Here is a 72,089-nt window from a genome sequence, read left to right as displayed (position 1 = left end):
CAAGCTGCAATCTAACAGCATATGTTATTAGCTTTGAATTCCAGCCTCTCACCTTCTTCTGAACCTTCTCAATCAACAGCGCACAATCAGAAACAGATAACCTTGTGCTGATTAAGGGCACGCCAAGATATCTAACTGGAAATGAGCCTCTCTGCATGGGGCATAGCTGAGCTCCTAATTCGTCACTAACTCCTGCTAAAAACACTTCACTCTTATTCAGATTTGAAGTGAGAACTGAAAGATTTGTAAATTCCAGGAGCACTGACTTCATAATCGTCACTGAAGTAACATTAGCAGTAGAGAGTAAAAATAAGTCATCTGCAAAAGTTAGATGAGAGATACCAAGAGGTTGACATTTTGGCTGATAAAGAAATTGGGAGTTATGAACAGCTTCATCAAATAATTAAGAGAACACTTCCATAGCTAAGAGAAAATGGTATGGAGAAACTGGATCCCCTTGTCTCTCAATCCACGAGAGCTTGAAAAGTATCCCACCAGTGAACCATTTAAGTTTAAGGAGAACTTTGCAGTGCATAGTTGATTTTTCTGAGTTTGGCTAATGGTGAAATAATCAACATTTAATACTAAATTCTTATGTGATTTCTTTTACCAAAAATTGAAAGATTTATAGAAAATTCTGTTTGACTTTGTAGCACTAACTGAATGCCTCTCTCTATCTGCTACTTATTCTTCTTCGGGTCTTGTACAGTCTTGCTTTAAAGAAAAAAAAACATACAAATTTCAGAACAATCCAGCTTTTTGTACTAATCAAACGCTTGTGAGAGTAGAACAATCCAAATTTCAGAAAACAATAGCAACTTAAGATATGAGTTAACAAAGCATAACAACAGATATAGACATAGCAAGCTGCTAAGTAGCAGAAATAGTTGATTACAAGTAGTTTAGGAGCACTTATCTCTTTTTCTTTATGTCCTCCCTCTGATTTATTAGAGGGCACGCAAGCCAACTTTCCCACCGCTACTAAGTTACAACATGAGTTCATGACACAGCGGTACATGTAGATGTTAAGTTGGTTGATAGCATACATTTTTGTAGATGTTAAGTTGGTTGATGCATGGCATGAATAATCTCATATAGATTCATAATTATAGGAATTGGTTCTATATCTGATACCGGATTCAATGGAGCTCTTTTAGAAATAATCTCTCATGGATTTATTGAAAATCCGGTGAATCTTCACCCGTAATATAGCATAAATCTAAAAAGACGAAAGAGACCCACTCAAGAACAAAAGAATACCATCATGATTTTAGATTGAATTTTGATGAAACAATGCATCAATGAGAAGTTAATTTGATTTGTTTGGTAACTTTTTTTATTATATTTAGAATATTAAAAGAAGGAGTCAAAACTTGTGTTTATCAACGAATAAAAACCCCCTCTCATAATTGCATCCTTACATTCAGGAGAGGTGGGAGTTAGGTGGAGTTTGATGCATAGCGTGATGCAACTGCATCCTACCTTCTGGGGAGGGAGTGAGAGTTTGTACAAACTAACTTTCTTCTTAATTACAAAGTCTAATTTATTTGTGGCTGGAAAAGAGAGGGTTTGTAACAAAACCTTCTGACCGGGTTTTGCTATACGTACAAGTTAAAAAATCCAATTTACACCCATTTCACTGCAAGTATACAGGTCAACTAATAGTTTAGGGTATATATCGGGTCGATCCTACGAGAAAAATTGAACAATTACCGGCACTACTAAAACTTTTCTATTATTTAGACTATCAAGGAATTATAAGAAATGAAACCTACTGAACTTATTCAAAATAACAAATGAAAGCTCCTTAAGTTATGGTATCCTTAACTACTCATGCAAGTGCTATATTTGGATCATTGAATACTACTATTTAGGCTAGTTATGCTGTAATTTCCTTATGCATATGAAACCTACTTTCATAGTAAATCAACTATATTTATAACTAATCCATACCTATTCTCATGGTTATGAAATTAGCTACAAGTTCATTTCTTCAATGAAATTAGCTACAAGTTACATGAAATTAATTACTAAAACCACATAGGTGCACCTCTACTCTCGTGAGTGTACTCCCTATGTTTAACACTTCTTAAACCAGTGCTAAATCTCAATTTTCATTACAGAAATAACACCTTAGATAATCACAATCAATGGTACTAGATTAATCATGATTTTAAGAGCTAAAGTGCTAAATAACTTGCTCAAAATAATGACATCAAATAGCCAAATAGTAAACACTAGCAATCATAGAAAGTTCAACCAAACCCAAGGCATAAATTTTAGAAACACATAATAACATATAAATCCATAACTTGTATATTAACTAAAATTGGAATTTAAGTACAAAAGATAAAGAGTTGGAAAGGAATGTAACCCTTGTCACATGAGTTCATCTCCTTGCTTTTTTCATCCTCGAACCTCTTCTTCATCTAGCTAATAAACAAGATGGATAAACTAACTAGCTAACTATCCTATACTATACTAACCTAACACTCAGAAAATGGAAGAACTATATTTCTGCAGACTCCAAACTTTCTCCCGTAAGTCTCTCCTTCAATTTTGCAATGGTTTTGGCTATATAAAGGTAAAAGGTGGTCAAGAAATGAGATTTAAACCTCCCTTTTACAGCTGCAAAGTGGTTGTCACATGTCTAGCATTACATGTGACTTGTTGGAGGTGAAAACAAGCTGTCCGCGTAGAGAGCAGTCTTTTCTGACCACAATCCGACCAGAAATCCGGCCATAAATCCGGCCAGATTGCTACAGTGACCTTTTGTGCAATTTCTGTTCAATTTCCAGGTCTACTCCGATTTTGCCTCCACTTCAACTGAACTTTTCTTGATGATAGAAGCTGATTTAACTCTTGACTAAAACATAAAACTTGTAACTCTTTGAGTTAGTTTTCCAATGCATCACGAATCACACATTTGTCTTGGAAACAATATTAATTTCTCAAGAGGTGAAACAATATATGTACTTTTTCAAATTTAATTCCTCATGTCTTGGAAAACAATCAATATACAATTGTTCAATTTACACTAAATACTCATAATATCAAGTAAAGGAAAGATAATTATGCTCTAAATTCAACAAGTTAAACTTAATCTCTCACCATATCCTAATTTCACAAGTAAGCAAATCACATAGTCAATTTACAGCTTTCCTTCTATAATCATCTTTTTATCAAGAATTCTACAACTAAGAGGGACTTATTCACACTTGATTTTTTTACTTAAATAGTGAAAATACCTTTTTACGTGAAAATCGACACTTTTAGGTAAAGATCTCTGGTTACTCAACATTTTACTTATTTAAATTGCTATGCATACTCGTAATTCAAATACCTTTTTATGCGAAAATCGACATTTGTAAATGCCAATCCCCGGTTACTCGGTACAAGAATCATTGGAGTGGAATACTTTTTTATTTACTTTCTTTTCTCTTTTTTTTTTATAAAATAAATAGATTTTCCCTCATAGAAAATTATATAAAAATAATCAAATGAGGAATATAACCTTTTATCAATTATATCAATCACTTATTTGAAAAATTAAGTAAAGAGGAGAAATCTCATTAAACATGCAAAATTATAGGCATAATTTTCTCTATTGTACTGGATATACTTTCTAAAATGTAAAAATCTTAATTGCATAATGAACATTTCCAAGTCAAATGAGGATTAAATCTTCCAGAATACATATAATGTTTCAACAAATGGAAGATTTAGACATTTAAAGTTGGAACAAATTAGCCATTTTTTGAATAAAAATGCAAAAATTTGAAGAATTTTGGACCATAATGACATATTGGAAAAGATTTTAGAAAAATTTTGACAGAGTTTTCCTTTATAAATGGACGAAACTCCCTGCCAACAAACCCAATTTCAAGCAAATTATCCACATGGCAAAATTTTCAAGCACAATTCCAACATTTCTAAGCATTTGAATCCACAAAATATCATCACATGGCATTAGAATGCAAGTTCAAATATTTCCTCCCCCACACTTAAACTTCACATTGTCCTCAATGTGAGAAAGGAAAAATAACGAAAAGAAGAGAAAGTAATACTCCCCTAATTACTTGCGCTATCCAAATCCATGGCCAAGTGATGAATTTTCAACTTTGTTTGAGAAAGAATGGAGAGTTCAATTAATGCACCCTGAAAAAGACAAAATCAAAATAAAACAACTTCTTAAGAATAAAAGGTTGCAATCAACAAGAAGAAAACATGCAAATCAAGGGAAAAGGGGAAAGGGATCAAGCATGTGGAACCATACAATGTTCAAGTGATAAAAACATGAAATGAGTTAATCTTTGCTAATCAAATATATGCATTAGTATCCAAAGCAAAGGGAAGCTAATTTCACAAAATAAGCCCACCATCTTGAACAAAGTAAGTCCCATTGATATGTTTTGTCATCAATGACCAAGTCCCCTCAAGTACAAAAGTAATCTCAAAATGGAAGCAAACACACCAAGTCAAAATATAAATGACCTTCTTGAGAACTCATGAAATACTAAAAACCATTGAACCACATGGATTATAAGTGCATTTATGAATTTCCTCAATTAAGACCATTTTCAATTCACCTCTTCTTTTAGAATTACCTAAGAATTCAAGAAATCATTCAACCAAACACCTTTTCATTTATTAGATAATCTAAATTACTCACATGAATATCATAAACTCCCACAAAGCTAATTAAAATGCTACATTGGCCACTTAATATGCAACTTTGTCACCAAGCCAAATTAAGTATAAAATTAGCAAAAATGCACAAAATAATCACAAACCCATGAGTTAAACATCACCAATAATCGTCAATAAACTTAATAAGCACAATGTAAAGCACCAAACTTCACAAAATGAAAAAAAAAATCGAAATTACCCAAAAATTAGAAAAAAGTGGTAAATGGCAAAATTCAAATGACAACATTTGGTGAAGATTTGTTACCTCAAACTTATTTGTTGATGATTATGGATGCAAATGGTGAAGAAGCCCCCAAAAATCTCACTCCAATTCGGCCTCAAATAGAGAGTTCAAAAATTTGAAACCCTTGTTCTTGCCAAGTTCAAATCCGAATTTAGACTTGTTTTTGAAGAAGTTTTAGCTATGAAATCATCTCTCAAGTAAAAGGGGAGTGTTTTGGTATAGTTGGTTTAAAGATTGGATGGTGAAAAGAGTGAGTTTAGTGAGTAGTGTATGTTTTAGGTGTGAGTGTGTGTGTAGGTTGAAGAAGGAAGTAGGAAGAAATGTGAGAAATCTGTTCACGGATTCCTCTTATGCTGGTTACTGTTCATATTCGGCCAGAAATTGGAGGGATTCGTGGAGGGATTGCTGGTAGAAACATTTTTTCTTGTCCCTTGCATATCCGGCGGTGAATCCGGCCAAAAATTGGTCAGATTTCTAGCCGGATTTTGCTTCAGAAATCTTTGATTGCAGAAGTGGATCCGAGCTCGAATCCATTGATTTTGCATTTATTTATGAACTTTCTGAAATTTTCAATTTGACCCCAATTTGAAACACACTCTCCAATTCGTGCTCTACAATGAAATTGTTAACAATTCAACACTTCACACACATGGAAAGTGACTTAAACATGAATCTCAACACCTCAAAATAAATAAAAAACATGTAGAATGCAAATTGAGGGTTGAGGTTCTTGGATCAAATAGCCCCCTCGACACTTCCAATGCACATGATAGTGCTCAAATGGTCAAAAGAGTGCGAATAAGTCATAAACATATTTAAACACTTGAATGCACTTCAACTTCATGCAAATGACTGACTTAACCTCATATCATGAAATTAAGCATTAATATAATATTAGCATAAAGCACTTTAAATGCATGAATTGGATCAAATGAACAAGAAAACTCATTTTCTGCTTTCTTAAAAGTGCTTTTGCACTTGAAACAATTTGCATGAACTCTTGCCATTGCCACCTATAAAACACACAAAAATACTAATCAAACAACTAAAAGCTACTAAAAACAAGAAATCGTTGGGTTGCCTCCCAACAAGCGCTTCTTTATAGTCATTAACTTGACTATATCACCTCATTTTTCAAGGAGGTTTAGTTAACGAATAATCCACCGTTTTAGGACGTGGTGAATCATTAAAAGGTGATTCGATCACATGAGTCACATATTCTAATAATGTGAGAAATGGAAGTGACTTACCTATTCCAAGTATTTCATAGATATTACCTTGAATATGCACCACTTGAGAACTTACCAAAGGAAATGCAATGAGGATATCTTGGGCAACAATACCTTTAGAATCTATACTTTCAATACACTCCTCAAGAGGGGTGAAAAATGAGTCATTAAAACTCACCTCTTGAGGTTCAAGGTTAGTTCCAAAGATATTATCATGTGAAATGGGCATTTGCTCATTGAAACACAATTGAGATTCATCATTTTCATCAAAATGCAATCCATTTTCACATACAACATTCCCACCATTCATGCTAGGATCAGTTTGCAAATTGTTAGAAGAAATAACTTCACACAATGCATTCAATTGCTCATGTATTCTATCAAAGTGAGAAGCTAATTCATCTATCCTTTCCTTAATCCTATCAAAATGGTCGGAAGTCATATTAGCTAATTTTTCTATAGCTAACTCCCAAGATGGTTTAGAATCATTAGCTACCCTTTCTATTGCTAACTCTCAAGATAATTTTTGATTCATATTGGACACATTCAGGTTGGTAATCGTAAAAGAATGAAGAATTACTATAAGCACATTGATTATCCCAACCATGAGTAGGAGAATTGCTCAAATTATCACCATATTAATCAAAATAAGAATTGTAATGCCCTAATTCATCATAATAATCCACATTTTGTACTTGCATACATGTATTAATAGCATGATAACCTCCACACAAGTCACAAATCACATAATAAGGATTAAAAGCATTAACATTCCTCCCTTGCTCAATTTCATGCCTACTTGTGTCCATTTGAACTTGTAACATAATTACATCAAATTTTGCCTTTAAGCACTTCAAACCATCTTCAAAAGACACACCTTCAGTAATTTCTTGGTTACCTCTATTGAAGGAGCTTTGCACTTGATAACCATCTATTGCCAATCTTCCACTTCTCAAGCATTGTCCTCCAAATTGACCTACCCTCCTTATTAAATAAAATTGCTTTTAAACAACTTAAGAGCAAGATTAGTAAGAAGAATAGGTAATTCACACATAAAACACAAAAATAAAAGAAAATAACATTTAATACTAATCAGACTCAATCAACACACACTAAACAACTAATAAAATGCCTAAACTAATAAAGTTGCTCTTGACACCGATATTGCTAAATCTTCCCCGGCAACGGCGCCAAAAACTTGATAGGTATTTTGGTATACGTACAAGTTAAAAAATTTGATTTACACCCATTTCACTGCAAGTATACAGGTCAACTAGTAGTTTAGGTATATATCGGGTCGATCCCACGAGAAAGATTGAACAATTACCGGCACTACTAAAGCTTCTCTATTATTTAGACTATCAATGAATTATAAGAAATGAAACCTACTGAACTTATTCAAAATAACAAATGAAAGCTCCTTAGGTTATGGTATCCCTAACTACTCATGCAAGTGCTATATTTAGATCATTGAATACTACTATCTAGGCTAGTTATGGTGTAATTTCCTTATGTATATAAAACTTACTTTCGTAGTGAATCAACTATACTTATAACTAATCCATACCTATTCTCATGGTTATGAAATTAGCTACAAGTTCATTTCTTCAATGAAATTATATGAAATTAATCACTAAAATCACATAGGTGCACCTCTACTCTCGTAAGTGTACTCCCTATGTTTAACACTTCTTGAACCAGTGTTAAATCTCAATTTTCATTACAGAAATAACACCTTAGATAATCACAATCAATGGTACTAGATTAATCATGATTTTAAAGAGCTAAAGTGCTAAATAACTTGCTCAAAATAATGGCATCAAATAGCCAAATAATAAATACTAGCAATCATAGAAAGTTCAAGCAAACCCAAGGCATAAACTTTAGAAACACATAATAATATATAAATCCATAACTTGTATATTAACTAAATTTGGAATTAAGTACAAAAGATAAAGAGTTGGAAAGGAATGTAACTCTTGTCACATGAGTTGATCTCCTTGCCTTCTTCATCCTCCAACCTGTTCTTCATCTAACTAATAAACAAGATGGATGAACTAACTAACTAACTATCCTATACTATACTAACCTAACACTCAGAAAATGGAAGAACTATATTTCTGCAGACTCCAAGCTTTCTCCCATTAGTCTCTCCTTCAATCTTGCAATGGTTTTGGCTATATAAAGGTAAAAGATGGTCAAGAAATGAGGTTTACACCTCTCTTTTATAGCTGCAAAGTGGCTATTACATGTCTAGCATTACATGTGACTTGTTGGAGGTGAAAACAAGTTGTCCGCGTAGAGAGCAGCCTTTTCTGACCACAATCCGGCCATAAATCAGGCCAAGTTCCGGCTGGATTACTACAGTGACCTTTTGTGTAATTTCTGTTCAATTTCCAGCTTTACTCCGATTTTGCCTCAATTTCAATAGAACTTTTCTTGATGATAGAAGTTGATTTAACTCTTGACTAAAACATAAAACTTGTAACTCTTTGAGTTAGCTTTCCAATGCATCAAGAATCACCTCATTTGGATTTATGTAGGCTGAGAAATGACTAGAATACCCTTGACTGCTCAATGCCCTGTTTCAGTTTCGACCAATATAAATTGGCTATTGTAATTTGGCTTTTTGACCTAGAAAACCTTAGAACTGGATTTCGATGTCTTCACCAAAGTTGTATATCTATCTCTTATATTCAAATTAGTTCAAGAATCATTTCAATCCGATCACTATAGCTCAAGTTATAACCGAAATACTAAAATGTGTCAAAGTTGTCAAAAATGCATAAAATGCAAGTCAAAAGTGATAAAAACCCGATTTAATCACTTAAGAACATTTTTTTTCACCAATTATAGCCAAAATTATTCATTTTCTTCCAATAATATAACCAAAGTGACTAAAAATAACATAAAATATCATTCAATTATTACGTAAATTAGTCACTTATCACCTTCTTCTTAATTACATAAACTGCATCCTACCTTCATTCAGGGAGAGGAGGTACGTGAGAGTTTGTACAAACTAACCTTCTTCTTCTTAATTACATAAATAGAATTATTTTCGTCTCTTATAATCTATCTCTATCTATGTATTGCAGGGTGAATTTTTAGGAGAGAGTCTCTCAATGGCTTCCAAACTTCTTATTATTTTTTCTAAATTTTTGTATTTATTTTAATACATAAAAAGTAGTGGATTATAACCAACCCTATCATCAGTCAAATTTAAAATTTAAAACTGTCCCACTATCTACTTTATAAACCGTTTATAGTTTATTATTTATATCTATTTGTATTACAAAGTGGGTTTTTAGGAGAGAGCCTCTCAATGGCTTCCAAACTTCTCATTCTTTTTTCTAAATTTTTGTATTTATTTTAATACATAAAAAATAGTGGATTATAACTAACCCTATCATCAGTCAAATTTAAAATTTAAAACTTTTCCACTATCTATTTTATAAATCGTTTATAGTTTGTTATTTATATCTATATGTATTACAAAGTGGGTTTTTAGGAGAGAGCCTCTCAATTGCTTCCAAATTTCTCATTCTTTTTCTAAATTTTTGTATTTATTTTCATACATAAAAAGTAGTGGGTTATAACCAACCCTATCACCAGTCAAATTTAAAATTTAAAATTTTCCCATTATCTACTTCATAAACCGTTTATAGTTTGTTATTTATACTTTAAATCCTTTTTACTCCTTAATTAAAGACAAATGTTCATTCGTATGCTATTTTAATACAATTTTACATATTTATAATTAAGAAGTATTTATCACTAAACTAATTCTATAACCACCCCTACAAATGAGTTTTGCAAATTACAATCATGTTTCAAAAAAATCACAAATGTGCAACTAAATGTAAAGTTGAGGGGGTACAGTGCAACTAAATGTAAAGTTAAGGGGTTTACTATATTTAACCCTAAAAAAATCGCAAGAACGGGACAATTGTTTTTTTTCCCTTTAGGATGGCCGGACATCCATGTGCAGTGACCAAAAAATTTTCCCTTTCTTAATGAATGTAAGATGGTCAATTTATTATTTTTTAAAAATGAATAGGGCTGTTTCAGATTCCAAAAAAAAAAAAAAAAGAAACAAACCCAAGTTCCTCCATTGTTATGATTTTTTTTCACCATTATTCTAAGAAATTTGCTACATTGAGTTCTTTAGGGCAAAGAATGAGATGTGTGACCAGTCCTTTTTTTTTTATTTGCGTGACCAGCATATTGTTGACAAAAGTTTAAATTTTTAAAAAGTATACAAAAATTAGGGGAGATAATATTAGGAGTTTATAGGAAATTTATCACACTTTTGGTGTGATTTTCACCTGTCCAATACCATGAACGAATAGAATAAGTCATTATCAATTATTACACGCTAAGTAGAATTCAGAAGCATACAACATGATCAAGAAACAGCAAAACCAATTAGGACTAGATTTTGACCCCAAAAAAATTAGGACTAGATGCCACTGGCACGTTGCCTTAACTTGCAATGTCAATTAGGACTATTTAGCACTTTTTTTTTGGCAAGGAATTAGGACACTGTAAAGCTTATTTAAGCAAACATTACCTCAACGGTGATTTGAGTATACTATTAAGTTATTAAGTATACTACAAATCCTATAATCATGTTTACATTTTTTCCACCTTTCCCACTCCAATTAAGAGTCTTCCAATTTAACAAATGTTTATCTCTTAACTAATCCTATAACCGCTCTTAAAAATCCTATAATCATGCTCACGTTTTCCCTACATTTTCCCCACTTTCCCACTCCAATTAAGAGTCTTTCAATTTAAGAATTTCACTCCAATTAAAAAGTCTTCCAAAACATAGCATCCTCATTCAACTTTCTTGGGTGCTCACTCCAATTAAGAGAATTTTCTTGCATTTTTTCCAAGAACTTATTATCTCCTTCAAGTATTTCAACGACAGCTAAATTTCAAACTCGCAGGATTGCAAAGGAGGAAACATTTGTTTAGAAAACGAAATGTACACCGCAATGATTCCACACAGCAGTTCAAAAAGTTTCAGCAACTTTGCGTTCACGAAAGAGAAATCTCATATCAAATTCGAGGGACAAAATCCCAACTATACCGATTAAAACATCGTTCGCATCAAATTAGAAATTCAGGTACTGTTTATTCTTTAAACATTTGCATTTTCATTGTTTTTTTTAAATATTATTCCCAATAATGTAATATTTTTGATTGATTATTGCTGTTATTGTCTTTTGTCTTTAAATAGAAATGAAATGTTAGGTAATAAATAAGTCATTGTTTTAGATTCATTTTCTCATGATTCAATAACTACTTATTACGCAACAGTAAGTATAAAAATTTAATTTATGATCAGAGCAATAGATGTCCATCAATGTTTTTATGTCATCTTTTTTCATATGACACAAGTATTAGTATTTGATTTTTGATGGAACCAAATTCCCTCCAAATACAAAAATGATGGAATTTGATATGAGAAATTTCTTACAATAGAAAATTTACATCTTCAGATTGTTTGCAACTTAGTTTGGATTCTTGGAGTTCGATAACTATGTATAGTATTTGATATTGTCATGATGACAGTTTGGGTACCTTTAGGCCAAAAGAGTTGATGTTTCTTATCACAAAAAGATTGTCATTATCTGATTCTTTGTCACTTTGGTCTGTATTGTAATGACGTGGTCGACATTGTTGTTAGATAATTAATTTCATGTAGTTTTAATTACAACATATTTTTCTGTATTGTATATAATATTTTATTTGTCAAACAGGTACAATGTTAACATACAAATCAGAGATTCCAGTGGTAACATGCATCTTAATTTACAAGACAGACATGCACGATTCGTATTTGATTGTGATGCTTCTTATCTCAGAGAATTACAAAGGAAGGCAGAATTTCTTGATATATATTTATTTTTTATAATGCTATTTATAAATAATATAAAAAAATACACTAATTTGAATTTTGTACGTACTTAATTTCCAGGAAAACGGTGATAGGTTGTTCAACCAACGAATCAATTCATGCAAAGATCGTGCATTTTCATTTGTAGTACGCACTTCACAAAATTCAACAGAATTAATTAAATCACCAATTTTGGCTTTCGTACTAAAAGTTGATTGGTGTGAAGAGTGTTCGTACCTTCATGCAAGATTCTCAAATCGAATGCATAATATTTGTAAGTGTTTCATTTTAACAACCTTCAATTACATTCATTTTTATTCATATATCATTCATTTTCTAATATAAATTTCTATTACTTTTTTAGGATCTATCTTCTGAAAAAAGGCATTTCTTGAATGATATACACATTCTATCATATTTTAAACTAGTGTTAGATAGATATTACATTTTAATTGTATTGGTACGATTTTTTAACCTTTTTTTATTCACCATTTTATTTTCATTTTTTTCAATAATGTCAGCACCGTGCGTAGCACGGGTATTCACACTAGTTCTAGTTTATTTGTGGGTATATATAGTTTTGTTTGATCTCAAATGCCTTTAAGCGACTATTTATTTCGTCATTTGTACTTTCATGTCTGTGTTGTGCCCTAACTTATTTGTTAACGTGTTGATCCAACCCAATCCGTATAACCCATTAAACACTTTATATGATTAAAATAGTTTTGATATGATGCATTATTTTGTCAAATCAACCTATTAACCTATGCTAAAAATAATCTAGCATTTTAATAACTTATTTTAACTCATTTGGTCATGTAATCAATTGAATGTTGCTATTGTTAAAACACACGATAAAATTTTTGAAATACATAGTCAACATAAAATTTAAAATTTTCAAAGCATTCAAAAAAAAAAAATAGACAATGAAGGTTTCCAAGCAAAATATAAGTTAGAAATTCGGCATTATTCGGATTGCTATTCTTTTGAAAATTTCTCCATTTTTTGTGGATATTCCTTCTACACGTTTTTTTTAATTATCTTTTATCTCAAATATGTCTCATCCTAAAAGTACTAAAGTAATTTTTCTCCAAAAGTTCTTAGAAAATGCAATCTAGTCAACCTTTTCAAAACATAGTCATATAGTTTCATATATGATAAGATATAAAACTTGTGAGTTTTCAAAACTTTTAATTGAAATCTTCAAGCCAAATTTGATCGTTATTAGTTTTTGCTAAATATTGAAAATGCCCCTATAGTGTTTAATTATTATCATAAAATAAGTACTATATCAAGTTAGCGTTTGTGGGTTGACTTAACCCAACCTGCTTACATTCATGTAACTAATAGATTAACCTAATAATGACCTATCAAAGATCAGGTCGTGTTAAAACCTGTTAATTTGTCAGGATAGAAGATAGGAAATTAGTTAGTAGAACGGCACCGTCTAGCAGATTGGGGGAAATTGCTAAGTAGGACGACACTGTTTGGCCAATTGTTTAGTTAGTTGTGGTAGTTAGTTACAACAATAAATGGGGCCCACCTCTGTAAGCATCAGACAGTTAATACTAGAATTTGTTTTCCTTTTCCCTCCTTTCTTTCGTGCTTCTCTCTTCTCTCTCTACTGATCCTCTCACCCCCTTTTCCCAATTTTCCCTTAATCCCTACCGATTTCCCAAATTGATAGTTTAGGCCATAACAAATTGGCATCAGAGCTATGGAATCCTTGGACAATTCAATTGAATCATGGCAGAAAGCACCAGATTCAAGACATTGGAAGAACAAGTGAGGAAGCAGGACACTAGGTTGCAAGAAATCATGGAGAATCTCCAATCTTCGCATTCATCACAGCAGCAGCTCAAAGGAGAGATTCGCCGCGAACTGGACGAGAACAACAAACGGATGGAAAGCCTGGTAATTGGAATGGAGCAGAAACTTGGCGAATTCTTGGAACAGAAATTCAGTTCATTGATGCTGAATATGGATGGGGCGAAGGAGAAATTTCCAGATGAAGGAGTTAGAGGAAGAACAGAACAAACACCACCACTGTTACCAACTCCCCCTCCTCAATTCAGATTGTATCCAGAAACAGAAGTTGCGAGAGCTCTCACGAAGGAAGGTAAAGTTCAAGTGCCAAATCCTCCAAAAATTGACTTGTAACTGTTTTCTGGAGAACATCCGAGAGATTGGCTGAGAAAATGTATCAAATTTTTCATTAACTATCAAGTTCCTGATGAGCAAAAAGTAGCTATAATAGAGATGTACCTTGATGGGAAGGCAGACAGGTGGGAAAAGCCTAGACTGACCTGGGAAGAGTTTGGTGAAATTCTGTGTAAAAGATTCAATGATAATGGCTATAAAGACATAGTTGATGAGTTCAATAAACTACAACAGGAGGGAAGCGTGGAAGAGTACCAGGAGAGGTTCGAAGAGTTAAAACCACTAATGCTGGTCAAGAACAGGAATCTTGACGAAAGTTACTTCATCTCCAGTTTCATCAGTGGGCTGAAAGAGGAAATTAAGCCTATGGTGAAGATGTTGAGGCCGGCCACACTATCTGAAGCTTTTGAGATCTCTCTGTGGCAAGAACACAGTCTTAGAGTTCAAAGTAAAGGAGTTAGGGAAGGCCACAGGAATGCTGCAGAGAGTAAGTTTGGCCTGAACAAAGGCACTGCCCCAGTGGCAGCCAACACCAACACCTACAGGATACCCTCGACAGGGAATTTCAAGGATACTAAGTTCAAGAACTTCCAGTCTGACCGCCCAGATTTCAAAAGGATTTCACCCCAAGAAATCTAGTACAGAAGAAACCATGGCCTGTGTTTCAAGTGTGGGGAAAAGTATGGACCTGGACACCAGTGCAAGTTAGGACATTTAAATTTTCTGATTTGCGAGGAAGAAGATGATTCAATGTTCGAAGATGCATTGGGGGAACAGGATGATCAAACTGGAAATCCTGGCCAAATAGTGGAAATGTCCCTCAATGCCTTGTCTGAGGCCTTGAAGAGGAAGACTATCACACTGATAGGAAAGTTGGATGGGGAAGAGGTGTTAATCCTAGTGGATACTGGCAGCTCAGATAGTTATATCAGAAGTGAACTGGTCATTGGCATGGACCTCAAGTACCAGATGGTCTCAAATCCATTTTCAGTGATCATGGGGAATGGCTCCTGTGTTACTGGTAATGCAATCTGTCCAAGTGTAATGTGGGAAGTTAACCAGTACAAGTTCAGATTTGACCTCAAGGTGATGGAGTTGGGAGGATGGGACATCATACTGGGTGTAGACTGGATGGTGCACTTCTGTCCAATCACATTTGATTTCCATAAGCTAAGGATCTCTCTATTCAACCAGGGACAGCCAGTACACCTTCAAGGACAAGCTGAGAATTGTGGTCTGGATCTGGTTAGAGGCAAGGACTTGAGGTATTTCATTGGGTATAAAAGACAGATGTGTGCAGCCATGGAATGGAAGGAGCAAAAGGATGGAAGTGAGAAGGAGATGCCCAGGGAAGTGGAGAGCATCCTCAGAGAATATGCTGATGTCTTCAAGACACCTGATTCCTTACCCCCAAAGAGGAGCATTGACCATGAGATCACTCTGAAACCAAGATCTCAACCAGTCAAGCTCAAGCCATATCATTACCCCCACTCTCAAAAAGGGGAAATAGAGAGACAAGTTACAGAAATGTTAGAGAATGGGATAGTTATACACAGCACCAGTCCATATGCATCTCCAGTACTACTAGTCAAGAAGAAAGAAGGCACTTGGAGATTCTGTGTGGACTATAGAAAACTGAATGAGATGACTATTAGAGACAAATATCCAATATCAAACGTGGAAGAGCTACTGGATGAGTTGGCAGGAGCTGTGTACAAGTCCAAATTGGATTTGACAGCAGGCTATCACCAGATTCGAGTCAAAACTCAGGATACTCACAAAACAGCATTCTAAACTCATTGTGGCCATTATGAGTTCCTTGTGATGCCATTTGGCCTCGCCAATGCACTAGCCACCTTTCAATCTCTGATGAACCAGGTATTCCAACCATATCTAAGAAAATTTGTCTTGGTATTCTTTGATGACATACTAGTATACAGTCCCACATTGAAGTCACATGTTTAGCATCTGAAATTAGTGCTTGATACTCTGAGACAAAACCAGTTGTATGCAAAAAGATCTAAGTGCTCCTTTGCTCAGAAAACAGTAGATTATCTGGGACACACTATATCAGAGAAGGGTGTTAGTATGGATCAATCTAAGATTGACTGTATATTGAAGTGGCCTGTACCACAGACTGTGATAGAATTGAGGAGCTTCTTGGGATTGACAGGATACTATAGGAGATTCATATAATGTTACGGCAAATATGTAAACCCTTGACTGAACTTTTGAGGAAAGATAGTTTCACATGGAATGGAGATGCTCAGAGCTCTTTTGAAAAATTGAAGAAACTAATGGTCACTGCACCAGTCATCAAACTGCCAGATTTCTGTAAACCTTTCATCATTGAGACTGATGCCAGTGGGGGAGGACTAGGAGCTGTGCTGATGCAAGAAGGTCATCCAATTGCATTCCTGAGCAAAGCACTCCCCCCCTAGGAACCTTGGACTAACTGTGTATGAGAAGGAACTCCTTGCTTTAGTCATGGCTGTCACTAAGTGGAAACATTATTTGGTAGGACATCATTTCATCATCAGAACAGATCACTAGTCACTAAAGTATCTATTGGATCAGAAACTGAACACTGCCCTACAACACAAATGGCTAACCAAATTATTAGGATTGGACTATGAAATCCAATATAAGAAGGGTGTAGAAAATTTGGTTGCAGATGCACTTTCAAGGAGACAAGGGAAGGATATCACTGTGGGTAGCAACACTAGTTCCTGTTTGGCCTTATCTACTGTTAAACGAGGCTGGATGAAGGAACTGATGAAGAGTTATGAAGGTGACTCGCAATGCCAAGATATCATGTCTCAGTTATTATTAGACCCCACATCCCATCCATCCCACAACTTGATAGATGGAGTGCTTAGGTATCAAGGGAAGATGTATGTTGGAGCAGGCAATGACATCAGGAACAAACTGGTTTCAGCTCTACATGACTCTGCAATGGGAGGACATTCTGGACAGAAGAGCTATTGGCACAGGATTAAATCCTTGTTTTACTGGCTAGAGCTCAAAAGGGATGTTATTGCCTATGTACAGGAGTGTGATGTGTGCCAACGAAACAAGTCTAAACATCTTCCATATCCAGGCCTACTTCAACCCATCCCAATTCCTCAGCAAGCCTGGACCCACATTTCTATGGACTTTATTGAGAAACTTCCAAAATCTCAGGGCTATGATACCATACTGGTGGTGATAGACAGGTTTACTAAGTTTGGGCATTTTTTGCTATTAACACATCCCTTCTTAGCAAGGCAGGTCGCACAAGTTTTTCTAGACAACGTTTTCAAGTTGCATGGGTTGCCAGAGTCGATTATCACTGACAGGGATAGAGTGTTCACCAGTTGTTTCTGGAAGCAACTGTTCAAGCTATTGGGAGTTCAACTAAAGTACTCTGCTTCATACCACCCTCAAACAGATGGCCAGAGTGAGAGATTAAATCAATGTCTGGAGTCCTATCTAAGGTGTATGACTTGTGAGTTTCCCTCCCAGTGGAGCAAGTGGATACCTACTGCAGAATGGTGGTACAATTCTGCATACCACACCAGCCTGGAGCTTTCCCCATTTGAAGCCTTATTTGGCTATAAACCAATACCACTTCCTTTGGGACCATATCAGGACTCAATGATACCTGCGGCAAACCAGATATTGCAAGAAAGGGGCAGAATCACTACTAGCATTAAGGAGCACTTGTCCAAAGCTCAAAATAGGATGAAGCATTTTGCTGATAAGCATAGAACGGAGCGGGAATTTACTGTAGGAGACTGGGTATTCCTAAAGTTACAACCTTACAAACAACAGTCTGTATCTGTGAGGAAGTGTTTGAAGCTTTCTGCTAAGTATTATGGTCCTTTCCAGGTTGAAGAAAAGATCGGGAAGGTGGCTTATCGATTAAAACTTCCTGCAGGGGCCAGAGTGCATCCTGTATTTCATGTCTCCTTATTTAAAAAGAAGATAGGACCCCTCCAGAAATTGTCTACGGCATTACCAGAATGGGATGAGCATGATCTATGCCCCCTTAAACCAGAAATGATTCTTAAGAACAGGGCCATTTTTAGGGATGGACAACCTGTTATCCAACTCCTGATAAAATGGAATCACCTCAGCTTTGATGAAGCTTATAAAGCCTTCATCGAACAGCAATTTCCAGACTTTTGCAGACTTGAGAACAAGTCACTTTGCAAGGGGAAGGAATTGTCAGGATAGAAGATAGGAAATTAGTTAGTAGAACGGCACCATCTAGCAGATTGGGGGAAATTGCTAAGTAGGACGACACCGTTTGGCCAATTGTTTAGTTAGTTGTGGTAGTTAGTTACAACAATAAATGGGGCCCACCTCTGTAAGCATCAGACAGTTAATACCAGAATTTGTTTTCCTTTTCCCTCCTTCCTTTCGTGCTTCTCTCTTCTCTCTCTACTGATCCTCTCACCCCCTTTTCCCAATTTTCCCTTAATCCCTACCGATTTCCCAAATTGATAGTTCAGGCCATAACATAATTTCATATTATGTTCGAGTCATGTTGTATTGTGCCAGAAATTACCACCCTTAAATATAAACATCAATATAAACATTATTTGTGGGTATGTATAGTTTTGTTTGGTCATAAAAGTCCTTGAGAGACTATTTGCCGCAATATAAACATCATTCGCCACATTCTCCCTCGTGCTATAATTCACTCCAATTTTCCTAATTTCCTTTTCCTACAAAATCAAATAATGATACAGAAAAAAAATTATTGAAATTTGCGTAACTTGGCATTATAGTCTGTCACATCCACATGCGAGAAAAGTGAAATTAAACCTTGTCAAAAAGAAAACCAAAAGACAAAAAAAATTTAAAAGGAATTTAAAACAATGTATTAGAGATTTGTAAGCACCTCTATCACAAGAATATTTCAAAACAGAATCGCAATAAAGACAATAGCACCAAAATATTATTTGATGCAAATCTGTAGAGTGACAAGAATAAAATAAACTTAGTTAATTAAGCACAATATTTAATTTACTTAAAAGAAACAAATGCTAAGCATAGATTACAGACGCTAACACAAATTGATTTGTTGCCCATCCAACAATTTATGGATATTATCTTCCCAAGCTTCATAAAATTTATTTACATTTGCCCTGAACCCACCTATATAGAAAAGTAATTAGCTCAACACATTGTAGGAGAATGTACAGCTAGATTTTATCATCGGAGGATGAACCTATTATAGCCAGAGACGGTACCTGGATTTTAGTTCAAAGGAGGCAACATTAAATGCATGAATTGCAAGCCTACCCTATTTTAAGTCAAAATTTTATTAGCTTTGTTAGGTAATATAAGTATTAAAAGAAAAGGATATTAGATAGTAATTGTATGATTTATGGTTTGATTTTTAAACCCTTCGTTTGTAAGGTTTGAAGTCTGCTCTTGAACACTCAAGTTTCTTTAAGTTCTTCCAAATTAGAAGACTAATAATGGTGCAACTTTGTAATTTAACTTTCTTTTAATGTAAATTAAATTGATTTACATGAAAAAGAATCTTTTCAACAAAGATTTATCCAAAACTATAGAATAAGGGGAAAATAATGATCAATTGAAAATGTACCAAAAGGGAAAAAACACTCTTTCGTTCGAAAGTTAGATTCTAATTGGCACAATATTGAATTGATAGTAGTTCTTTCACCAACTCACGTCTCACATCTTACTTAAAATTTTTTATTTATTATACATTTTTCTACGTTAAAATTTTAGTTTGGCAGGTGTTAGTTTTATTTTTTTAAAAAAAAGTGCAGTTAATTTAAGAAAATATCCAAATGCAAGGAGTGCAACTATTGTGATTAAGTGTATTCATATGGCAAAATAGATGCAATTTAGATGCGCTAATGTGTGTCTAAAAAAATTTCTTAATAGTTTGGAAGTTCTACCTTATTTACGATCCATATTCTTAGTTCCTTGATAGTTTGCACATGAGTTCTACCTTCGTTTTTTTGGGGGGGGGTTCCTTCCAGCCCCCTCTTAAACCCGTTTGATTATAACTTCCTAACATTTTCAATTATGCAATGTCAACTAATAAATTAATTCAAGTTCCTTCAAATTTTATCTTCATGAATAAGTACCCGCTTTCTAAAACAATCTGCTAGGTTTGATAGGTCTACATCCTAAATCAGCAAATCTATTTGACCGGTTGCAGCTGCCAGCGATACATAAAATGACGATCCTATACCACTCAAAAAATATTTCGACAGATAGACCAAGTAGAAGCAGCAACATCCTTTCTACAAACATTTTCATTTACTACAATGAATTTGAGTCAGAGTGCATTTCATAATGCCAAGACAAAGAAAGAGGTTGGAGACTAATACTTTTTCTGATGTGATTTTAATCCACTTTCTTAATAGAGGAGCCTTTTTCAGCATAAGCAACTCTGTATTAATTCAAATAATCGAATAACTTCTGTTTACTTTTTTTTTTAAACAATTAAAATCTCCAATCTGATCGAATTAAAATTAGGGTTTCCACATTGACAAAAATCTAATACAAAAGAAAGCTAACACACATAATTATACACTGTAATACCCAATAAAAAAATGAGTGTTTACCACTTTTTTTTTTGACACAGTTCCCAATCCGTGTGCAAAAGTGACTTTTTCACACGGTTTTGGCATTTGTGGTTACAAAAAAAATTTTACTACACATTCTTTTGTCACGGTAACATATCGTGGTAATTATGCTACTTTTATCACGATTGCTTAATTATTGTGATAAATAGTCCACTTTTATCACGGTTTGTCTAATACGTGATAAAATGTAAATACTTTTATGATAGTTTTCATATGGTGTGCCAATAATATGAATATTGACTAATTAATTGAAACCTAATTATGATCAATTCTAGCTTATACTCAATAAATATCTTAAAAACATAGTGAACTATTGGCACTTGAATGACCCAAATATTTGCCATTTATTGAAATGTAGATGCAAGTAGACTGATTATTAATTGAGATATAAATATAAATATCAATAAATATATTTTTAATTAGATTAAACATCTTTAGTGGTTATACTCTAAATAATATAGATTTGCACATAAGCTTGTTTTTATCATTAGAACAATTTTTTAATCATATACCTATATTTACCATAATTAGATATCTTGTACTTTTTTTTTATCCTAACTAATAATTAAAAGTCAAAATCAATGTAATACTCTGGTTTGGTAAATTGTATACTTAATTTAAATGTGGTAGATAATAATTGTTATAGACCATCAGGTTGTTATTATTTAGCTTCATTTACATTATTAAACTATAATAAATAATGAAAAGTACTCTTAGACTAAATTTAGAGTTCTAGGGTCTTCCCCATTGTTAGGTGTAGAGTTTAAACCTTATGCTTGGCAATTAGGTGTGGGAAGGAGTGGAAGGGTAAAAAGAAAAAAAACTAAAATTTCAAAAACTTACAATGTAATTCATACTCTTGATTTAGTTTCAAATCAAATTTTTCAAAAACCTACCAATAACCATTTGCATTTAAATTTAATCCCTAAAAATACTTTTGGTCACCCGTCGAAATTTCCTTTTTTTTTAGCATTTTATTTCACTTTTTTAGATAGAATTAAAGCCCCAACCACTAAACAATAAAGGTGATGTTAAACCAAGTAACTTAACTCGAATTCTCGAGCTACTCAAATCAATAACTCAACTTAAATTAAATATTGATCCAGTTATTGATCCTTAAATTAAATATTGTTAAATGTTTAAAATTTAAACTATTTATCTTTAATGAGAGATACAAGTTGAGGGAATGATACCCAAAAGGGACAATAGAATTTTCCGTAAGTTTTAGCACCAATAAGAACAATTAGAAGTTTAATAAAAATGCTTTTTCACTTGCATAAATTTAACAAATTTTTCCACCCATGATGAAAATTTTTATATTTGTGTCATAAAAATAATGAATAATATTATATCAGTAAAATCTATACTTCAAATAAAATTAAAAACAAAATGTTTCACAAAAATTTTACCGGAAGGAGTGAATTAGTGAAGTCAAAATTTTGTTCAAATCAAAGGCAAAAAAGAAGTGGCGGAATGGAGTGCAACAACAATAACCAAAGGGTAAAATACTAAAAAAGCCTGCTGTGGTTAAACTAATCTACGGAAAAACCCTTTATGGTTTCAAATCATACATTTTGACCTCTTATGGTTTGAACTAATTTGAAATAACAACGGAAATTGTCAAAACTAATGAAGGCAAACTAAATGACACAATTACCCTAATATATATAAGAAATAAAATTTCCTTTTAGCTGATATTAGGGTAATTGTGTCAAGAGTACAGAGCTAGGGATTTTGTAATCGTATTTTGTAATCCTATTAGGGTAATTGTCAAGAGTACAGAGATAGGAAAAAATTGGATGTTCTATTTTTTAAAGGAAAATCCACAATGCTTATATTGACAATAGGCTACAAATTAAAGCACAATGTAGCCCATGGGAGTGCCAGCTTTTGTGAACTCTCATACTATTTTGACTAATCTAATTTGATTATTATACATGATATAGTATTCATATTTTATATAAGTTTACCATAACTTTTGAAATATTTTATGGATTAATCTTATATGTACTAATATTTTATACACTATCATCCTAATATTGGCCTAAATATGACATTAGCCATGCATTGGTGTAATTTCTTGTTTAAAAAAAAGAAGAAGAACAAATGTTGTGGAAAAGAAAGCAAACAGATCTAGCACTAATAAATGCCAAATAATTTCAATGAGCAAAATTGGCAAGTCCAACTGCAAGTCTACAACACATGGAGTTGTTTAGTAAGCTTCCCTCCTCAAGAGATAGCCAAATGTTAAAGAGGGACAAAGAGATGGAGACTATTATTCTTTCATGTGAGAAGGGACACGTAAAACCCCTACTTTCCTTGATATACTTTCATGTCAATTGTTCCACTGGCTTCTCTGCTACCTCATTCACTCTGCCATGTGACAGCAACCATGATCCATCTCCAAGTTCAGTATCACAAGTTGAATCTTAATGTGGGAAAAGTTGTGTTCTCGTCCATTGCAAAGTTTACTGCCTTTTTTGGAGTTAACGCATTGCATGAGCTTGACCTGTGCATAGTATTTTTTTCCCATAGTTCCATCAGTAACTGTTATAGTTCCATCAGTAACTGTTATAGCAGATGCAGCGGAACAGAAGAACAAACAAGAATAGACAAGAACAACTTGGGGGAAATCAGATTTTATTAGGGTTGTAATCGGAATAGTTTACAGACTAAAATAAGATGTATATATATACAACCAAACAGACTGGAGCCCCCTGGACCCCCGACTCGCTGACCGGGCAGCGAGACCCCCGTACAGCTCAGCGGGGATTGAAGATCTAATTCAAGGCATCTCAACAATCTCCATCTTGACTTGAATCTTCCCCGAAAAAATGTAACAGACGCACTAATGAAGTGCCAGAAGTACTCAGAGAATTATCTCTAAGTACCATCAGAATGCCCATAAGGGCCATCAGAAACTTAGGACATTTAGCAAATCCAAACAATGTTTGAATTTGCTATGAGGGACCGGCTTGGTGAACATATCAGCAGGATTGTCAGCAGTGCCAATTTTCTTCACCTTGATCCTTGTCTCAGATCTCAAGAAATGATATCGGACATCAATGTGTTTAGTCCTCTCATGATGAACTTGATCCTTGGCTAAACATATTGCACTGAGACTATCACAATATATATTAGCCTGATCCTGATGTAGGCCAAGATCTCCAACCAGCCCCTTTAACCAAATTCCCTCTTTAGCAGCCTCCGTCAGTGCCATATACTCTGCCTCAGTAGTGGACAGAGTCACTGTAGGTTGTAGAGTTGCTTTCCAACTAACTACAGAATGCCCAAGAGTGAAAACATAACCAGTTATCGACCTCCTACTATCAACATCTCCAGCATAATCAGAATCTGAATAGCCTGTAACCAAACACTCTGTATCACCTCCATAGATGAGACCAACATCAGATGTACCCCTCAAGTACCGAAAAATTTGCTTCACTGCCAGCCAGTGCTCCTTCCCAGGATTAGCCATAAATCTGCTAACAACACTGACTGCATGTGCCAGATCAGGTCTAGTGCAGACCATGGCATACATCAAACTACCCACTGCACTAGAATAGGGAACCTTAGCCATATACTCCATCTCAGCTTCCGACTGTGGTGCAAGTGTAACTGATAGTTGAGCATTCGTTGCACTCGGAGTATTCAAGGGTTTTGCTGTAGACATGCCAAATCTGGCTAGTACCTTCTCAATATAGCTCTTCTGTGATAAGAAAAGCTTTTTCTGACTTCTATCCCTGAAAATCTCCATTCCCAAAATTTTCTGTGCTGCATCCAAGTCTTTCATCTCAAACTCTACACTGAGAAGACTTTTCAACTTCTGTATATCAGCTTTATTCCTCACAGCTATGAGCATATCATCTACATACAGAATCAAATAGATCATCGAACCATCTTCAAGTTTGTTGTGATATACACAACAATCATACTGACTTCTGTTGTAACCTAGCTCAATCATGTAGCCGTCAAATTTTTTGTACCACTGCCTTGGGGACTGCTTTAATCCATACAAAGATTTCTTCAACTTGCATACATAATCTTCTTTTCCCCGAACATGAAATCCATCTGGTTGAGTCATATAAATCTCTTCATCTAACTCTCCATGTAGGAAAGCTGTCTTCACGTCTAGCTGCTCAAGTTCTAAGTCCTGATGTGCAACCATTGCTAGTAGCACCCTGATAGAAGTGTGTCTGACCACTGGTGAGAAAATCTCATTATAGTCTACTCCTTCTCTTTGAGTGAACCCTCTTGCAACAACACGTGCTTTATACTTGATGCCCTCAGCTGGAGAAATTCCTTCCTTCCTTTTAAAGACCCATTTGCAAGTCACAACCTTTCTCTCTGCTGGCCGTTTGACCAATTCCCAAGTGCCATTCTTGTGTAACGACTCCATTTCATCACCCATTGCAGCAAGCCATTGAGCTGACTCACTGCCTGAAATAGCTTCTCTATAGGTAGAGGGCTCGGGAGAATCCACCTCCTCAGCAACCTGAAATGCATAACCTACAAAATCCCGATACCTGCTGGGAGCTCGTACTCCCACTCTCCTTGCACGATCATAAGCAATACCATGCTGCTGAGTTTCTGACGCAGTATGGGATATAGGTGCCAACCTTTCTGCTGATGTAGGTTCTGGAGACTCTACTTCTGCAGGAGGTTCAGTTTCACAGGATAGCTGTTGATAATCACTAAATTGCTGCTGTGATTCAAAACCATTTTGAATGATTTTTAGCTCCACCTGTTTATCAACACCTGCACTTTCTTCAACAACAGCCTTCACAGAGGGGTTAAGTATAGAGTTTTCATCAAAAATTACACTTCTACTAAGTATAACTTTCCTTTCTGAGGGTGACCAGATTCTATACCCTTTAACCCCATCTCCATATCCCAGAAACACTCCCTTTTTAGTCCTTGGTTCTAGTTTACCCTCACTGACATGATAATACGCAGTACAACCAAAAGCCTTCAAATTTGAGTAAGTAGGGGACATACCAGACCACACTTCATAAGGTATCTTGCAGTCTATACCTGTATGAGGTGCACGATTGATCAAGAAGCAGGCCGTGCTCACTGCTTCCGCCCAGAACCTCCTTGGCAAACCAGCATTGAAGAGCATACACTGTGCTCTCTCTAGAAGTGTCTGATTCATGCGTTCTGCTACACCATTTTGTTGTGGTATGTGTCGAACTGTGTGATGCCGGGCAATTCCGTCATCTTTGCAGAACTCATCGAACTCCTTTGAACAGAATTCCAGACCATTATCAGTTCTCAGCCTTTTGATCTTTTTTCCAGTTTGATTCTCCACTAAGGCCTTCCACTGCTTGAAATTCTTAAAAGCTTCACCTTTTTCCTTCATAACGATTACCCAAGTCATCCTTGAATAATCATCAATCATGGATAAAAAATACCGACAGCCTCCCAAGGACTCAACTCGTGAAGGACCCCAACAGTCAGAATGGATGTAATCCAGTGTGCCTTTTGTCCTGTGAATTGCCTTCCCAAACTTTCTGCGATGTAATTTACCGAAAGTACAATGTTCACAGAATCCAAGATCAGTGACCTTGTGGCCTTCTAGAAGATCACATTTAGACAGAATCTGCATCCCTCTTTCGCTCATATGACCAAGCCTGATGTGCCACAACTTGGTCATATCAGACCTGCGATCTTCAGAAGATGCAACAGCAGCAGCAGCAGAACCTGTTAGTGTAGAACCTTGTAAGATGTACAGGGTGCCATGCTTAACTCCTTTGAGAACCACTAATAAACCTTTACTGATGCACAACTCTCCACTTCCTCCGCTGAACCTGAAACCCTTACTGTCAAGAGTACTAAGTGATATCAGATTCTTCGTCATTTTAGGGACGTGCCTGACTTCGTTCAGTGTGGCAATTTTTCCAGTATGTGTCCTGATCTTAATCGAACCGATTCCAACAGCCTTGCAGACAGCGCTATTAGCTATCACGACATTTCCGCCATCTATCTGCTCATATGTTGTAAACTATTCCCTATTTGGACATATGTGATAGGACGCCCCAGAATCAAGAACCCACACATCAGAGTGATGTGTTGGTTCTTTGCAATTAGGGCCAGGTCTTCTTCTGAATTTTCCGCTTCCTTTTCTGCAACTGAAGCTGAAACGTGTTGTTTTTCCTGCTGTTTCTTCTTCTTGGGACAATCAGATTTCCAATGACCCTTTTCCTTGCAATAGTTACAGACATCATCCGGTTTGGGACCTTTAGAGAACTGCTTCTTATTTCCGGACCTCTTTTTTTCCAATTTTTCTTTACCACTACTGACAACTAATCCAGCAGCCTGATTATCTGTAACATTACCAGCCGCCTTATGGCGCAACTCTCTACTATGCAGTGCTGATCTTACTTCTTATAAAGTCACTGTATCTTTACCGCCAATAAAAGACTGAACAAAATTCTCATACGATAACGGTAGAGACACTAACAGAATCAACGCGGCATCCTCATCCTCAATTTTAACATCAATATTACGCAATTTAAGAAGAATTGTATTTAATTGATCTAAATGTTCTCGAAGAGGAGTACCTTCCTGCATACGCAGACCGAACAGACATTGCTTTAGGAGCAACTTGTTGGTTAAAGACTTCGTCATATAGAGACTTTCAAGTTTAACCCACAAACCCGCAGCAGTTTCTTCACCGGCGACCTCAGTGATGACATCATCTGCCAGACACAGCATGATTGTCGAGTGAGCCTTTTCCTCCAGACTCATCGACTCTTCATCAACGGAATCCGATTTCTTCTTCGTCAGCGGACTCCACAGGCCCTGCTGCTTTAACAGAGCCCGCATCTTGATCTGCCATAAACTGAAACTATTTCTCCCGGTGAACTTGTCGATCTTGATGTTCAAAGCAGACATGTTGTTGCGTGATCCGAGCCCTAGGACAAACCTAGAGCTCTGATACCAGTTTGTTATAGCAGATGCAGCGGAACAGAAGAACAAACAAGAATAGACAAGAACAACTTGGGGGAAATCAGATTTTATTAGGGTTGTAATCGGAATAGTTTACAGACTAAAATAAGGTGTATATATATACAACCAAACAGACTGGACCCAAAATAGGTCCAAAACAAGACCCAAAATAAAACAGACACGATAATTAATATATACCGTAAGCTTCGGGGGCGTTGCCCCCGAACCCCCACCATACAGCTCAGCGGGGATTGAAGATCTAATTCAAGGCATCTCAACAGTAACATTACTTAAAGATAATGAAAGACTAATTGTTTGAAAGAGGCTATGTATATGGATTTTTGTGCAAGATATATTTATACCAAGTGATAGCATTGCAAAAATGTAGTTACAATGTGTAGGTTTAGCTAGGACATGTTTCAGTCGACGCTTTGTTTTCCTTTGTTGTTTCTAATTCTGATTCCATTTGGACAATCTTTGTTCTCCATTTGAGACATACTTATTTTGTCATCTTATCTTCATCGTATTTGATGTGCTTAAAGTGTTTCTTTTTTCTTACCATTACCTGTATAGGTCTCCTATACCTGATTCTGCGAATAAGTTTTGGAAGAGGTGATAAACCTACACAAGGTTCACACAAGCAGGCATGGAAGGTTGGTAATTGGATTTGCAATTTCCCTATTATTCTGAATTTTTGTCCTGAGAACCATAATAAAGGAGGGTTTCCCAGTCAGATTCAATTTAGCCGTCTCTGATTCGTTTTTTTCTTGAATGCATTCATTGATTTTCTTTCATATTGGAGTCAACCGAAGAAACCTATGCAACAGAGTGGACTAAATAGGGAAGCAATTGTCAGAGATTTTATCAAGCAATTCTGAGTACCTGGATTTAGTGCAGGTGAATGCCTATTTGGTTGAATAGTTGTATAATATCTTATAATCATTTTCATCTGCACATCAGTAAGTAATACCCTCTTCCTGATGCGCAAGTGGCTTACTTGTAGCTTTTGCCATGGATGTTCATTAAACAAAAAATAGTTGAACTAGCTTTCCCTTGAAGCTCCCTCGCTTGTGCTGTACATACTAAAATGTAAACATATACAATTAACGGGAAAAAACAATCAAAGAAAATTTGCTCTGGTCAAGCAAGTCTTGGAAAAAATAATTTCTACTGTGTTGTTTTCTCATTATATGTCCTTTCAGGTTCCATTCAAATTTGCTGTCAAGAAACTCTTGGAACAACTCAAAGCAGTGGCAACGGGTGAGTATACAGCACCAGTCATTAGCAGTTGCAGAGGGTGAGTATACAGCACCAGTCTTGCATTGAGAAAAGAAGGCTTGGGGCTTATTGTATACGCTGTTGTGATTTTGCTTGTTGCAGAAATCCATGAATTCCTCCAAAGGGTGAGTTAATGAATGTTTTCTTCTGCCTAGTCTTGCAAATTTAGTAAGATACTCTTTACTCTATCTGTGGTTCTTTAGGTTAGGAACTCAATTGGATATAAATTGTGCTTGTAGCATTTGAGTACAGAATTCAATTTTAAGGTCATTCCAATTCCATTTCCTATGAAGATTCAAATTCATATCTCGCTTGATTTCATTTGCACTTCTAGAAGTTTTTGAGAAGCCATGTGGCGTACGTATTTTGCGAATCTGAAGTCCTCTGTACAGTTGGTAGTAGCTATGGAGTATGGACCTTTTTGTTTTGTCTTCTTACATCTATTTCTCGGGGTATGGTCGGAGAAGTGTTAAGCAAGTATCAATGTGGCATTATCTATGGGATAAGAATCAGTATAACAATTTTGTATTGTTTCCTTTCTTACTTAAATCGGTTAGCTGAGAAGGATCCTAAGATTGAAGCCTTCTTCAAGGAGAAAAATCTAAAGAATAGCCTCACAAAAGCTCATGCGACGCTTGCTCGCAAGAGAAGTCATGGTGTTACTGCTGTTGCAAATAATGGCTGGTTTCTTAATGAAAGGGTGCCTGTGGATGTATAACTGGGCTACTATTTTCTAGAAATTGGCAGCATTAGAAGCTTACCCATGCTCGGTAACTGGCAAAAAGATAAGCTCTAAAAACCAGTGGCCTCATGTCACATTATGGACTGGTGAAGGAGTTGGAGCCACACATTTCTGCAGTTACTTATGAAAGGGAAGGCAATTCATGCAGAGCTTGATCCTCCCATCACAATAACTGGCATCCTACAATTCTATTCAGTTCCACAGCTCAAAGATATACAGGCCACGCAGTTATTTGAGCACAAATGGCCATGCAGTTATTCGAGACAATTTTGTAGTATATATTTGCAGTCCCCAGAAGTTACACATAACCCTGCAAATAGGACCATAAAAATTTTTCAGATCCTGTATAATTTTCTCTCGAATTTGAGAAAAAGGCTTTGGAGTTGGAGGGATGAACCATGGAATACAAACAAGATCTGTGGATTTGTCACGGCATTTGGATTCGCAATGGTTTACTCCCCCTCTTCTTCATTTTTACTTTCTTTTTTTCCTTTTTGTGTATTTGAAGAGATCACACGTCACAGAAATTCAAGATAATTCAAAGAACCGTAACATGCAACAACAAAAAGTCCCAAGTTTGCTGCTGTCAAGGCATCCCTAACCAGATAGAGATCACCAGTCCACCATAGCATCAACATCCTTTTCGTCAGACATTGCTAAATTACCAGATTGAAAATACGAAAACTGGAAGCAATCACTGGAACCTCCAAAAGATAAGAAGAATAAATATTAGTAATAAAACATTCCACTCGGCTGATTGAGATTTCAAAACTGAAGTATAAAAATATGCATTACAATAAAGTAATACAATGACGCCCATTTAGGATCTGGTCAGGACATGTTCCAACTCCTCAACCAATCAGATAAAGTTGATACATTATTGTTTAAGTCATCTATTGAATCACTTCTCAAAGCAACAACAATTTCTTCCTGATAACTCTCTTTCGCTTCCTCTAGTAACACCTGAAAGATTTCGCATTCAATGTTGTTCGAAAGCTTTGAACCCGTGTAACCCCTGCAACAAACAACCAAAGTAGTCAAATGCTAGCAATATAAAATGAATGATTAAGACAAAAAAGATATAGGCTGAAAGAGGATCTTAGGCATAAATAAGTAAAGAGAGTTATTTACCTCGTAGCTAATCGATCATACAACAAAGAATTCTCAGTTTGAAGCACCACAACCCTATCAAACCATCGTTCTGGGAAAAAATCACAGCCATGGTGATCCACAATGTTGCCCCCTTCTTCCATCATATCTTCAAGTTCATCACAGACCTATTTTGAAAATCCATACACCCAAATCAAACATGACATTTACCCAAATGAATAGATCCCAATAACTAACATTTTCCAGCTCTATTAAACAGCCCTATTCTCATTACTAGCAAGAAATAACTTCAAGATGTTCAACATCATTGCCCACTATAAATAAAATAAAAAAGACAAGTAAAAGCAGCTGTTTTGCATTTAATTTCTCAATTCATTTAATTCATCAATTCACCTTGTATGCGCCTAGGGACAAATTCAAATTATTTAATAATTAATTAGGGAAAGAGTTTGAACTAAAACAAATTTTAAAAATATCATTATTTGTCAACCAATTGAGAATCCACATCATAATTCTCCCATTCTGCTGAAAATTCCTCATGCACTTCTTATTCATTTACAGTACTTTATAAACATTCACAAACAAAAATTAAATGAAACTAAAAATGAATAAATAAAGAGAACCAAACACTGAAGTAGGGTTTACGAATTTATGATTGATATAGAGAAGGGTAGGAAAGTAAATACCAGGTCTTCATTGATGATGTAGCACTCGAACTGCTCATCCCAACCGTTGTGCAAGTTCTTCTCCTTAACCAGGTCACCAATGTTGATGTGTCGGAGCTGAGCGGCCTCTGCCAGCGCCGACGCTGTCGTTGTCTTCCCCGTTCCCGGGGTTCCGGTTATAAGCAAGTTGGGTTTCTTCCTACCATCGATGCCATTTTTCTGTGCCATTTTTACAGGGTCACAACTTTTTAACACAGTGATTTCCAGTCAGAACTTATTGCTGGGAAGACAGAAGTGCAAAATTTGTGGCGAATGGAAAGTTGCTAATTCAGATTTTATATGATCTCAAAGGCTCCAGACAAAAGGTTGGCAACTGATACAGATTATAGAGTCAACACAAGTATTGAAGGAGCATCTAACCTCCTTAGAGGGCAAATCACAGAGGCATCCCAATGTCCTGTACTTGAAACATTGAGGGTTATACAAGTTCTGATACAAGTTTTACCAAGGACTTCTACAGGAAGCTAATATTTATTATTTTTTTTATTGAATTACTTAAAAGAAAATATGAAGTAGATAATTACTTGAAGGTGCATGACAACAAAAATCACTTGTCTGCAAAACTGTAAAAATCCAAAATTATGACTGATAAAAATCGAAAACTGTAAAACTTATGACTGATTCCACAAGGCTGCACTTTATATATTAGCTCCATGTGGAGAATGGGTTTAAAGCAACATTTTTCTAGGTAGGTAAAGGTTAATCACTGTAAAAATCGAAAACTGTAAAACTCATGACTGATTCCACAAGGCTGCACTTTATATATTAGCTCCATGTGGAGACTGTGTTTAAAGCAAGGTTTCAGCTACCATTTGCTTCTTACTCTTCTTCTCCATCACTTTCATTTTTCTTTTCCCCCTACCCTTCCACTAATTCTCAGCTACTTCATGCTCTCTTTTGGTCTGCTCTTTGTTTCTAGTATAACTGAAGTTCTGGGTTTCCAATCTCTGAAATTGCTGGAGTTTATTCGACTGAAACTGTTCTTGATTTTATTCACTAAAATTGCTGACACTGCTGAAATTTCATTGCTCACAAAGTAACTCTTACATTCTTACACTAAACAACAATTTAGAGCGATCCATAATTGCACTATATCACTTCTTCATCAGCACAAAAACAGTTCTAGTTTTACAAAACAATAAAAGCTAAGAGTATCTACGATCAGTCAAATGTAACATATGCATCTGCATACTAGTATAATTAGGTTGCATTTGCTATGACGGAGAGCACTCAGCCCAGAAAAATACATGAATCACACCCTGAATCAAAAGGACGGCACTTTGTTCTTGCTATTGACGGATCCTACCGTTACAAAAAAAAATTGCACATCCTAGTTTCTATTCTCTAGCCACAGGAGTGTGATTCTTCATCAACTAGTAATCATCATATATGAAGCTATAGTTGGACTCATCTGCATGGTTTAACATTTACGCTATTGAATACATTTGCACATTCAAATTAATAAGCAAGTGATAAGTTTCGAAAAATTCCAAGTTCTCATCAATGATCCATAGTGAACAGCATAGCAACCACTTGGCAGAAGTCAAATACCAAATATAATGACAGTCTCACAGTACCAAGGCAGTATGTAATTCTCTTTTCCGTATCATTTCCCCACAAAATACAAAATCAGACTAATTTTCACTCTAGAAACATCATCTATCTCAATCTTATTAAACTACTTCATCAGAAGTAACAAGTCTTGTACACGACAACACAGTTCACTGTCCAAAAATAGAAAAACAACATCAGTATCCCGTTATTAGTGACACCAGAGGCACTGTTCCATTGCCCTCCGTTGATTGCCCCCATTATCAAATCAAGAAGGGCTACGAAATCAAGCATTCATTGCATATCATTTAAGCCTATTATGACAAACTTCCCCAAGCATTTACCAACAAATCCCCAAAAAATATATATATTCCCTATAATTTCCATTTCCTTTAAAACCCCAATAAATTAGCACAACAGCAGGCAACCGTGCAATCCTTTTCCAAAATTGCTATGTAATCACACTTCAAATTGAGCATTTCCACTATTAAACACATTCAAGATAAAAAAAAAAAAAAAAAAAAAAAACTTGAACGCTACAAATCAAGGCAACAGAAAACGCAAATTAAACCAGTTGAAACCCAAAATTCGGGTTTTATACTCACAGGAGACGCAGTAGACAGCCCAGCCATACTCCAAAATATGGTGAATTCTTCAAAATCGGAGCACTAATCAACTCGGCCAATTCTTCCGAGACTCAGATCTGTGCCAACTCGAAAACCCTAACGGATAGAATTTTGCTCCCTCTTCACAATGATAAAATCCAACCGAAGCCGGCACTAAAAATCAATGTCTAGAAACCCTAGATTTTTGAGCGGATCTTGGATTCGATTGAATCCAGAATTGTATAGCGAGTTCGGGAGTTTAAAATAGAAAAGAAAAGAAGAAAAAGGGGGTGCTTTGGCAAGGGTTTTGTAGTGGGGGGACTCGTTGGGATTAAAATTTTTTGTATCAGAATTTTGAGGATAGTTGTGTCGTGTTTGAAAGGGTTAATCACATTTAATAAGATATGCCCCATTTTTCAATTTATCCCATAACCTTTAATTTTGCTCAGTTAATTCTCTATAGGATAAAATTATCCTTGCATTATTTTAATTTTTTATTTACCTTGTTTTCCTTTCTTTTTTTTCTCTTTCTTCTTTATTTAATTCTTCTTCTTTCCCACAAAAATTTTCACCTTAATGATTGAAATTAAAAAAGAGAAATTGCAGAAATCTATCTTCTTTTTAAATGATTAAAAAAATATTCAAATCATTTTTCTAAAATACAATTTTTTTAACTTTTCAATTCTTTTAATTTTGAATTTTCCTCTTTCCTTTCTAATTTCTTATTTTATTTTCAAGAAAATATCATAAGATGAAATTGTTTTCCTTTCTTTTATTTCTTTTTCTCTTTCTTTTCTCTTTCATCCTTTCCAATAGAAAATTCCATTTCAACGAAAATTTTTGTTTTGAGTTTGTAATTGCTTCTGGGTGAAGGTTTAAAAAGCATCAAAAACTAATTTTGATTTTTTGTGTGATGCCATGTGTCACAAATTTCAATTGATGATTATTAATCAGATCACAATTTGATTTTAAGATATTTTCTTGGGAATTAAATGAGAAACTAGAAAGGAAAGAGGAAAACCCAAAATTAAAAGAACTGAAAGACTAAAAAAATTGTATTTTAGGAAAGTGATTTGAATATTTTTTTAATCATTTAAGGAGAAGATAGATTTTTGCGATTTTTCTTTTTTAATTTCAATCATTAAGGTGAAGATTTTTGTGAAAAAGAGAAAAAGAAATAAAAGAAAGAAAAATAAGAAAAATAAGGTAAATGAAAAGTCAAAATAATGCAAGGGTAATTTTGTCTTATAAGGGGTTAAATGAGAAAAATTAAAGATTAGGAGGTAAACTAAAAAATGGGGTATAACTTAAGGGGATTAAATGTGATTAACCCTATTTGAAAATTTGCTTAAAACTTTTGCACTTTCCCTCCGTATCTGACCAATTTTGGGCATAAAGTTTTTCTTTACATGGAGGGAAATGAAAATTTTCCAAATCTTTTCTTCTCCGTCGTATTTTTGCTCCCAAACAATGGAAAAACTTCATCATCCTTTTAAAATCTTTTTTTTTCTATTCATTTCCTTCCTCCCAAACTAGCCAGTACAGAGCGAAAGAGGAGTTGTGGAAGAAACGCAAAAAATTATTTACGTTGTACTATAGTTAAAAGGCCTATAATCGCGAGACTGTGGGAAATTGTAAATGGAATCAAAATAATTTTAGGAAAATCCTCTATGATGAAATCTTTTGATAGATTTAATCATTTGTTTTTTTTGTTAGGTCTAATCATTTGTAATTTATTTGTAGAGTTCACCTAAATGATTTTCAAAATAAGATAGATACAAATTCGGGAAGTCCGGAAAAACTATGTAGATTTGGGCTTGAATTTTCAAGATATTTTACTTCAGCCTCTCTCAATTTTGCTTTAATTACAATGATTTCCATCATTGGCATTAATTGATCTCAATCCATGTTAAAGAATTTTAGAGGAAAATTATAAAAAGCATCCCTCACATTTTATGGTTTTCCTTTGGATCGCTAGATACATTATCCATCATAACTTGACTTGCAATAAATTAGTCATAACTTGGCTACCAGAAATTGCGTGCAAACTTAAAACTCAAAATTTTAAGGGGCAAAATCAACTACAAACTAGATTTTAACCCGTACTTATAATGCATAGAGTAACATATGTTTCTAATGAATTGGCATGATATTAATTGCGTTTAATATGTTTATGTCTTTCATTAACAAACTGCTGTATCGAATTCTAAAATATTTACTTTATTGTAGAAATTTTCTTATAGAAAATAGTTAAACGAATAAGCTCAATGAATATTGATTAATCATTTTATACATTACTATCGATATCAATATTCAAGTCTTCCATGTATATCTATCAAATTAAGTTACCTTATAATGTTAAAATGAAATAACTCAGATGAATCAATAAAAGTCGTTAGAGCATTGAAATTGTATTTCATTATTTAGTTTAAAAAAATTTAAATGCTAAATAGATAGACGCCATCATTAGACAGGAATAAATATCCACACATTAGGCTAGAACATAGAAATGTAAAGGAGTAGTATTCCTTATTTCTTTATTCTGCACTTGAAAATCATGATATTTCTTCATTCTATGCTTGAAAATCTTGTTATTTTCATATACGGGAGGTTTTGGTTTATGTCCTCCTCGGATTTGTTTATTTATTACTTTCATTAATAAAATTTGAGTCTAGCATCCCTCCCCGTCTACCGGGTTTGCGAAAGAAACAAAAACATAGACCCAACCACAAATTCTCGTCAATTTGGCTATACCATGTAAAAAGAGAGAAATTCGTTGATTGAAAAGCTTCTTCAACTTTTTCATCATGATATTGTCTCTTATCATTATTTATAATGTATTTCAATTGTTGTGTAGGTAAGTTATTTTTCACTTACAAGACTTATATACACGAATATTATATACATTATCACGGTTAGATGGATAAAATATATATAAATTTTGAATTTTAAATCCAAATTTAGATTACTTATCTTGCATTCAACTGTAATAGTGTATATGCTGTCAGTATATAAAGGATTAATCCTCTTTTTAAATAGTAAAGTTTAATTTGTTCATTTTTTTCTAACTACATATGTCAACTTTTACTTCTAATGAATGTTGAGAAATCCAGATGATGTGTTAGTTCATGCAATATTTTTTTACATGCTTGGCAAAAAATGAGTTAAAGGTTTCAGTTCATACAATATTTTCTTTCATGCTTGACAAAAAATATGAATAAAAGGTTTTGCCATTTAACTTTACTACAAGATTTGGAGAACTTTGAAAATTCCTGAGTGATGAAAGTTGGCATGGAACTAGGTTCTATGGAGTTGAATTTGCGACAATCCAACTTATTTTAGCTCCAACAATAAACCTAACATGAGTTACATGACAGACAAGGGACTAACAGACGTTTAATTTTCTATTTTTCATCCTAAGTTTATTATGTTAGAAAATATATCCTTAGGAAAATTTTATGTGGTTTTTTCAGAGATTCATTACCTTATAATTATCTATAAATCATAATACTTCTCATATTTTAAATAATTCAAACTATTATAACATAAGAGACAAAGACATTTATTTTACATCCAACGGTAAATCTAACTTGATAGAATAATACCTAAAAAGGATGGTAAAATTTTTATGAAACATAATAGACTCTTGCAAAACAATTGCTTGCAATTTTGGCAATGAGACAATAGGAGAGTGAGGAAAAAATTAAATGTCTAGCAAATCTAATGTACTTCCATTATATGTTAATCAAGTTTTCTTTTTATCTAACCATATACTTATTAAAAACGTATGAATAAACGTTTAATAAACTATTTTTTCTTTAGGTTAGGTTTACTAACTTGCAAAATTTATTTACAATAACTTTTAAAAGATGCTTAGTTTTGGCCTCTAATTCAATCAACATAACAAAATAGAATTGTATTATAAATCAATTGTCTAATAACAGCATCATCAACACATATGTACTAAATGCGTAGAGGTGTGCCAAGAGAGCTCCTTTTTATTGTGATGTGGCAAAATATTATTGGGCGATTTATGGCCGTCCTTGTACGTGAGGATTGCCCCTGTTTGTGCAAACAAAAATTCCGAATGGAAATGTTATTACTCTATTTTTCAAATGAATGCTGCATGCCTTCACTTTCCTTGCACCTGATTGGACCCCTTTGGCAGCATTTCTGTTTCGGCTTTTCTCGTATGTGTTGGGGCTTGATTGTCATCATTGTAATAACTGAGCTTAGTTGACTATAAGGATAGTTATATTACAATTTGCCACATCACAAAAAAAAGGAACTCTCTTGTGCAAACAAAAATTCCGAATGGAAATGTTATATCACAATTGTGCAAACAAAAATTCCCAATGGAAATGTTATTACTCTATTTTTCAAATGAATGCTGCATGCCTTCACTTTCCTTGCACCCGATTGGACCCCTTTAGCAGCATTTCTGTTTCAGCTTTTCCCATACGTGTTAGGACTTGATTGTCATCATTGTAATAACTGAGCTTAGTTGACTATAAGGACAGTTATATTACAATTTTGCCCTTCCATTATAATTTTCTTACCGGCCATAACAAATTCATTTTGTTCTTACCGTTTCCTTCTTCTTCTTCATGTTCATGTCAGGAGGTCAATTTCTATTCACCTTTAGGTTGTATTTGTAAAAAACCATAATTCTAATCACTGTTGACGGCTATTGGAAGGAGGACTGTAACAGTTTCTTTGTTCTGTCCAACCCACCGCTGCAGGTAGAGCTGTGCATTGTTGCCGGCATTTTCTTCTTGTACTAATGGTTAGTGATGTCTTTAATTTTTGCATTTCTTTTTTGTATCATTGTTTATAGCACAACATCTTATCTTCTCTTTTACATGATTGTCTTTGGGAGTTGCTTTGTTCGATTCTCATTTTCTTTTTTATTGCTCTGTTCCTTCGAAACTGCTTCTTTGTTTTGCTCTCTTTCATAAAGACTGGTCAGATGAGCTAGCTGCCAACCGACGTTTTATCCATCAGAATAGACAAACAAGGTGAAAATTTTTTTGCCCTTTGTATTTCTTTCTTGTGCAATTTTGTAGATTTGATAGGAACCTGAGCCACCTAGGTTCTTTTTTTCCCTCAGTTTATTCAAATAATGGTGATTGATAGTTCAAAGATGGAGTATATGGATTTAAACATATGGTCTTTGGATTATTCAGTTTTAGAAACTGATTTGGAAATCCCTTCTTTTACCTGAATTTTTCATTGCAAAGTACAACTTTGGAACTAATAGAACTAGGAAAAAAGATGGAATAGCGCAAGATAAGAACTTGAGGAGGGGGAGGGTATTGCAATATAGCAAGCTATATCTCTGCTAGAATATATAGAGAACCCAAATGATGGTCCTGATGCAGTCCTCGGAGGTATTTTTATCAGTAGAAAGCAGTTTTATGTGTGTCGTTTGCTGATGGGCTTCCAAGTTCCCCTAACATGTATATCTTGCTTTTGTTTTGGAATCACAATGTGCAGTAGGGAAATGACAGGAAGTATCAAACGAAATTTGTTCACAAGTGGTTCTTGATATCCTTTGATCTATCATAATGGCTGAAAGTTACTTTTGTAGTTTTAGTTTGCTTTTTTGTTCTTGATATGGAGTATTCTAGCTTCAAATAGTGGTGTTTTGCACGGCATTCACTAGGTGTATGTCTTCTCCTATTTGGATAAGTTGTTATGCCAATGTCTTTTATTTGCCTTTCACCTTTTCCAGTTTGATTTTTTTGGCCGTTCGGTAAATATTAGAACATGGGGTAGTATTAACTCGATAGACCAAGTTTTCTGATAGCAATTCCCTTGGTTACAACTTTTTATGTTGTCTCTAATTAAATCACCAGGGACTTGTGTTGCCACGACTCCTTGCTCTTTCTCTGGCCTTACTGTTTTATTGTCTTCCTTAGTGTATTCTACCTGAGTATCTCTTCTACAAGTTAAGGTTACCTATTGCAAGTTCTGACTTACTGGATAGTGTTTGATTCACCAGTAGAATAAACTCTTTGAAGGGTAACTAGGTAAATAACAGTCAACAAGTAATGTCTGTAATAGTTCCATGGCCATGATGAAGCTGTTTGATGCTAATTGTCACCTACAAGAAATTTCTTGTGTTCTTTGATTCTTTGTTCTACCTTTCAATTGTCCATTATTTATTCTTATTTGTGTTTTGCATTTTTCTCCTATTTCCTCTTTACATTTTGTGTGCAGTTTTCTTCGTCCATGGTTGCTATAAAGAACTTTCTTTCTTCTTCATCTTTTGTTACATATCTGCAGCTTGAATTGTTTCAGGTTAGCTGATCTTTCTCTCTCTTTTTTTTTAATAGATTTTTGTTCTACTAGTTTTTTATTTCTTCGATATTTTCTATTAAATACTCTGCAACCTATTTTTTTTTTAAATTTTACTGTAGGTTACATGTTTGTTCTTTTTTCCCCCTATTTAGTTTTTGTTCTGGCAGCTTTTGTTTCTTCTTAAAGTCTTGCAAAAGGATATGAGTCTATCCAATAATTGTTGATCTTTCGTATTTTGATGTCATTTATTGATTAGTTTTCATTTACTCCTTTATTTTCCTGTTGTATTCAATAGATATTAATCTTTACATCTGTTTCTATTGTATATCTATTTCTTTCCTGGTTATGTTAGTTGAATTTTATTGTTCGTTGTTGTGTTGGTTTTAGATACTACTTTTCTCTCTTTTGTCTGTGCTTTTGTAAATTATTTTCTGTTCCTTGTTCCTTGGTTAATTAAGTTAGATGGATAGAAATGCAATACGCCGAAAACGATATGCAGAAATGCCCCAAAACGAGAAGGCTGGGCTTTTACGCCACCGAAGTGAAGCTAGGGCTGCAAAGAAAAGAAAAGAATCATCGCGTTCTTTTGTTCGTAGTGTTCCACTCGGTTATGTTGAAAAATGTGTATTCTTCCCTAATTCTTCTTCACGTGGAGACAGTAACATTCAGGATAGTCGGAACAACGATGTTACACTGAATGAAATGTTACAACATAGGTCGATTGGTTTTCCTAATGATCAGGATGTTCTGATTAAAGAGGGATTGGACTTCATGACCAGTAGTGGAGCTGCTGTCACTAATGTTTCTGGTCCCACTCCTCCTTCTGTTGTTCCCATTGAATCAAATCCACTTTTTATTATTCCTGAAGGTATATCCAGCCTGATTTTTCCCTACAGATCAGCCATGTCTTTGTCACTCTATTGTTATACCAGTATCTTGCCTAACATCACACCAACCCTCAATGACCAATACAAGACAGGGCATAATTGCATTGATCCACCGCGCGTAGCGCGGTCATACCCACCTAGTACATATGAGTATATGATATAGACTAGTGAGTCTATAAGTATATGATATGCTGTTGTTTTTGTGACAAAAAGGATTGATGGTTTACAATTAACTAATTTAGATTATGGAGCTAATATTTTACCTTATTTACCAATATATACCAATATACCATTAACTTATACACCCTCTGTCCCATTGAAAGTGTCATACTTTCCTTTTCGGTCCATCCCAAAATTATGTCATCTTACTAAAACTGGACAAATAAATTTAGTGTCTTTCCAAGCATTACCCTTTGTTCACATGGTCAAGAGAGGTTTTAATAATTATTGTGGGTCCCAAATGATACATCCCATCTTTACTGAGATTGCTAAAATAGCAAAGCGTCCTTTGCACGAAACTATGATAACTCTAGAGCGTGAAGCTACGTACACTTCAAATGGTTATCAATAGATTACCAAAGCAATTAAGGGCCCACAATTGCATTCATTCTTTCATCGTAAACTGGGTACAAATAGGGATATGAAAGGAAACCAAGCAAAATTAAGTGACTGTTGATAAAAAAAAAACACGGTTTTCTAAGAGCGCCAAACTTATTGGGATGGAGGGAGTAGTATCTTATTCTAGCCATATTTATCATAAAACTGTAAACACCAAATTTTTCTTAATTTCAAATCTACTATTTTTATTTTAGTTTTAACTTATAAATTGTTTAAGTAATTATTTTAATTTTTTATTTTGTAGGTTTGTGCCCAAAAAAAAGAAAAAGAAAAGAAAAATGGATATTCAAAATTGGAGAATTTCGTAAAGATTTTTCTTTTGTTCAAACCCAATAAAAAAAAACCTAAACCTAACCACAAATCCTACCAAAAACCCACCTAAAACCCAAATGAAACCTAAATTAAAACCCATGCAAAAGAAGCAAAAGCCCAAAAGTAAGGAGGCATTGGCCCATTTCTTTTCTTTCCTTAAAAAAAAAAATGCTGGAACTTCACTTCCATTTCTGCAAACGAGAAACCACTACAGTGCATGGGTTTTGTTTCTTGGCAAGATTTTTTTTCTTTTTCTTTGTCTCTTTCTTTTTCTCCAAGTTTGTTGGTACAAAGACAGCTCATCATATCCCAAATTCTATCCTTTAACAGCTAACAAAAATTGATCAAAAGGAGAAAGAATGAACACCTCATCATTTTTCTAGAAAATCCATCCTAACCATCAATTCTAAGTTTTAAGGTTTTTGTTTCAAGTAAATATGTTAATAAGGGAGCTTTTAGGATGAAAAAAGAGGGGAAACATGTTACAAAGAATGGCTGCACAAGACCTGGAGTGGGGAGAGAGAAAAAGAGCAAGAACAAAAAAAAAATTTCTGTAGAAATTGGGAGTAGGACTAATCGACCAGCCCTGTTCATATCCGTTTTTCTCCTTCAGTTTAACCCCTTTTTGATTAATTATCTTTTTCCTAAATACTCTATAGATGCAATAGAAGAACTTTTATGGTGAAAGTTTTGTGAGAAAACAGATACAAGGTCACCAAATTTGACGTCAATATTGAGAGAAAAACAACCCTGGTGTCTGAAAATCTTCATTATAGATCTAGCCCTGTTCAAATTCATTTTTTTCTTTGTTATAGATTCGTTTGGATGATTCTTTTTTCTACATTTTCTAGGGACATAGAGGAACAACTTTTATGTTGAAGTCTTTCACTGATAATCATTAAAACCTCATCAAAATCGTGCTTGAACTTGGCTCCTTCAAAACTTTTGAAGTTCCTGATTTCTTCAGGGAAAATAGGAGCTACCTTCATTCACCTTTCACATCTGATTTCTTGCTTCTAACAACTTCAAAAGACGTTCAACTAACCTCATATACCCTTTTTCTTTCGTTTCATTAAGCTTAGATTCAAGTTTGGCTATAGAAACTCATATTGCATTTCCTTCTTTGGGTTGCAAATGGTGCAGTTTGATGTCACCACTTTTAAAAACTTTAGAATATTTGGCTCATCATCTTCTCAAGAATTTGTAGATGTAATCTTGTTTGAGATTGTTGAGGTTTGGGATAGAAACATGGCATTGAAATTTCTTTATATTCTTGAGCCTTGGTCATCTTTTTCATGAGAATATGAAATTTATGAGCTGGATGTGATGATTTAGTTATGTTTCTAGTATTGTATAATTCATTTGTATGCAAATGTACATGTTAGAAGGCATTGATACGTTTTTCCGATGAATTTTCCGGCCATTTGGCTAGAAGTTTTGCAAAGTCCGGCAACAGCACCATGATTTGAAAAAGGATGACCTTGGCTTGCTTTATTACATTTTCTCCATTCCTTTCTTTTGTTTCTTTGTTTTTCCTTTTTTTTTTCTTTCTTTTTCTTTCTAGGGGTGAAGTAGATGAATTCATTAGTAGATGTATTAGTTTTGGATTATATGACATGGGTTAAGTCATGGATTTTAATAAAGGTTTGCTTGCTATTTTATTCCATTAAAATTTGGATTTTCATCAGTGGGTAAGACATAGTTTGTTTGGGTTCTAAATTTGAAATTATTTTAACTTTGGCATGAATTTTTTTTCCCAAACGATAGCATATTCATTTCCAGAAACTAGTTACACTATTTGAGCAACTGCTCTTACATCTGTTTTGGCTAAACACGTAAGCCATGTTGGAAAGGAATCCAACCAATATATTTCATCCTTCAAACTTATGGCAAATTTTGCCAGCTTATGAGACACACAGTTACCCTCCCTTCTTACAAAGGAGAAGTAACATTTTTCAAAACCTTGGCTTAACAATAGATTATCAGCTAGGATAGTACCCGTAATTGGGTTTTCAGCATTCCTATCGTTAAGCTTATCCACCATCAGTTTACAATCTGATTGAATCTCCACCTTGTTCCATCCCCTATGCTTTGCCTTGATAATAGCTTCTCTAATGGCTAATGCTTCCTCCAATGTTGGGTTCCCTTCCCTCCCTGCCCCTCTTGCCCAAACTCTTGCTACTGCCCCATCCTCCTTTCTGGCCACCACTCCCCAACCTATTCTCCTAAAATTCTGCTCCACAGCTGCATCAGAGTTTAGCTTGCTAACCCCTAGAGGGGGTGGATGCCAACTATTCAACTTTGTCACTCGGTGTTCCCTATTAGCATCTGTTTTGGCCTCCCCATCTCTTACTTCATTGTATTCCACCCACTCATGCATTGCCTTGCTTACAGTTCTTCCAGGACAGTTGCTAACTCCATTAAACTGAATTTGGTTTCCATCCTTCCATATCTGCCACAGGATATTAACTGTCAATGCAATGTGAGTCTTCCCCTCAGGTCTCCTCTCAACATCCATCAAGCCATTCCACCAATGCCAGAACTTATGCTTGAATTCATTTAGCCCATCCCAATTAATTGGAGCTGCTTTCCATATATACTCAGCATGGTTGCAAAAGAAGAACATGTGTTCTATCGTTTCTGTCATTTCCCCACAGCACCTACACCTGTCCTTCCCTAGACCTGTTCTCCTTTTAATAACCTCATTAACTGGTAAGACCTCAAGCAAACACTTCCAATAAAATGCTTCAGCTTACACTTCATGTCTAGATTTCATAATAACTTCCACGCCTTGGAGTTAGGAGCATTTCTGCAATTGCTAGCTTCTTGGCTCTGCTCTACCTGCCTCTCCTCCCTCATGTGCCTTGCCAACATATACCTAGTCTTCACAGAGTACTGACCAGATTTGGTAAGTGGCTACACCAATTTATCATTCCCCGCACATACACTTATAGGAATATCTTCAATCTTCCTGCACTCTTCATCACTGAAGATAGATCCTAACAACTTTTTATTCCATTTACCATTATGAATCAGTTCGTGTACCCTTCGAACTGTACAATCCACTGGCTTGCTGGTTCTCACCATGCCTGATCCTCTACCTGGTATCCATCTATCAGTCCATATGTTGATTGTTTTTCCATCTCCTACCCTCTTCCTAACACCATTCTCTAATACCTCTCTTACACTCATGATACTCTTCCAAAACCATGAATCCCTTGCCCTTATTCTCGTTCTCCAAATGGACTCACCTTTGAAATATTTTCCTCTCAGTACCTTACTCATCAACAGATTTGGATTAGTCAGGATTCTCCACAACATCTTAGCTAACATAGCACTATTGAAGTCCTGCAAATCTCTAAAGCCTAAGCCTCCCTTTCCTTTAATGGTAGCCAGCTTCTTCCATTCCACCCAATGAATTTTCTTCTTGTCTTCACCATCCCCCACCAGAATCGAGCCATTTCCTTACTTATTTCTTTACACAAACTCTTAGGCAGTCTATAGCAATTCATAGCATATGCAGGCATAGCTAAGATTACTGATTTCAACATCACTTCCTTTCCAGCTTGGCTCAGCAATTTTTCTTTCCATCCTTTAAGTCTCCTTATAACCCTCTCCTTGATGTAGCTAAATACCTATCTCCTGGATCGACTTATAACCATGGGTAGACCCAGATACTTACTTTGTTTTGCCTGCTGCATTCCCCCCAATATCCTCAGAATTTTCACCTTCTTCTCCTCCATCATGTTTTTGCTAAAGAAGACAGAAGATTTATCGAGGTTGATCATTTGTCCCGAGGCTTCTTTATAGATTTCCAAAATCTGCTTCACTTGTTTGGACTCCTCTGTATTAGCTCGACAGAATATGAGGGTATCATCTGCAAAGAAAAGGTGAGAGATAGCGGGACTCGATTTGGCAATTTTAAGCCCAGACAGACTATGATTACTCACTGCTTGTTGCAACAAACTAGACAGACCTTTAGAAACTAGTAAAAAAAGGTATAGGGATAGAGGATCCCCCTGCCTTATCCCTCTAGTTGGCCTGACCAGACCTTTCCTTTCACCATTTACATTGAAAGAATAGACCACAAAAGACATACATTTGAAAATCCAGTTTATCCAAGTCTGACAAAAACCCATTCTTTCCATCATTTTGACTACAAACCCCCATTTTACTCTATCATAAGCTTTTGACATATCTAACTTTAGAGCCATAAACTCATTAGACCCTGCTCTCCTTTGGTTTAAACAATGAATACTTTCATGAGCAATCACTATATTATCTATGATTTGCCTACCGGGAATAAAAGCTGACTGATTACTGCTAATGCAATGCTTCAGAAATGGTTTTAATCTGTTCACAAGAATCTTAGAAATAATCCTATAAACCACATTGCAAAGACTGATAGGCCTAAATTGTGTCACAAAGATGGGGGATTCAACTTTAGGGATCAAGGTGATGATAGTCTCATTAATAGCCTTCAACAGATTCCCAGAATGAAAAAAACTAGAAATAGCGGCTATAAGGTCATTTTTAATAATATCCCAGAAATTTTGGAAAAAGGAAGGAGTCATACCATCAGGCCCGGGGGCCTTATTAGGATGCGAAGAGAAAGTTGCTCTTCTGACTTCCATCTCAGAAACTGGTCTAGTGAGTTGGTTGTTCATCCGTCCTGTAATCACCTGAGGAATGCCACTAAGTATTGCATCAAAGTGTTCAGGATTATTGGAAGTGAAGAGTTTACTGAAATAAGCATTGATCTCTTCTTCCACCTCCCCCTCAGACCCACATCAAGTGCCATCCTCCTTTTGCAGGGTAGAAATATTATTCCTTTTCCTCCTCCCCTCTACTGCAGCATGGAAGTATTTAGTGTTTCTATCTCCTTCCTTCAACCACAGTATTCTAGCCTTTTGTCCCCAGTAGGCTTCTTCCCTCCTATACGCCTCATTAAGCTGCCTTTTTTGGATATCCAATCTCTCCTTCTTATCAATCTGATGTCCCTGCTGAACCTCTGCTATAGCCTGCTTTACATTACTGATCTGAGTTTTAACATTATAATTAGTCTGTTTATTCCACTGTAACAGAGCCATTCTATACTCTTTTATTTTCTGTTTAAACTTGAACCCCCTTGATCCTTGCTGTTGCTTCCCCCATGCAGTTTTAATGATGTTTCCCACCTCTTTATGCTGCAGCCAGCTTTTATCAAAGTAAAAACGCTTCTTCCATTTCCTATTTCTTGGTTCAGTATCTACCAACAGCATGCAATGGTCTGAAGCCTCATTATAGATGTGTACACACTTAGCCTTACCATGAGCCCTCTCCAATCCCTACTACACAATACCCTGTCCAGTCTTTCCTTAAGCTCCCCATCCCCCTCCCAGTTATTACACCATGTCCAGGGGATACCCTCGAATCCAATATCTGTCAACTAGTTTTTATTGACAAAACTTCTAAACATTCTAATGCTTCTCTCACCTCTCAGATTACCTCCCCATTTTTCATCATTGGACAGAATATCATTCATGTCTCCTGCCCCCATCCAGTTCATGCCCCACACAGCTGTCCTATTCTCTATAGTTTTCCACTGTTGCTCTCTTATCTGATCATTAGTGTTAGCATAGATACCAATCAACCTCATTACCTTTTCCAGCTACTTGAAGTTCTATGGTGAAGTTAGTATAGAGGACTTTCCTAATTACCAATTCCTTCTTCCACATCACTGCCATGCCACTAGCCCTCCCTATAGGGTCAACAACAAACAAACTATCGTATTTAAGTTTCATTTTAATTTTATTCATAAAAGCTTTCTTATTCTTAGTCTCAGCCAAAAAAATTAAATCAGGGGAGTGGAGTCTAACAACCTCCTCAAGTTGGGGAACTGTCAAGGGGCTCCCGACACCTCGACAATTTCACACCACAGCTCTTATTGAGGTCTAAGAGCCCTATTGAGGTCGGGCTCCACCACCTTTAGCTTTCCCTCGCTACCCAAATCCACCTCTATTACCCTGTATTTTTTCTGGTCCCTTACCACCTCCTCCCCATAGTTCTCCTTGCCTAGCTTGTCAACCTGTTTCCTCTTACCTAGTTCCCTTTCTATCTCCATGTTAGAGTTTTTATCCCCCAAAGGTATTCTCCTTCCTACTTCCTGCACCAACCTTTTCCAACCCCTATTACCTTTATACTTCCCTTGTTTCTTATCCTTTCCTTTCATACTAGATCCCTCTCCTATCTCCTTACCCTCCCCCCTGCCTTTACCCTTAGCTCTTACATCAAACAGGTTACCATCAATCCATATATTATCTTCCTCCACCTTCCCAGTTTGGTCCTCCTTCACCTCTGGAGAACTAAAATCACCTTCACCTTCAGCCCTGATACCCCTGTCTTCCCTGTTCCTGTCCAAGTGTGAAGATGGCTCCATTTCAATAGACTTCTCCACCATCCCTTTTCCTACTAAATCTTCTAGATGGACCAGTCCCTCCTGCTTTCTGTTATCCTCATCATTGTAGATTTCAATAGTCTTTGTATTTTCTACATTATTACACGTCTCATTTTTGTCCTGACCATAACCATTACCCTTCCACGTCAAAAGCAGGTGTTTATCTTCCTCCTTTCTACTATTATGCTGAAGGATATCCTCAGTCCTCTCATCAGTATCAGGATAAGTTTTATTCTATTTTTTCCTTGGACTCCTAGGAGTACTAGCTCTTATCCAGGCCCCCAAATTGAGTCTCCCTTTCCAGATAATTCCCCTTAGCTTTACAATTTTTTTCAGTATGTCCCAAAATTCCACAACAATAATAGAAGTATGGGCATTTTTCATACCTAAATTCAATCCACTTTGTGCTTCCATTCATATTAACCGTAATTCCTCTCAACAGTGGTTGCTTAATATCAATTTCTACTAGAGTTTTAATGTGTTTTCCTTCTTTTCCTCCCCCATTAGGAATTATAACCTCTTTCACTAAATTAAACACTCCTCCTATCTTGCGACCCATTCCTATAGTTAAACAGTGAATGGGGAGGTTCCAGAACTGCACCCAAATCCAGGTTTTATTAAAAGCCTCAGCCTCTAACTCCACTCCCTCTCTCCAAGGAACTACTATCAGAGGTAGATTGTCATAAACCCATGGCCTCCCATTTAGCACCCTATCCATGTCATATTGATTCCCAAAGATAAATTGGAACATATTCAAACCAATTTCCACTACCTTTACATTTCTAGCAAAAATCCACATATTATTGGTAAAGCTCCTTATACCTGCGATATTGGCCACCTTTTCTCCCACCACTTTTCCTATAATGCTCATCCGACATTCCTCCACACCTTGGAAAGTATCTTCACCTTCGATCTGAATCCCAGCCACCTCTTTCTCTGAAAGTTTAAATTTCCTCATCACTTCCTCAAGCTCCTCCGCCATTGATGCAGTACTCAGAGATTCCTCACCAATAACCACAGGATAGATGAACTTCAGCACACACCACTCCAAAATAGATCTAGAGAGCACAAGCAGGAGAAGTTAGCCGAAACCAGAACAAACAATGAAATCAAACGAAAGCTCTACACTAGCAGGAAATAAAGAGGAAAAAACGAGAACAACCACAGGTTACTCTACTGAGTTTAGAATTTGAAATATGAACTAGAAAGTAAGAAAACACAACTCCTGCAGTTGGATTTGAGTAGTCGCCTTATTAAAACTGAGTTATTCAACCCATCCGGCTACCTTCCAGATCCAGCTGCAAAGCTCTGATAAAAAAGGACAACTAACTAATGCAGGCAAAATCCAGAGACAAACTGATTCTCTCCTGAATTATTCACTGTTTATCAAAGCTAGCAAGGTCCTTGATCTTATGACTCGCAATGTTTAGAAGATTTTAGAAGATGAAAAAGTACGAGGAATTTGAATCTGGTGACCTAAACTAATCACCACCACAAGGGGGATTGGTTCTCTACTAGAGAGAGAAAAAGACTCTCATGAGTGAGAGAGATGTGAAGTCGTACTTTGGCATGAACTGGTTTGTGTATTTTCTTTGGGCTTGCATGCATTGTATTATGGTCCTTAGTTACTTTGTTCATTTGGGTCAGAAGACTTAGTCCAAATGTCCAGATTTGTCAAGTTAAAGGTTAGGTTAATGAATATGGACCAAGATTTTGTATTTTTTCTTTCCCCTTTTCTTTATTTTTCTTTTAATAGCTAGATTTAGATATTATTTTGTATTTTATGCACTCTTTAATTTTTCCAGAAAATTTTGTTTGTGTTGTCATATTTGCTGATTTGAGTCCATAATAGATATTTGCATTTTGGCCCCTAATTTTTGAATAATTATACTAAAGCCCAAAAAATTGTGAAAATGAATAAATTTCTTCCTTTTGAGGTCTTGATCTCTTTTATATGTTTTATGCATGTTTTTGAGTGAACTAATTCTGGTTTTTAAGTATGAGTGGGGTTTAAATAAAATCGTTAAATTTATATTTTTAATTTGGCAACTTTAGAAATTAATGCAAATAGTTTTGATTTAATGACTTAAAAATCATTTTTTTTGTGGTTAATTAGTTCAAAACTGATTATATTATGAATAATAGGGTAGTAAAATTCATTTTTGTAGAATTTGCATTTTAGCTCCTAATTTTTAAAAAATTCATACTCTTACCCCAAAACTTTTAATTTTATCATTTTAGTCCCTAAAAATCTTTGTTGCTTTTATTATTGAGATTCCCCTTGGTTCTTTAATTCTTCATGCATTGTTTTTAGTGTTAATTTATTAGATTAAGTTTTTTCCTTTAATCATTAATTGTCAATTAAATTGGTGCATTGATTCATTTGTTGATTTTGGAAAAGTAGACCACTCTCTGTTTCCCACACTTAGTTGCTACTTTAAAAGGGAGGTACTCCTATTATTCTTTAAATTCTTTTATGCGCTTCTATGTGCTCTTATGTGTTTACATGTTTTATGTGTTTTTCTTTTATTTATTTATTGTAAACTTTTTTATGTTTGCTTAATTTAAATCTTATAATTATTTGGAGGGTATTTAAGTGCCTAAATTATAATAGATAGATTATATTCTCTTGTGTAAGAAATTTAATTAGATAAGCAATGTAATAGATATGTTTTATTTTACAAGAAATGTAATTAGTTAGATAAATGTAATAGATAGTTTAGATAGATTTATTATCTTTCCCCTTTTAGATTGTACTTAGGGCTCTCAATGTAACAGTTAGGTCTCATATGCTTGTGTTTTTATGTACTTATGTATTTTTTCTAGGGTTTTGCATTTACATATTATGTCTATATGCTATGTGCTCTACATGCTCTACATGTTTTATATGTTTATTTGTTTAATTATACTATATGTACTTCATTTATTCATAGTGAGTTCATGACATCATCACACTAGTCCAACATTAGTTATGACTTTTCTCCCCGATTTCTCACTAGTCCAATACTAGTGAGAATTTGTAGAAATGGGTTAGTCCAATACTAGACTCTTAGCCCATTTACGTGCTAAATTCATAGTTTGTGTAACATTTATTGCATTTCATGCATTTTTCTATTTTTAGGCTATTTTCATTTGCATGATATGTCCTCTTATATTATTCCCTTATCCCTATATGCGCAAAGCATATCATTTAGACATATATTTCATTTAGATAATTATAAAAAATAGATTAGTCCATTTGCTTCTGTAGATTAAAAGAGTCACCTTTTGAATATGAGAAATGAGCGAGTATGAATTTTTAACATTAGCACACTATTACCCCTCTATAAGAAGGAAAATTGTGTCACAAATTTTAGTTTTTTGTATCTGTCATATTACATTCTCCTTTCTAGGTTATGTTTATTTATCTATATATCATAATTTTCTTTTTTTGAAACCCCATCTTCTGTATTTTCGTGACCTTTTCAAGGGATCATTTTTGGATTTTACAATTAATGTGATTGACACTAATTATACTTTGAAAAGACTATAAAAAATATTTTCAAGTGGCCACACACCTGTAGACACCAAATTTTTCTCAGTTCCATTTTTAACTTTATTTTATTTCTTTTAGTTTAATTTCTTACTTTATTATTGGCATTCGTTCTTATTTATTTAATTTTGTTTCTTTAAGGAAAAAAAAGAAAAAAAGAACAAAACACAAAAACAAAAAAATATAAGGAAAATAAGTGGAAGTGTGCATGCTACAAAAGTGGGGGTCATGCATAGGGACAATTGTACCTTTTTGCTTTTTAACAACACATCACCTAGGTGGCAAGGGGCTAGACACTTGTAAGATAGGGATTTTGGGAAAGGAAAAGGGAGGAAAAGAAAAGGATTAGGGAGGCCACGGATGAGAAAGGGGGGGCCGGTTGGAAAAAAAAAAGAAAAGCCAAAAACAAAATAGAGGGTATTCGGTCGTGAGAGACAGGAAAAAGGAAAAAAAAAAACAGAGGAGAGGCGGCGAGGTTTTGTTTTGGCAGAAAAGCTTCGTGAAGAGAGGGGAACAAGCAAAGAGGCTGATTGAAGAGGGAGCCAGAGGAGGAAAAACAATAGCAGAAAGCAAAAGGGGAGCTTCGTCGGAAGGAAAAAAAAAAAGAAAACAAAGCTAAAGGAAAAATGGTAGAGAGGGCTTCGGAAATACAGAGGCAAGGGGTGGCGGAGAGAAAAAGGAAGAGAAAAAAGAAGACTCCACAGGTGGCGGGTGGAGCAAAACAGAGGGCAAGGCAATAGGGGCGGCGGACGGAGCAAAAGGAGAGAGCTAGAGAGGAAGGAAAAGAAAGGGGGCTTCGGTGGGGAAAAACAGAGAAGGCCGAGAGAGGTTTCGGCTCAAAAACAGAGCAAGAGGAAAAACCAAAGGGGCGGCGGACGAGAGGAAAAGAAGGAGAGCTGCGAAGAAATAGAGCGAGGACTGCTCATCTGAAGAGCTGCCGAAACCGCCGTCGCTCGCCGAGCCATCACTGCCTCATCGGACATCCATCACCATCGTCTGCAAATCTTCAACCGAACAGATGCGGTAAGTCATCTTCCCCCCTTTAAAAAATTCTGTCTTCTCTTCAAGCTTAGACCCATAAGAATCTCAAAACAGAGATTAGCTTATTGTGATTTTTATGTTGATTGTGCGCAATTTTGAGCATACATGCTTTCTGTGTTGATTGGGATTGAATGTCTTTATGTTTCTTACCAATTCTTGGGCTGATTAACTTCAGATTGAACAAAGAATCAGTGAAATTTCTTATGTCCTCAACCTGTTCGACGAAATGCCCAATTGAAAATTTCTTATCGAAATATATTCTGTTTGCATTTTTCGTGTGAAGAAACTGTTTAAGTCGGCCAATTCCTTCCCTCATGTTTGAGAATTTTTGATGCATCGCTGCCTTACATTGTGCTGTTCCTTTTGTTTCCCATCGTATGAATTCGATTTAAAGTTGGGAGGGGAAATTCTTGTGGGTTTCATTGCTTGACTGAGAATGGTTGGAATTGAAACCAAATTTTCGGTGTTGCTGATCGAAAGAAAGCTGAAATGCTAATGACGCTTAGACCGTTTGGAGAAGATGATCATTTGACTAGATTTATAATTTCAGCCCCGAAATTTGCCCTTTTTCTGTGATTTGTGCCCCAAAGTTTTAGAACTTCATAGTTTGATCCCAAAACCTTCACAAGTCCTTCAATTAGGTCCCTACTTTTGTTGTGTTTGGACCTCTCACATTTTCCCTTATTCTGATATGGCCCCAAAATGAGAAAGTTGAGCTAATTTCTTGTGTTTGAACCATATTGTTAAGTAGTCTTTTAGGTGGATTAATTTTTTGTTTTAGGCCATAATTATGATTTAATAATTTTAGTTGATTTTATCATGTTGGGTTTAGTGAAACAAGTGATTTGGATTAAGAGGTTATTTTTGTTTGGGCTTAAGGAAGTGGATTTAGATTATTTTGTTGGGTTTCTGATTTGGGTTTAGGAAGATGGAGCCCAACACTTTTGGTTGCGTTTTAGGATTGGGTTTGTGATTAAGTTAATTGGGTTCAATTGGTAAGAACAATTAGACTAACCCATCTATTTTGTTTGGGTTTCGATTGGGCTGGAGAAGGTTTGGGCCCAAACAAATAAATAAAATGGCCCAATGGCCTGTTTTCTAAGAATCTGGTAACTGAATTTGCAAGTCAGTCCCTGGATTTCTCATTAACTATACTGTGGCCCTGGACATTTTCAACTTCTTTAAATTGGATCCCTAATTTAATTGCAAATGGGTCCCTACACTTTATTTTCTTTAACTTTGACCCCAGAACTTTGTTAATGTTTGCAGTCAAGTCTTTTATTCTTTTGACTTCTTGAATGTGGGTTATTTATATGATTTAATTGATTCAATTTCACGATTCATTTTTTTTATCTTTTATGATTGTTTGTTAATTAAAATGGTGCATTGACCCTTTCTTTGTATTTTGGAGGGTAAATAAGTGACTTCAGTTCATTAGAGCCTCAATTCAAGGGAGGTACACCCTATCCCTTATTTTGACTTATTTGATCCTATGTGCACTTATGTGAAATTATGCGTGAAATTGCATGCTTCTTTTTCTTTTTGAATATTCTCATTATATTTGTTCATTTAGTTACTTTATTTGTTTTAATTTTGTATATTTATTTTAATTTAATTTGTAATTATTTGGGAGGGCAATTAAATGCCACAATTGTAATAGTTAGGTTATTATATCATTTTATTCCTTCCCCCCCTTTTAGATTGTAGTAGGGTTCCCCGAATGTAATAGTTAGGGCTTTATTTGCTTTATTTGCCTTGTGTGTTTTTGCATGCCTACGTGTTATGTGTTACTCGCTTTCCTAGGGTCTTGCATCTAGACATCATGCTTATGTGTTGTATGCTATATGTGATTTATGTGTTTATTTTCTTTATTATGCTTTATCTGATTTCTTAGACTGTAATAAATGCATGTTATCACACTAGTCCAATGCTAGTTGTGATTCCTTTCCCGTCACCACACTAATCCAACGCTAGTTGTGGTTCTTTTTTCCGATTTCCCCACTAGTCCAATGCTAGTGAGGATCCATAGACATGGGCTAGTCCAATGCTAGACCCTTAGGGATCTCCCTCGCTAGATCATGTTTGTATGATTACATTACACTTCATGCATATTTTTCCATTTTTTAGGATCTTTATCATTTTCATATAATATTTTCCCTAATAAAATATCCCTTACCCCTATGTATATATAACATTTAGATTTGCATCTCATTTAGGAAATTAGGGGGTAGATTAGTGCATTTTGCCTAATTAGACTAGAGATAACCCCTTGGATATGGGATATGGACGAGTTTGACTTTTCTAGCCTTAGCACGCTCGTATTTCCTCTATTAAATGGAACATTGAAAGTCACGAGTATAAGTCCCCCGCACCCATTATGATGCATTCCTTTAGGTCATACACATTTGTATATTATTGTTTTCTTTACTTTTTCTTTCTTTCGAGTCTTATGACTTGCATTATTCGTGACTTCTTCGAAGAGTCTTTATTGGACATCACAATTAATGTGATTGGTACCAAGTAAGTTTTAAAGATACATTTCAACACCCCGACATTCTCCTTGGTTTAGGGTTTGCATTCATATAGTACATCCAAATGTGATAAATCTTTAGGTTAAAAGAAGAAGATCTTTGACTAAATCGCGCAACTAGCCTTGGTTTGGTTGAAAGGGTGTCTTGGATTCTTATCCTTGCCTTCCCTTTCTTCAAATGTGACTCCCGAATCTTTTTCTCTGATTTTCGTAGATTTGGAGTCGTTTAAAAAGGGTTTTCTACTTTTTTCTTTAAAAATTCATTTTTAGGTGACTTGGTACACCTAAATTCTATACCAAGTGGCGACTCCATTTTTCACTCAAAAACCCTTTTTAAACTATATTTTGGGTCAAATCGTCCATTTTCAAGTCCCATTTAGACCCACGTTTTTTCATTTTTTTTAAAACAAAAATTTATTTTCCAATAAAAAATTGAATCAAAAGCCATTTTTCTAAACTCGTCTTTTATTTTTCTTAATAAAAATGGGGCGCGACAACACCGTTTGGAAAAAGGTTTCCCTCTGCTGTATATCTAGCATATCGAAATGGTTTTTTCCACTTGTTTGCACCATCTTTAGATCGGATTCCTTAAACTTCACGTGAAACAACTGTCCCAAGACTCAGAAGCCTGAAGTCCCAAGCGGTGCTAGTTTTAGGGTTTGACCTGGTTGATCCCTGAATCCAGCTTGCATCACTTCATATCCTTGAAAAGAAAAGTCAAAGTCTTGATTGTTCTGCTGCTGGGACAGATCTCCGAGAGATTGCATCATTCCTTCGGGATTATATATTTTGTTCATCGAGAGAGATCAAGAGATCCAAAGGGATGCTATGTAGTTTGATCGATGCTCGGTGGCTGTTTCATGGAAGTAATAACTCTACCTGAAGTTGCATCATGCATGTGCCTCACTTAGGGTAAGGAGAAATAATCCGACCAGAGATTCTGATGATGGAACACTTTGCAGGACTTGTGACTTTGGTCCTATGGATGTGTGGGAATGGGAGTGGGAGAATTAGGAGGTTGATAAGCTCCATATCCGCCTATGTGGTGTGGTGCGCTATGGAGAGATTTCAAGATATCCTCAGGGATGATGGCTTTCTTTCAATAAAACCCTCCTTCCTAAACCTAGAATGATAATCTAGGCATCGTTCTCTTCTTATCCATTTGTCAGGTCATACTTTTCCAATATGGATTAGAAAGATTGTTGAAGCCATGTAAGAATTATGAGGGTATGTGTTGGAGAAACGAAGCTGATAAACTCGATATCCAGCTAGGTGTTTGTGGTGCAACATCTAGGGATTCCAATTTCGAAGATATGTTGTACAAACATGCCGTACCCTTATCAGTAATTTTTTGGTGCACAGTCTAGGCGTCAAGAAATGCAGAGAAAGCTCAGATAGGTCCATGGATGGCTGGTCTGGAGAAAGCTGTGACGACCCCATCTTCCCCTATGGCGAACCAGAGGGGTGACGGACCGCCTGCCCAGCTCTCGCCAGGACTACGGATCGCAAAACAATCAAATACATATTTAATTTATAAAAGAAAACTCAACGAAATGAGCGATTTATCCCATTAAGGTGTTCTTGGAACAATAGTATCATCACGCAAGAAAGTATAGCGCTCGAGCACTTCAATCGGACCAGAAAACGAAGAACGAAAATTTGCCGCGGATGAACAGTAACCGCCTTGCGTCACTATCCGGCCAGAATCTGGCCGGATATCCGGCTGGATAGGAGGCCTAGGCTAAACCCAAAAGGGTTTGAAATTTCCCTGTCAATCCGGCCGGAAATCCGGCCGGAAGTTGGCCGGATTGCTCTGGCCGGATTGTGGCCAGAAGCAAAATCAAAAATTTTTTTTTTCTTCCCCTGCATATCCGGCCTTGTATCCGGCCAGAAACTGGCCAGATTCTTGGCCGGATTCTGGGCAGTGTTTTGCCAAAAATTCTTTCTTCCTTCGTTTGCATACGGTACTCACATAAATACACCAAACACATAATGTAGTTCATCCAAGACTTGATAAAGACATATATGTACATGCCTTATATACATAAGAAAGGTTCAATTTACACCTCAAAGGTACACGAAGTCATATACATCAAAAGTTCAAGTTCTCGAGGAGCTTTTCAAAACTATCACTTAACTAGCTCAACTCATATCAAAACTTGTTTCCAATCATGCTCCTGTAAGGAAAACAAAACAACGGGGGTGAGCTTACGCTCGTGAGGTACCAAATGCACAATTTCATGATACAACTATTAACACATATACATAAACACCTTCATACAAACATACACATATAAAAGGATACATGTGACCCTCAAGGGCCGGTTTCCGATTGCCATACTTGATCGCACATGTTGACACTCCGTCAACCATTTAAACAATCCAAGATCCGTAGACACCACTTCGCACCATTTCCTTCCACCATTCACCCCCTATTCGGGCCCGCCGCCTCATAGTTCCAAAAGGGTAATACTCGAGTATACCACAAGGTCGAGGAGTTAACACTCCACTCGCCTATCAAGAACCCAAAGGCTCATTAACGAATCGCCCAAGCCCTTGCCGGCTCGACTCGAATAACGGTCTAAGGGCATAAGCTCAATTTCACATTAATATTAAGGCATTGCCCCATCAAATGTTAAATCATGTATATATACCACTTCACATCCAAACAATAATGGTAAATGCAAGTAAGTGGTCAAGAGCGATCAAGTACACTCTCGACCCAAATCAAGACCTTTAAAATCACATAACAAGTATGTTCATCATATACTGGTACACTCACCAAATTTTCAAGCAAGTCACACGTTTGAATCAGGTGTAGGTCCCGGCCCACCGGTACGACCTAAAACAAGCAAATAACCATATTGAAGACTCAAACACAATTCAACGTACAAGTTTAACTTACTAATGCAAGTTGCTCAAAAGCCAATACAATGAAACATTAAGGTGTGGGATGTGAGTAAAAACCCAAAACTTATCCCTTTCTACTCAAATCCTTCTCAATACAAAACCATCTATATTTCTAACCATTTGGACGGCATAACCCCTTAATTTCTTCACATTTCCAACCTAACCACAAGCATTCAACCTGTACCAATACACTTATATATCACAATTTAGTCCATTCATCCCATTTAAGCCACAATACAAACAAATACACATCAACTACTAGCATATATACCATATATAGAAAAACCCCAATTTATACCAAAACCTAAAAACCGAAAATCCTACAAATGCTGAAATTTTCTACAATTAAACACCATTAACATATCTAGGCTCCAAATCATGCAATAAAATACCATCACAACCTAGCTAACCATGAGAAATCATATAAAACAGAAAATTCCTTAATAAATGGGAAAACTGACACAACTCAAGTATAAATCATGAAATACTCCATAAAATGGCCTCTTTAACTACTAACCTCTACTAATTTCACATTACCACTAACAAAAGACAAGTTCTCAACTACTCACCTTACAAGTGCTAGAAACAAGATGACTTAGTGTTTCTCCTTGCAACCAACTCCACCAAGCTCTTCAACCTTTCCTAGCAATTGGGTTTTATGGAGGAATTTGAGAAATTAATGGTTGGATTTCAAGATTTTGGTAAGAAATGAAGAACCAAAGTTGGGAACTTTTCTCTCTTTTCTCCCTATGATGGCCGGCCAAGAAGATGTAAAATGAAGAAGAAATTTGGTAAAATTTTGATTTAGTAAAGGTGTAAGACTTAGTCAAAATTAAACCTCCAATAAAAATGTGACATGTGGCCTTCAAGCTTATCTCTTTCTTTTGTTTTACAACACTTAATTATACTAGCTAACATCTAATTAACTCATAACACTAGGTAATAAAGCTTCCGTATATAAAATTTCGAAAACTACATTTATCTGTACCGATCGTCTTAGTGGGTCCCGCAACTACTGTACACCCTTGCTAGCACAGAATATAACCTAAACCCAGAAAATGATGCAAAATTCATATTTTCTCATAAAATTCCCCAGAAAACCTACATATAATAGAAAACCCTAAATTTAAGCCCAAAAGCCCAAAATAAATGCTTGAAAAATAAGAAAATTTTCGGGGTCTCACACTCTCTCCCCCTTAAAGAATTTCGTCCTCGAAATTCTCACCTGAATCGCTAAACAGTTCGGGATATCTGGTTTTCATCTCATTTTCCATCTCCCAGGTTGCCTCCTCGACTCCATGGTTCTTCCATAGAACTTTCACCAGTGGAATTTGCTTATTCCTCAGCTCCTTAACTTTCCTATCAAGCACTTGCACAGGTTTTTCTGCGTAAGTAAGGGTCTCATCAATTTCAATCTCTTTCGGCTGGACAATATGGGTTGGATCAGGATAATACTTTTTGAGCATAGACACATGAAATACATCGTGAATCCGTGACAAGCTCGGCGGCAACTCAAGTCGGTATGCTACTTTTCCAACCCGTTGAAGGATCGGAAACGGTCCTACGAATCGGGGTTGGAGTTTCTTTCCTCTGCCGGCAGTAACACTCCGTAACGGTGTAATCTTCAAGAATACTTGGTCTCCTACTTCAAACTCCAGATCCTTCCTTCGATTATCGGCGTAGCTCTTCTGGCGACTTTGGGCTGTCTGGAGTTTTTGACGGATTAACTTAATCTTTTCTTGTGCATCCTCCATCCAAGGGACAATAGTAGGGTCTAGGATCCTTTTCTCTCCCACTTCATCCCAATATATCAGTGAACGGCACTTTCGCCCATAAAGGGCTTCGTACGGTGCCATTTGGATTGATGAATGGTAGCTGTTATTATAGGCGAACTCTACTAATGTCATGTGCTGTCCCCAATTACCCCCGAAATCTAAAATACTCGTTCGTAACATATCTTCGAGAGTCTGAATCGTCCGCTCCGACTGTCCATCCGTCTGAGGATGATAGGTAGTACTCAAATTCAACTTCGTCCCTAAGGTCTCTTGAAACTTTTGCCAAAATCTAGACACGAAGCGAGGGTCTCGGTCGGAAACAATGCTCACAGGCACTCCATGCAATCTCACAATCTCCTCCAGATACACTCGAGCTAACTTATCCATGGAATACTTCATATTCACAGGCAAGAAATGAGCCGACTTGGTCAATCGATCAACGATCACCCAAACGGCATCATGTCCTTTTTGAGTTCTAGGTAGTCCAGATACGAAATCTATGGTAATATGTTCCCATTTCCATTCAGGAATCTCCAGCGGTTGCAGCAATCCTGAAGGCTTCTGATGTTCAGCCTTAACTTGCTGGCACACCAGGCAGGTTTGCACGTATTGAGCTATCTCTCTCTTCATCTTGTCCCACCAGTACAATTGTCGTAAGTCACGATACATCTTGTTACTTCCTGGATGGATTGTATATTTAGATCGATGAGCCTCCTCCAAAATTTCCCTTCTCAAAGTTTCATCATCAGGTACCACTATGCGATTTCGAAATCTTAAAATCCCTTCAGAGCTCAAATTAAAATCAGAAATTTCTCCTTTCTTCACCTTTTCTACTCACTTTTGAACCATCGAATCCTTAATTTGAGCTTCCTTGATCCTTTACAAAAACACGGATGTCACTCGGATGTTTCCAAAGGTTATCCTATTATACTCTAGCTTTGGATTCCATTCTCCTACAACTCTCAATAATTCCCACTCTTTCACCATCAATCCAGAAATCTGAGCCTTCCGACTTAAGGCATCGGCTACCACACTAGCCTTCCCAGGATGGTAGTGAATGGTATAATCATAATCCTCTAAGAATTCCATCCAACGGCGCTGTCTCATGTTCAACTCCTTCTGGGAAAAGAGGTATTTGAGGCTTTTATGGTCAGAGTAGACTTCAAAAGTCACCCCGTACAGATAGTGTCTCCACTTTTTAAGAGCAAAGACAACTGCGGCCAGTTCAAGGTCATGAATAGGATAGTTTTGCTCATGGGTTTTCAATTTTCTGGAAGCATAAGCTATCACGTTTTGGTGTTGCATCAGTACGCACCCTAATCCCTCTTTGGAGGCGTCAGTGTAAACAGTGAAACCGTCCGGACCATTAGGTAAAGCTAGAATAGGGGCCATAGTTAATCTCCGCTTCAGCTCTTGAAAGCTGGTTTCACACTTATCACTCCACAGAAATCGTCCACCCTTCTTGGTTAAATCAGTTAAGGGACTGGCAAGTTTCGAAAAGTCTTTAATAAACCGCCGGTAATAACCTGCCAACCCTAAAAAATTTCGGATCTCCGTGGGATTATCGGGTCTCTTCCACTCAGTTACTGCCTCTACCTTGGCCGGATCCACAGCAATTCCTTCTTTAGAAATCACATGCCCCAGAAAAGAAACTTTCTCCAGCCAAAACTCACATTTGCTGAATTTGGCGTACAACTGGTGCTTCCTCAGGGTTTGTAGGACCTCTTTCAGATGTTGTTCATGTTCCTCACGGGTTTTTGAATAAACCAATATGTCGTCGATAAAAACAACGACAAATCGGTCAAGGTAAGGTTTAAAAATTCGATGCATGAGGTCCATGAAAGCAGCAGGGGCATTAGTCAGTCCAAAAGGCATCACGGCAAATTCGTAATGCCCATACCGAGAATTGAAGGCAATTTTAGGCACATCTCCCTTTTTAATCAAAAGTTGGTAATACCCCTGTCGAAAGTCTAATTTTGAAAAGACCACCGCACCTTGCAATTGGTCAAATAATTCATCAATGTGGGGTAGTGGGTACTTATTCTTGATGGTCACGTTATTCAACCCTCGGTAGTCGATACATAGTCTCAAGGTCCCGTCTTTCTTCTTAACAAAGAGAACAGGTGCCCCCCAAGGCGATCCACTCTCGTGAATAAATCCCCGCTCTAGAAGATCTTGCAACTGTAATTTCAGCTCTTTGAGTTTCGCAGGTGCCATTCGGTAAGGAGTTTTGGAAATAGGGGAAGCCCCTGGACAAAGGTTAACTTCAAACTCAACTTCTCTTTCCGGAGGCAGATTCACTAACTCATCAGGAAAAACATCAAGGTATTCACTCACGACTGGAACATCTTCTATTTTCAGTTTGTCAGCAGGAGTGTTAATAAGGAAAGCTAGGAACCCCTGTGCCCCTCTACTCAATAATTTCCTAGCACGAATACCCGATATCATAACAGATGAGGCTAGACTACCCCTCACATCTAACCTCAAAGTTGCCTCCCCAGGAATACGAAATTCAACAGTTTTCCTCTTGCAGTCCAGCTGGGCATCGTATCGAGCCAACCAATCCATACCTAATATCACATCGTATCCCTTTATGGCTAAACTTATCAAATTCCCCAATAACTTCCGCTCACCTACCCAGATCTCACAATTCGTGTACATTTTGCTAGAAATCAAACGTTGGTCCCCCGTAGGAGTACTAACTTCTAACTCATAAGGAAGAATAACAGGGTTTATATCAATTCCACACATAAACTCGGGGTTAACAAAGGAATGGGTAGCTCCAGGGTCTATCAAAATTCTAGCTAGGCGGTGGAAGACAGGAATCGTACCTTCCACTACCTCGGCGGAATCAGGAACTGGCCGTTGCTCAATGGAGTACACCCGTGCGGGTACCTTTGGTTTGGTACTGTCTACCCGGGATTGACTTGAGGTAGCCTTAGATGTCATTGGGGTAGTTCCTCTCGCGTCACGTGCCTGGACCGGACAGTTGGCGAACCGGTGCTCCGCACTTTCGCACCGCAAACACTTATTCTGCTTCCTCCAGCAGTCGTCCTCCGTGTGATTGGGTTTCCCACAAAAGTTACACGGACCACGCGCTACAGCAGCGGAACTCCCTTGTGTGGTGCTCCTCGGCGGCCCTCGGCCTGGTTGGTTTCCTCGGGAAGAAGCCCCTCTAGCTGGACTCGAAAATCGTCCCCCTCCAGCCCCCCTTCCAAATTTAGGAGGGGGAGGGGTACTCTTATCCCCTTGAGTTGAGTTACTCCCAGCAGCTCCGCGCTTTCGATTTTGGAAGTTTCTCACCTGGAGCCTCGCATTCTCGGATCGGAAGGCCTTCTCAACAGCATCACTAAAAGTAGTGATTTGGGCAACGGCTAAATCCTTTTGGATTTCCACATTAAGCCCCTGAAGAAAACGCCTAGCCCTCCTTTGTTCGGTTAAAATGAGCTCAGGAGCAAATTTAGATAAACGTGTGAATTGGCTCTCATATTCGGCCACCGATTGCGTCCCTTGGCGTAGACGAATAAATTCGTCCTCTTTTTTCTCTTGAACCAACGGCGGAAAATACTTGGCGTTGAATTCCCGTACAAAATTCATCCAGGTCCTTGGTGTCTGTTCTCGCTCCCATTTCGTCCGGATAATGTTCCACCAAGAGCGGACAGCACCTTCGAGTTGGAAAACCGCAAAGGTCACTTGCCTCTCTTCCGAATAATGTAGAGCGGCGAAAATGTCTATCATCTTTTCCAACCATTGTTCGGCCACATCAGGGTCGGGCCCTCCTAGAAATTTAGGCGGAGAGAATTTTTGGAATCGTTCGAGAGCTCGATCCTCGCTCTCGACGTGATTTCCAGGGTTTCCAGGATTGCCAGGATTGCCAATTGGTGGATTAGGGTTGGGGCCCTGTTGTTGTACCACCTGGGCTAAGAGATCGGTCATCCGCTGAATAGCAGCGGCTACTTGCACGTTGGGATCGATTTGGGGTTCAGGAGTTGGTTCGGGCACTGCAGTTCCCGTACCCTGTTCAGTCGTGGGATGTCTACCCCCACGTCCGCGCCCCCGGCCACTACGCGTGCCTTCTATCACTCACCTTATTAGCACCACAAAAGGGGGCGGTATAATTTCTTTTATCATTTTTGTCTCTCCTATGTGATCCAACGTGCTAAGTGAGAATTACATGTCTAATTTGCTTTTTCTTGCCTTTCTTTAGTTTCTTTATTTCATTTACTTTTACTTTTATTAAGTCATTCTTTTATTATGGGGTATGTGTACACCTCTTGGCTTGTAATAGATAGGGTTTGGAGGAGCATTTGATGAAGACCTATTGAAGACATGTGCCTAACTAGCAAATGTAATAGGTCCATTAGCTTGATTGCTTCCTTTTGTTGCTATGTGTTAATTTGCTTTATTAGGTTCTTGCATCTAGTCGATCATGCTAAGTGTTATGTACTATGTGTTTATGAGTGTTTGGCATGTCTACTTGCTTTCTATAGTCGTAGATGAATGTGATGGATGAATGTACGTCACCACACTAGTCCAATGCTAGTTGTGGCTCATTATCCCGTTAGAAATTCATAGAAAGGGCTAGTCCAACGCTAGACCCTTAGGGATTTCCCTTTCGTTAGTGCATACCTGCATGTTCACTACATTCCATGCATTTTTCTTAGTTTTTTATCATTTGGTTGCTCCTCCAATCCTTTTCCCCTCATTTTAGGCTTTTTGCATCCTCATGCTAGTTATAGGGTACATTTACTTGAGAGTCCCCTTTAATTAAGGGAAACGAGCGAGTTTGGCTACAAAATAACCTTAGCACGCTAGTTACTCCTTCTAATCCAAGGAAAAATCAAAGTCGTAAAGTTAGGAGTTCTTCCCGTGCCCGACCTGATGCATTCCCTTAGGGTCATACGCTTGCATTCTTTTTATATCACATTCACACTCTTTTAGCCACATTTTCTCACTACTTAGACTTTTTCTCAATCTACACTTTCTCACCATTTTCTTCCTATCACTTATTTATTTTTCTATCTCACAAATGGCACCCAATTGCACTTATATGTATCTACTATTCTATTTTTATTCATTTGCACACACAAACACCTTTATTTTCTCACACTTGCACACTTACACTTAAGTCCTCACTTGCATTAATCACGACTTCCATGAGAGCTTTCCTTATTGGCCACCACAATTCATGTGGTTGGGACCTAAAAGCCTCATGAGAAACATTTTAGGTTTAGGATTGCATTTTTCTTTCCTTTTCGCATCCATTAGTCATATCCAACATGCGATACATACTTTGCGTAGAAAAATTAGGAAAAGTGGGGCTAAGTCACGCAACTAGCTTTGGCTAGGGTAAGGAAGTGCCTTAGGTTTTGCCTTTGCCTTCTCCCTTATCAAATGTGACCCCCGATCCCTTTCTTTGGTTACGTAGACCTAAAAGTTCTTTAAAAGGGTTTGTTTACTTTTTCTTTCAAAAACAAAACAAAAATCATTTTTGGGTGACTTGGTACACCCTAACTCCGTACCAAGTGGCGACTCCATTTTTCATCCAAAAACCCTTTTTGAACTTTATTTGGCCAAACCGTCGCATTTCAATCCCACAGCTTTTTATTTTCACTTTCACACACGTTCACATACATATTTCACACACTACTTTCACACCATTTCAAAAAGTGGGGCGCGACAAATGGTTTCTGAGCCGTGGAGGTAAGTGACCTCTAAACTATTGGCAAAGTTACTTTTGAACGTTTTCTTGCATTATTCACTCGATTGCATATCATGCGTGCTTGCATGTGAGTTCATGACATGTTTTGGCTTGAAATGAGTACTTGGGGAGTCTTGTGCTGAACACCAACGTCTCCTCCATGTGTTTATGTTCATGTTCATCTGGAGCTCAAAAAGGGGCTCCCTATTCCTGTTTACTGTTACTGGATCATTTTGAGTGTTGGGTGTTTACGTACAGTGATTTCACCGGCTCACGAGAGTAATAAACGTACATTGGATTTCTGATTCATGACATCATTGAAATGAACTATTGTGAAAGATATTTGATTACTGATTTTCTGGTTACTCACTGAGCTTTTAACTCACCCGAAAACTACTTTTATTTCCCCTCCACAGGGCTCGTGGCGAAGGAAGGCTTGTAGTACTTATTCACGTGGTTGGATGGCCTATATCTTGTACAGTTTGGATTTGGAATCATTTTATGTATAGTTGGGAATTAGTTTCCGCTGCATTTGTGATATGTAATTATTGGGGAGTTTGATGTAAAATTTGAGATTTATATTGCATTTTGTTTGAAGTTTGTAGTGAGTGAGTTCCGGCGAGAGTTGGGCAGGCAACCCGCCGAACCCTGGGGTACGCCCTAGGGGGAGGTGGGGCCGTCACAGGTGGTATCAGAGTCTAGGTTTCAAATCTCTGTAGTGTATCCTATGCTAAAATTTAGGATGCCGGATTGTGCGTTTGGTTTGAAATATTAGTGATTCTTGCGGGATGTCTTGACTTTATTGGTACAAGATGGAATGTCGCGGACGACATTCTTTTAAGGAGGGGAGTTTGTGACGCCCTAAAAGGTTGAGTGTGAGGACTCGCAAATTCCTTATATTTTCTCAAAATATCCTTTTATTTGGAAATTATTCATTTATTAAAGCCCTACCACCCAATCACACCTCAATAAGTGCAAATGAACCTAGAAAGTAGGGTTTCACTCGTCGTTTTCAAGATTGGAGCAAATTAGGGTTTTCGCGATTTTTTCGCCGGATGATTTTTCGGTAAGGAGCGAGGATCAAATTTGATGTTTAAGAGTGACTTTAGGATGAGAAATAGTATGTGATTAGGAGCAATAATAAAAAGTTAGTGATTGGGAAGAAAAAACCCTAGTACGTGTGATTTGAGGAAAAATGGTGCGAACCAACGGATACCGCGCACTACCGATTGAACGCACCACTTGACCACCACTTTCTTACCACATGAGCTCATTAATATTTGAGCAAAATATCCCCTCAATTCCAGCTAGCTTTGACCGAAATTATGGACCAAAATAACAAGGAATATAAACAAAAAAAATGAGTGGAGGATGGTGAGGACACTTGTCGGCCACCTAAGGGCCCTTGACCAAGACAATTTGTCTTACCTTCTTATCACCTTGGGCAACCTTTCTTCTTCATTTTTCTGCTACTTGGCTGAGACAAGAGAGGAGAGAAAGAGAGCAAGAAACCAACTTCCTTCTTCTTGAGTTGAGCCATCCAAGTGAGGAATTAAAATTCTAAACCGATTAAAGTGTGAGTTGTGAGCTTGAGAAGCTAGGGGAACCAAGAATTCCATGAGGAGGTGAAGTATTACTCTTGCAAGCTTCATTTGCTGAGGTATTTTCTGCCTATACATGCTATATGGATGATATATATTGTATCTAAGCTTATATAAGGGGATTTGGTAGTGATTGAAGCAAGAAATGAAGAAAGTTTCCTTTGAAACCGAAAATTCCAGATTTCTGGAAAATTGTAGCCCTATTCTGTCCGGTTTTAGTGCTCTATGTTAGAGGCCGAATTAGACTTTTCACAAAACATGAAAGTTTAGATAATGATGATTCATAGGTGCCTACAATATTTCAGCTCAATCGGAGCAATGTAGCCTGTGAAAAGACCAAAATACCCTCACTGTTTTAGGATGTTTCCAGTGTTCCGTTTTAGTCCGCTCATCCAGTTTATGATGTTTATTCACTAGGATCCGTGCTGATTTAGCCATTTTCCAAAACATGAAAGTTTTAGTACACTGTCTTAGCTTTCAAACGCCTTGAAGAACACCTTAAACGGACTTTGGTAGCCTGAGATATGACCATTTCAATGTAGTACGGTTGATTAGCCGACTAGTTGGATTCTGGTTCTGTAAAGTGGGAAATTGCCTGGGTTACACTGGAAATTGGACTAAGTGATCTTCATGAACATTGTAGCCCTATGTCTTAGCTTCGAAACAGTATAAGTTGCACTTCGATCCGATAAGCGTAGCCTCGAATGTGTCCTTTCCGCAAAATCCTATCAAATCTGTCTTTTGTAAACTTCATTTCCGCACTTGATATTAGCTTAATTTTTGTTCTTGTATTGTCTTGAGCCTATTGGACGGCTATTGAAGTGAGATTGTTGTGTGGGTACCTTTGGGTTTGAATGTGAAAAATAATGAAGCCAAAATGGCTGGAAATAGGAAAATACAAAGGGCATGCTGCCCAAATTTACGCTTGAGGGAATGAATTCCGGTTTCTAGGGTTTAATTGGGGGTTTTTCTAATGGTGGCTCTTAAGCTTCTAATTAGCTTTGATTGAGGGATATTGTGGCCTAATTGAATATATATTATTGCTTATTAACCGTATGTGTGATCGATAATATATTGTAGGTTGGAATTGAAGCATTTATGGGAAAATGCTGTCCGAACTTTGAGAATGTATGATTGCGTTGAGTTTGTGATTTAAAGCTTGGACTCGGGGAAGGTAATGATATATGATGGATGGTTTCTGAGCCGTGGAGGTGAGTGACCTCTAAACTATTGGCAAAGTTACTTTTGAACGTTTTCTTGCATTATTCACTCGATTGCATATCATGCGTGCTTGCATGTGAGTTCATGACATGTTTTGGCTTCAAATGAGTACTTGGGGAGTCTTATGCTGAGCACCAACGTCTCCTCCATGTGTTTATGTTCATGTTCATCTGGAGCTTAAAAAGGGGCTCCCTATTCCTGTTTACTGTTACTGGATCATTTTGAGCGTTAGGTGTTTACGTACAGTGATTTCACCGGCTCACGAGAGCAATAAACGTACATTGGATTTCTGATTCATGACATCATTGAAATGAACTATTGTGAAAGATATTTGATTACTGATTTTCTGGTTACTCACTGAACTTTTAGCTCACCCGAAAACTATTTTTATTTCCCCTCCACAGGGCTCGTGGCGAAGGAAGGCTTGCAGTACTTATTCACGTGGTTGGATGGCCTATATCTTGTACAGTTTGGATTTGGAATCATTTTATGTATAGTTGGGAATTAGTTTCCGCTGCATTTGTGATATGTAATTATTGGGGAGTTTGATGTAAAATTTAAGATTTATATTGCATTTTGTTTGAGGTTTGTAATGAGTGAGTCCCGGCGAGAGTTGGGCAGGCGACCCGCCGAACCCTGGGGTACGCTCTAGGGGGAGATGTGGCCGTCACAGGTGGTATCAGAGCCTAGGCTTCAGATCTCTGTAGTGTATCCTAGGCTAAAGTTTAGGATGCCGAATTGTGGGTTTGGTTTGAAATATTAGTGATTCTTGCGGGATGTCTTGACTTGATTGGTACAAGATGGAATGTCGAGGACGACATTCTTTTAAGGAGGGGAGTTTGTGACGCCCCGAAAGGTTGAGTGTGAGGATTCGCAAATTTCTTATATTTTCTCAAAATATCCTTTTATTTGGAAATTATTCATTTATTAAAGCCCTACCACCCAATCACGCCTCAATAAGTGCAAATGAACCTAGAAAGCAAGGTTTCACTCGTTGTTTTCAACATTGGAGCAAATTAGGGTTTTCGCGATTTTTTCGCAGGATAATTTTTCGGTAAGGAGCGAGGATCAAATTTGGTGTTTAAGAGTGACTTTTGGATGAGAAATAATATGTGATTAGGAGCAATGATAAAAAGTTAGTGATTGGGAAGAAAAAACCCTAGTACATGTGATTTGAGGAAAAATGGCGCGAACCGACGGGTACCGCGCACTACCGATTGAACGCACCACTTGACCACCACTTTCTTACCACATGAGCTCATTAATATTTGAGCAAAATATCCCCTCAATTCCAGCTAGCTTTGACCGAAATTATGGACCAAAATAACAAGGAATAAAAACAAAAAAAATGAGTGAAGGATGGTGAGGACACTTGTCGGCCACCTAAGGGCCATTGACCACGACAATTTGTCTTACCTTCTTATCACCTTGGGCAACCTTTCTTCTTCATTTTTCTGCTACTTGGCTGAGACAAGAGAGGAGAGAAAGAGAGCAAGAAACCAACTTCCTTCTTCTTGAGTTGAGCCATCCAAGTGAGGAATTAAAATTCTAAACCGATTAAAGTGTGAGTTGTGAGCTTGAGAAGCTAGGGGAACCAAGAATTCCGTGAGGTGGTGAAGTATTACTCTTGCAAGCTTCATTTGTTGAGGTATTTTCTGCCAATACTTGCTATATGGATGATATATATTGTATCTAAGCTTATATAAGGGGATTTGGTAGTGATTGAAGCAAGAAATGAAGAAAGTTTCCATTGAAACCGAAAATTCCAGATTTCTGGAAAATTGTAACCCTATTCTGTCCGGTTTTAGTGCTCCATGTTAGAGGCCGAATTAGACTTTTCATAAAACATGAAAGTTGTAGATAATGATGATTCATAGGTGCCTACAAAATTTCAATTCAATCGGAGTAATGTAACCTATGAAAAGACCAAAATACCCTCACTATTTTAGGATGTTTCCAGTGTTCCGTTTTAGTCAGTTTATCCAGTTTATGATGTTTATTCACTAGGATCCATGCTAATTTAGCCATTTTCCAAAACATGAAAGTTTTAGTACTCTGTCTTAGCTTTCAAACGCCTCAAAGAACACCTTAAACGGACTTTGGTAGCCTGAGATATGACCATTTCAATGTAGTACGGTTGATTAGCCGACTAGTTGGATTCTGGTTCTGTAAAGTGGGAAATTGCCTGGGTTACACTGGAAATTGGACTAAGTGATTTTCATGAACATTGTAGCCCTATGTCTTAGCTTCGAAACAGTATAAGTTGCACTTCGATCCGATAAGCGTAGCCTCGAATGTGTCCTTTCCGCAAAATCCTATCAAATCTGTCTTTTGTAAACTTCATTTCCGCACTTGATATTAGCTTAATTTTTGTTCTTGTATTGTCTTGAGCCTATTGGACGGCTATTGAAGTGAGATTGTTGTGTGGGTACCTTTGGGTTTGAATGTGAAAAATAATGAAGCCAAAATGGCTGGAAATATGAAAATACAAAGGGCATGCTGCCCAAATTTACGCTTGAGGGAATGAATTCCGGTTTCTAGGGTTTAATTGGGGGTTTTTCTAATGGTGGCTCTTAAGCTTCTAATTAGCTTTGATTGAGGGATATTGTGGCCTAATTGAATATATATTATTGCTTATTAACCGTATGTGTGATCGGTAATATATTGTAGGTTGGAATTGAAGCATTTATGGGAAAATGCTGTCCGAACTTTGAGAATGTATGATTGCGTTGAGTTTGTGATTTAAAGCTTGGACTCGGGGAAGGTAATGATATATGATGGATGGTTTCTGAGCCGTGGAGGTGAGTGACCTCTAAACTATTGGCAAAGTTACTTTTGAACGTTTTCTTGCATTATTCACTCGATTGCATATCATGCGTGCTTGCATGTGAGTTCATGACATGTTTTGGCTTGAAATGCGTACTTGGGGAGTCTTGTGCTGAACACCAACGTCTCCTCCATGTGTTTATGTTCATGTTCATCTGGAGCTCAAAAAGGGGCTCCCTATTCCTGTTTACTGTTACTGGATCATTTTGAGCGTTGGGTGTTTACGTATAGTGATTTCACCGGCTCACGAGAGCAATAAACGTACATTGGATTTCTGATTCATGACATCATTGAAATGAACTATTGTGAAAGATATTTGATTACTGATTTTCTGGTTACTCACTGAGCTTTTAACTCACCCGAAAACTATTTTTATTTCCCCTCCACAGGGCTCGCGGCGAAGGAAGGCTTGTAGTACTTATTCACGTGGTTGGATGGCCTATATCTTGTACAGTTTGGATTTGGAATCATTTTATGTATAGTTGGGAATTAGTTTCCGCTGCATTTGTGATATGTAATTATTGGGGAGTTTGATGTAAAATTTGAGATTTATATTGCATTTTGTTTGAGGTTTGTAGTGAGTGAGT

At 36.6% G+C, this 72,089-nt stretch overlaps 3 protein-coding genes across 4 annotated transcripts in view; all 3 read right to left on the bottom strand.

Annotated features, from left to right (window-relative positions):
* The window catches only part of LOC140004844 (uncharacterized), a 915-nt gene extending 644 nt beyond the window's left edge, over positions 1-271 (bottom strand). Inside the window, exon 1 of the mRNA XM_072044999.1 lies at positions 1-271. This exon is cut by the window's left edge and continues 154 nt beyond it. Coding sequence (XP_071901100.1) covers positions 1-271 — 271 coding nt within the window.
* A 30,276-nt stretch (positions 272-30,547) lies between these two features.
* LOC113738568 (adenylate kinase isoenzyme 6 homolog) lies at positions 30,548-34,142 on the bottom strand. 2 transcript variants are annotated; one of them, XM_027265808.2, is made up of 4 exons: positions 33,810-34,142; positions 31,615-31,812; positions 30,950-31,095; positions 30,548-30,833 (listed from the first exon to the last, which is right to left on the bottom strand). In XM_027265808.2, exons 1-4 carry the CDS (start codon positions 33,834-33,836, stop codon positions 30,650-30,652), a joined length of 555 nt encoding a protein of 184 aa, XP_027121609.1. In that variant the 5' UTR covers positions 33,837-34,142; the 3' UTR covers positions 30,548-30,649. The 2 variants fall into 2 exon arrangements, with proteins under 2 accessions (XP_027121609.1, XP_027121610.1); XM_027265809.2 differs by lacking the exon at positions 33,810-34,142 and having other exon boundaries at positions 31,615-31,821.
* Positions 34,143-43,718: 9,576 nt separating this feature from the next.
* On the bottom strand, positions 43,719-44,576 carry LOC140004843 (uncharacterized). The gene has a single exon (XM_072044998.1). The coding sequence runs from the start codon at positions 44,574-44,576 to the stop codon at positions 43,719-43,721; it is 858 nt and encodes a 285-aa protein (XP_071901099.1).
* Between the last annotated feature and the right edge of the window lie 27,513 nt (positions 44,577-72,089).

This window comes from Coffea arabica, chromosome 4c, assembly GCF_036785885.1.
Source record: "Coffea arabica cultivar ET-39 chromosome 4c, Coffea Arabica ET-39 HiFi, whole genome shotgun sequence".
In the NCBI taxonomy this organism is placed as follows: Eukaryota; Viridiplantae; Streptophyta; class Magnoliopsida; order Gentianales; family Rubiaceae; genus Coffea; species Coffea arabica.
This window is presented reverse-complemented; position numbering and strand designations above follow the sequence as displayed.

Coding starts and splice junctions, on each gene's coding strand:
- LOC113738568 (XM_027265808.2), bottom strand. CDS start 33,836: ATGGCTGGGCTGTCTACTGCGTCTCCT. Junction 31,813..33,809: donor GGCTGTCTACTGCGTCTCCT/GTGAGTATAAAA, acceptor AAAATGGCACAG/AAAAATGGCATCGATGGTAG. Junction 31,096..31,614: donor ACATCATCAATGAAGACCTG/GTATTTACTTTC, acceptor TTTTCAAAATAG/GTCTGTGATGAACTTGAAGA.
- LOC140004843 (XM_072044998.1), bottom strand. CDS start 44,576: ATGACAGAAACGATAGAACACATGTTCTTCTTTTGCAACCATGCTGAG.